Source organism: Lissotriton vulgaris, chromosome 1_1 (genome assembly GCF_964263255.1).
Source record: "Lissotriton vulgaris chromosome 1_1, aLisVul1.2, whole genome shotgun sequence".
NCBI lineage: Eukaryota > Metazoa > Chordata > Amphibia > Caudata > Salamandridae > Lissotriton > Lissotriton vulgaris.
Window position 1 is genome coordinate 1,582,919,554 of NC_141685.1, and position 72,089 is coordinate 1,582,991,642.

Here is a 72,089-nt window from a genome sequence, read left to right on the forward strand (position 1 = left end):
ATGCTAAAATGAGAAAACTTTGTGAGAGTTATAAAATTAAAGGCGCAGTGTGGAGCACCTATACCTGCTTCTTTATTTATATCTACTTTATTACAATTGTTGACCCCCAGAGGAGGTCTTGTGGACCGCCAGGGGTTCTCAGACCAAAGGTTAGGAACTACTGTGCTGGATAGTTGGGAGGTAGGTGGTGGTGGTGCACAAGTGTCTGAACCAGTGATTAATTTATACAGCTTTATTTTATGTATATTTTAGTTTTAATAAAAATTGACAAAGAATTCAGCAACACTTTTGTGTAATTTGTTCATTTTCTTTGAAATGTCAAAGAAAATGCTTCTTATTAGGCTGCCTGCGAGTCAACTCTGTATTGGAAAGCTCAAAGGACATGCTTTGACTGAGTTACATATTTGAGGGCAGCATGCCAGCATTTTAAATCATTGGTAAAGCGAATTACTATTGCACTATAGGAATGAATTCCCTGGGTAAAGTACTTTTCCAAAAGAAACAGAATTACACTTTATCTCAAGGTCATACAACAACTTAGATATCACTGCTGCGAACTGCAGACAGTGCCGAGTTGTGAGGCCGACAGTACCGAGTTGAGAGGAGGAAAAAGTGACAAGCATAAGTGGGCATGCAAAATAGGAAGCAATAACATAGATTAATATTAATATTAGTATTTATATTTATAGAACATGGCTATTTTACAGGCAGTTCTCACATTCTTCTAGAACAGCCATTTTATAGCGCTATAATACATGGGATTCTGTGATCCTGTATAAACTCCTATCTCTAAGGGCCATATGTATCATCATGCCAATTTGCGATTTCTAAATAGCAATTTTAAGGAATCGCTATTTAGAAATCGCAAAATGGTATGTATGTAGGAAATCGCTTTTTTTTTGCGATTCCTTAACATTCCTAAATTGCGATTAGCAAATTGCTAATCGCAATTTTCCCATTCATTTCCATGGGCCAGGAGGCCCATAGGAATTAAGGGGAAATTTGCGATTAGCAATTTGCTAATCGCAATTTAGGAATATTTTCAAGGGTGCAGGGGTATCACAAGAACACCCTGCTTCACCCCTGAAAATGACATGTGTGGGCATATGGCGCACATACATGCCCTAAGGGCATGTATGAGCGTCATATGCCACCTTTGGATTTTAAATAAATTGCTATTTCAAAAGAATTCGCAACTTACCACCAACTAGAAGTTGGTGGTAATTTGCGATTCCTTTTGGGCATTTTTGCATTAATTTTTATTTGATACATTGCATTTAAGGAATTGCTAAATTTGCGATTCCTTAAGTGCAATCGCAAAATAAGGAATGGCAAATTTTGCGATTCCTTATTTTGCTGCGAAAATGTTTCATACATTCCATTTAGCAAATTAGCATTCGCAAAGGCTGAAATTCGCAGAATTTCAGCCTTTGCGAATGCTAATTTGCTTGATACATATGGCCCTAAATTCTTTATAACTCGCAATTTGATTTGTGATGCACCCAATGGCCGATTATAAAGAAAAGAAGTCCGAACTCCACTATAATAGGTTATTGTAGTCGAGTTCTGACTTCACAATGCCTGTTTCCAGAATCAGCTGCTGAGGTGAAAGGCAGGTCAGGGAGCATCATAAACCAGAAGGTTGTTGGTTTTCTTTCTTCTCTTATATGTTTTTAGTTTATGATGACAAGCAGTGCGAACATGTTTGTTTTTTGCACGCCTTAGAAAAAAGATAGAATCGTTCTGCATGTTTCTACACATTCTGAGCTAGTGCCGTTTTTTTAAAAAAAAAAAGGAATTGTGTTAAACTGTTTATAATATTTGTTAGCAAAAATAACTAGCAGGTTTTTTCTGTGTTTCATTTTGCACTAGAGGTTTTATTTGCATTCTTGGTTTGCAAACATGCTCGTTCTTTTTCATATGAAATACATATGCACCAATGTTTTAAGTGGTTTGTGGGAAAGGTGATGGTGTGACCATTTATTATATGGGATAACATACCCCCTGGAGTATATGATAAAGCTATGCAAAGTCACCTAGGGGTTCCATATTCTTATAAAGAAACTCGGCTTTTGGCCTCGTTCCTCTATATGGTTATGGAACTCCTTGGAAACTTGGTACATCCTTAAAATGTACAGCAGGGGGTATTTTATCACTTCTATATTACAATTAGAATGGCATCGCCCTCTGTCACCAGATTAGAGACTGATTCATCAGAGACTAAATGCAGCAGGAAGGAAAAAACAAGAAAGCAAGTATTCGCAGCCAATTTCCCCAGGATCTGGAACAACATCTGCTGCAAAATCAGACCGGCACCTACAAATTCAAGTAGAAACTTAAAACTCGCCTCTTCAAGCAACACTACCACCAGTAGGCTGACCTCTTGGGTGGTATCTACTTCCTTCCACAGTGCTCGCGCTTTCGGAATAACTAAACATACATACATACATACATGAATTCCTGTACCTTGATGTCCGTGTCTGTCCATGGTTAAGATATCATCTGTGCAGATATTATATAATATTTGTTCCATAAAAAGGACTATCTTCTAAAAGAGTACAGTGGAGACATGAATAGGCACATAGGAGCAAATTCACTGCAGTGTGTTTTCGCTGTTAGGGAAGGGCTGCTATAGCTTCTTTTATAACCTCAATATGCATCAGCACCACTTGAGAGTTAGTGGCGTAGCTCATACAATCATTAATGGGACTGCAGATACCTTACATTGGGCCCCTGGTCTGCTGGTAAAGCAAAGCGGGCCACTGCTGGGTCCGCACTGGTGTACATCAGCATCAAATCCAGCCAGGAGATCACTAAGGTGCATATGCATCAAGATATTTTGGGGTAGCAAACACTGCGAATCGCTAAAAATCAGTGTTTGCGATCGCAAAATAGACTATGTACAACATAGGCTCACAGTGCAAAATAGGTATTCGCAACATTTGCGAATACCTATTTAGGGAAGCCCAAAATGTGTGAATTTTTTTTGCAAAATCGCAAGTACCGACACGTTGTTTGTGATATTCACAAATAGAATAATGCAAATTGCGAATTCACACTGAAATGTATGAAAAATTTGCAAATTACAAATTCACGAAATTCGCAGTTTTGCACATGCATTTTACCACCAACTCAAGGCAGGTGGTAACCAGGTGCAACCTAGTTCAACAAGTCCACAAGGCAATGGAAGCTGTTAGACCAGGCACCATTGGCGTGGGTCTCCCTTCCATTTTTTGCTGTTGTCTCATGTGTTTTTGCTGGTTATAGATGCTTTGGGCACTGTGCCACTGCTATTTAGTGCCACAGTGCAACTGCTCCCTATGGTAAATTGATGTATGGATTAGTGACTCCATGATTGGATGGTTTGGTTTACTTGTCAGATCCTAGAACAGTGCACTGCATGTGCCCAGGGCTTGTAAATCAAATGCTGAAGATGGGTGAAACCCTGAAACCGGTCCTAGGATGCTTGTTTCCCATCCTGGGTGGGCCTGGCTTGGCAGTTCGGGGTGGGCTGTTTCCATGAGGCACAGGGTAAATACTGATTTGCTTATGACCAGGTCTAAACTGGGGTGGCTTGGTGAGCAAAGGAATGATGGCTTTAACCCTGTTCTTTTGATTGGGAATGAATGTTTTGATTTGTTCTGCATTCTGTCCATCAACTGTGTGTCTTTTGCTTTCTCGCCCTAAGTCTCCGGGATAACAGACTTCACCAACCAGCTCCCCTGATTTCCCTTGCTGGGAATTTGACATGCCTACTGTTGTGTTGGGCCTTCTGGGAGACTGCCTGTTGCAGTGAGCTGGAGCGTGACTCACGGAGAAGAAGCGCAACGTCGCCACAGCCGCTGTCGTCCCATCACTGAAGAAGGGTGTCGCTGCTGCCGCTGTCGCATCGCCGAAGCGCCTTGCATCACTGGAGAAGAGTGTCGCCGTCGCAGCATACGCAGTCACATCACCGGAGAAGTGTGTTGCAGGGCCTGTCACGCTTAGAAGATTAGTTGAGTCGCCGCATTGCCGTCGGCTGTGCACGCATCGCCTCGTCATTGTCGCATCAAAAAGAAAATGCCATTTTGTTTCATTGCACCTGATCTTCATCGCATCACGGCGTTTCGGGTCGCACCGCCACGGAAGCGCAGTAAGAAACTGACGCATCACCTCCCTATGCAGAGAAAAACGAGTCATCACCGTCCCCTACGCAGCAGTAGGGATCCGGCGCATCACCGTTCCTGCGTGTAAGGTAAATGTAAATGTACATGTAGTATACTTGTAAAGCGCACAGCTGCCCCAGCAACGGGGCGTCCCGGCACTGTTTAACTCTGTGGAACCATTCCTGGCTCTCCCTGTGAGATGCCCCTCCTGGGCACCCCCAAGGTGAAGCCAGGCATCCCAGTGTTGTTGGGGCAGTTGTGGAGATTAAGCAAGCTATTGCCCAGAGTTGCAGCGTGGGACCCATGATTAGAGTAGGCGCTGAGGCGAGAATTATCGAGTCCGTGGACATTGAGCCCAAGACCCTGCCGTGTCGGGACTTGAACCCTGGTCCCGGGCCTGATCTCTGCTTCAGAGCCTGCCGCTCTAACCAGTGAGCCACACTTCAAGGAACCAACTCATCACCTTCCCTGCAACTCTTTCGCTGTATAGCGTTACGCATCCAAAGGTACATTGAACTTAAAGTGTTGCATTTAGCATCTAAAGAGAACTAAGCTATTTATACCATTTTTAATTTACAGTATTGTAGATTTTTGTTGTTTGTGATCTTGTATTAAGTTTATATAAAAATACTTATTTTTATACTACAACTTGTGTGGTGTCCATCTGTAGTGTTGTCACTGGGTAAATGTATGTGATCACAAAAGCTTTACACACTGCCTCTGAGATAAGTCTGCCTGCTCGTGCCAAGCTACCAAGGGGTGAGCACGGGTTATTTTATGAGTGTACCCTCTAACCCTGACTAGATGCAAGGGTCCTTATTTGGTCAAAGGTATCTACCTCTGCCAACTAGAGACCCCCAAATCTAAAATCAGTGCTGTATGTGATAGCCAGGAGATCCAAATACGAGCTGCAGCACAAAGAAGGAGGCGACAGGAATGGATTTTCTCTCTCTGTTCCAGCAGACTGATGAGGAGATTCATGAGAAGTACAGGCTGGACTCAGCTACCATTATGGATTTGATCAATAAGCTACAACCCTTGCTTGAACACCCAATATGCAGGACCCAAATCATTCCAACCCATGTGCAGGACTTGTGTTCACTGCTCTTACTGACATCAGGGAGTTTCCAGGGGGTGATAGCAGCAGCAGCAGAGGTCTCCCAGAGTTGCCTGTCATGCTTCTCCATGCATTCTTGGATGCAATGGTACAGAGGCTGCATCATCACATCCAATTCCCCAGCACACAATAGACATTACAGCAAACAAAACATGACTTCTACCAGATTGCCCAATTCCCCCATGTCATTGGCTGTATAGATGGAACCCATGTAGCCCTCTCACCCCATCCAACAATGAGTATGTATTCAGGAACTGCAAATCTTATCATTTACTCCACATACAGGTCATCTGCAATGCTAAATATAAGGCCACACAAGTCCATATGCAATGGGTTACTTCACCCATTGGCATTCTGCTATGGTGACAGTTAAATTTTGCGTGCACGTCCTGATGTCGCATGCTCAGGGTGCTGACTGCTCTCCCTTGAGGCATCCGTTGTTGTTCCCTGCCTTACACTGTGCCGTGTGTGTTCGGCAATTGGTGGGTTGATGCTGCTTCTGCTTGAGAGCTCCTCACTATCCCCTGAGACCAGGAGTCCTGTGCCACCTATGATAGCTGTCTGCAGCTGTTCTACCGCACTTGTCACCTGTACCAACATCCTGGCTGCAGTATGCCAGTTCAACCTGCATGCTTACTGAGCAGCATGACAGCAGGGAAGTGGCATTGCACAGGCGGTTGATAGCCTTGCTGAAAGTGTCCAGATGGCTGTGGAACGTTGTCTCCCCCTGCATTTGGCTGCCTGGTCTCTCTTCATGGTGGCACACAGTTCTTTAATTGTGCCCGTCATTTCTCTGATGCCCTCCTTCATGTCACTCAGGTTATGATAAACAGACACCAGCTGTCTGTGTATTGACCTCACTAATTTTGTTTACAGTTGCTGCACCTTTACCATGGTGCCTTCCAGTCAAGCAAACACCATCTGATCCTTAACAGCAGCTGTGCTGGTGGTTGTCCTTGGCCTGCGTCTCCTGCATGTTTCTTCCCTACGGTACAAAGGGGGCTGATTGTGGACCTGTTGTGCACCCTGTCCCTGGTCTGGCTGGGCCTCATCCCCTATTGACTCTGGTTTTCCCTCTAACAGTGGAAGTGGAGGAACAATATGACACTGTCTCCGTGGGACAGATGTTGGCAGTGTGCTTTGCTCTGTGTCCTCTAACCCTGCCTGGTCCTCTGTATGTGCCTCCTCCTCAGCTCCTGAACTGTTATCCTGTGTTTCAGGTTGAACTATAAATGAAAAGGCAAATTTTAATTGTGTCTTCTGCTTGACATTGTTCACTGAATAAAGTTTTCGGATTTTGGGTTAGCTAAGTATTGTCTACCATTATATGACTTAACTGATTTACTTCAAGTAGTTCTACATTGCTGTGTATCATTGCTCCACTGGATGATGCGTGTGACTACATCTCCCATGATGCATTGCTGGGTCTGCTGGAAAATGGTGGAATGGAGTTGCATTTTTAGTTTGTAGTTGGTGCATTCCTGAGTGTGTGATTGAGATGGTAATGTGTCAGGGATGATTTGGCATGCATCCTACCTTGTTTGGTGTCGATCACACCGATGGCCTTGACCTTTGCCTGGATGTCCATCCATATTTTTCTTTTTTGTGACTCTGGCACATGGAGTAATTTTTTGCCAAAAAGCAACTCATGGCTAAGGACCATTTCTTCGATGAGCACCTCCTGCTCCCTCTCACTGAACTTTTGCTTCCTTTTCGTCCCAGCCTCCTCCTTATCCTTCTCTTCCTCCAGGGGATCCTTTTGAATTTGGTGCAGTTGCAGTACAAAGTGGTTTGCTTCTCCCAGCTTCTCATACAGCCTCAGGCAATCAGGAACAGCATGGGCCGTCACAGTTCCTGGGTGCGATGTCATCAAGCTGCACCTGGATTGCAGATTCTCTAATTTTGCAAATCCTTATTTGTGAAGTTGCAATTAAGGAATCGCTAATACCGAGTTCGCAAACGGATTCTGCGAATGTTTGGTAATCGCAAAAATTTGGCGTTTTTTTATTTACATCACATTTTGCGATTCACAAAATGCAATTAGCAAAAAATCATTTTTTTAGAATCACAAATTCCGATTTTCACACATATGACCCTAAAAACCTACATGGTGGAACTGACCCTAAACTCTGTATTTCTGCCGCAATGGAAATAAATGACAATGCAGAATGCTTACCTTTGCCATAAACATATCGCTAAGGCTGTCATTAACAGTGGCCTAAGCAAAAATTGTGGTAATAATGTGCGTAGTATTATTGATTCTGTACGGTATTATTGTACCTTTTAAAGGTCATTGCAATTTGAGCATCTGGACTAGGAGAGTAATGTTGGGAATTCAGCGTTACCATGTCAAGTTCTCCACCTTAAGGCCCATTTATCTGAAAGAGTTTTGTCTTTTTCTTTACTGAAAAACATCAAAAGAGGCAGTCAATGAAACACTGTTCAAATTTCCATTGGTACGGAAACAGGCTGACATTGCAAAATACCTCAAAATAGAAAAAGAAAAGAACATGCTCCCTTCACCATGGGAGTTCTCCTGGTGATTATAGGCATTGGAAATTAACCTCTATGTCTGCCCATCTAAATTAGGTGGGTTGACAAAGAGGTCAACCACTGTAGTTACACCAAAGTTCTGCCCACTTCTAAATTAAGTGGACAGACCATTATATTGGGGGTAAGGATACTCTGTTGCCATTGTGACGGAGCATCCTTACTGCCAGCATATAAATTGGGTCCTACATTTTGACCAATGTAAAATGTGCACAATAGTATGCCTGAAGTATACTTTTGTATTTTGTGCTGCTAAAATGTATGTTTTATGTATTGCAGTAGTGTGTCAAGGATGCCATGGATCCTGGTGCAAAACAAGTCAAATGTTCCCTTTGCCTGCTGTGTTGGTAGCAAAACACTGCAATTATCACAGCTAAATAGACCCTGCGGCTCTGGGCTCCAGGCCACTGCACCTGATGCCTAATGGTAGCTATGCCTGTTCTGCATGAAGGTGATGTTGGTAAATTGCTGCAAACAGGTTGATTTAACCCTCATCTCTGACATTAGGTATCTACTTCTTTGTTAAGCTCAAACTCTCCGGTATAATGTGGAACTTCCATTCAGTTGCGATTGAAATGAATGCTGATTGCAATAGCTAAAAATATAGATCATTTTTACATAGAAAACTGCTGTACAGCTAAATTATAGAATACTGAGGGGTATATTTACAACAGAATGGTGGACCATGGTGTTACACCACGATTGGTAACACTGCGCTTCAACGTTCTGATGAAGCAGACTTTCAGAATAGTTTCTGAATTAAAGCATGCTGTAATGAAACTCCCATAATTTTAATTTACTAACGAGTGTTGCATGATTTGCATGTTTTTGTACTGACACAACCTAGAATAATGTGCACCTACACGAACACGCGGGTTTAATCATTTGTGCTCTTGTCATGTTTGTCATTCTGCTTTAAATAATACATTTACTTTGTCTTTCATTTTGTTGTACATTAACTGCGGCTGTTTCAAATAATGGCATGTGCATTCTTTAAAATGTGCCTTTGTTTATATCTTTTCATCTCATGTGTTTGTGTTATGTTTATCTTTTGTATGCAAAGCTAGGTAACATAGTCAAATGGGTTAATATTAGTAAAGGGGGTGGGTAACAGAATAATTATAATTTCTTGAATTAATTATTATCTTGTGTTTCCTTGCATACTAGACTCATGCTAAATGAGGCCTGTGGCCTATTTCTAAAATGGATGTCCGAAGTTCTGTCAAAAGTTGGGCCTTGCACAGCAACGTTTGAAAGTGGAAATATTTTCTACAATAATTCTTTGAAAGTGGCTCGTAAAACAAGGCTGTGTGGAAGGTATGAAAGGACATTTGGTTCAGCTTTCATGGTCAGGATGTGCAGCGGAGGAAAAGCTTGGACAGAGGAAGCAATAGTTGATTTTGCTTAATGTTACGATTCACGGAAAAGCCTGTGACCCTCATAGTTTATGAACAATGCCGCTCTTGAAGAAACGTGACTTTTGCTATGCGAAAGACAGATGACTTCATCGGATGATGTCCCTAGACCAATCGTGTTTTGTGTTGCTCGAATACTTGTATTCTTTTAGTTAGTTTTAGATAGGAAAAAGGTATAAAAATTGCCCCCTTCGTAGGAGCACTGCTGGCTCGTTCCTGTGCTCCAGAAATGCTGACGGACTTTCGTTTCACGTAAGATCCATTGAGACTTTACTTTTTCCCTTCCGGTTTTCCTTTAGCTAAGTTAGGGAAATAGGGCTTAGGGAATTTTCCTTAATGTTTGAGCACTTCTCATGCTGAGTTTGGTTTGAGCTGACAGTCAAATGTGCCTTTCTAATAAATAATTTTGCTTAAAAAAATTGCTAATAAAAGAATTGACGCTTTAAAATGCTTTCTGCTTATAATAAAGTTAATAAAGTTAATAAAATAGATTTTGAAATGACAAGCTGGTCTTGTTTGTTTCCTTGAGTTAACATTAGTTAATCCATTGCCTATGATACTGACTTAATTAAATATATTTAAAGTGTTTTGATTAATTAGGTCATATGATTCAGTTGGTCAATTCATGTCAAAGTCATTTATGGGCCTAGTGATAGATTTATAAATTATGGTGAGTATCATGGTGTAAAGTTGTACATATGAGACAGAATTTCTCTTGGCCCGCTGGATCAGTTCTGAAAACGCAGGGATGCGCCATATTAACAAAAATATGGTGCACCCATGGATTTTCCCTTGTGCTGGCGCTAAATTTAGCTGCCTAGCGCCAATGCAGGCACCTTTGCACCATAGTGCGAGGCTGCTTGTGGTACATGGAATGATTGTTTGCGTGCAGGAAGAGACGCCTTCCTGCACATGAACAATCACTAATGGTGATTTGCTCTTTCTATGTGTGCTGCAGAATTCAGCACACATAGAAACAGCAAAAAACTAGGAGAAATACAGGTATTTCTCCTCATTGAGTCTGTTTAATACCAGGTTTTCCATTGTCTTATTTTAGGCGCTGCCCCATATTTGCACCAGCCTTGTAAATAGGGGCACTGTAAAAAAGCAACTTGTTTTGCAGCGGAAGGCCCACTGCAACACCCATTGCCCGCCCTTTTTCACGCTAATTGCTGCGTGAAAGGGACATTATTTACAAGGTGACATTAAGTCACGTTAAGTGGCTTAACGCTGCCTTTTTGATAAGGGGATGGGGTAATCGCCACCAGAACGTCAAAAAAGTGATGTTCTAGTGGCGATCACCCCTTGTAAATATGCCCCTCAGTCTGCTAAGGCATGTCTCGTCCTTTTTAGGGACCAATATGGATACGCAGAATACTAGAAGAAGTGGTATAAGAAAACCTGGGCTGTTGCCCAACTCCAGGTGCCAGATCCAACAATGACAAATATGTAAGTTCTACAGTCCAGTACATATTAGCACTAGCATTGAAGGAAGGATGGTACCACATTCCGGTGTCATCATTGCCAGTCTATTAACTCAACTTTAGACTATAGAATGCCACACTAAGCAAAAATAAAAGCCCCTCGTGCACTAGGATTATGGTATCCAACACTTGAGGGACATTGTTTGATTTTTCCTTCTTGAGATCTCACTGTTGTGATTCCGGCCACAGGCACACACAGACAGGAAAACAGTCTCACATGGTGCTTGAAGGCCCACTCCAACAAGGACAGAGGGGCACAAACATCTGTCAACATTAATCAGTTTCCAAATGCCCTCCTAAGTCTGCCTTTTGGTAGTCAGTGGTCTCATCACAAATGTCACCGATTTTGAATTGATCTACATAATCTGCGTTTCCCTAAGAGTCAGGACTCTACCCTCTACCATCTTGGCTCAGTGTTTTTAAGAATATTGCCTTCAGCTGCGCTTATCGTTGTTCCTGAATCCCACATGACACTTTTTACTGGTATGTGTCTATCCATGAAACAAGATAGTCTCTGTTTAATTAGCTCATGTTGCATCAGTATTTAACACAAAGAGGCTCAGATCAAGCTACATCTAGATGTAGCTCTGAAAGTTGCATTTGCATGTTTCAGAAGTTGCCAAACTGTGATCATTAGGTGTTAAAACATTTTAAAAATAGTACTTGTTAAGTTGGGGTGAGTAGCAGATGACCTATGTAGCACACTTTACCCCATAGCATCTCTAGGCACCAGTCAAGTCTACATTGGAGAACTCATTGATAGAAGATCATGAAAACAGCATCATCTTCAAATAAACTTTACATCCCCATGAGAGAGGAGTCAAGCCGTAACACAGCAGGGGAAGAATTCCAAGCTTTTACCCTAAGGAAGAGTGATCGCCCCCTAACCACTGAGACAAGATGTAGAGTTCTAGACAAAGCAGTATTTTAGGCCATCAATCAACCAAGCAGAGGTTTGTCGGGCGCGGATACTCACCCGAGAGGGTATCAAGATGCTGAGGAGGGGGCAGGGAAGGGGGGGCTGCTAATTTGTCTGGGTGTGGAGGTTCCGTCAAAGAGCCAGGTCATAAGGTCCTTCTTGAACTGTGTCAATGACACGGATTGCCAAAGGTGGAGGGGCAGGGTGTGCCAGGTCTTAGTGGTGAGGTAGGAGAAGGATTTTCCTCCAGTTATGGTCATGGTCTTGTGGATCCATGGGACGGGGGCCAGGGTGACCGGAGTTGTCTGGTGGGTGTGTGAAAGGCAAGGTGGTGGTTCAGATATTCTTGTCCTGCATCATGGAGAAGTTTGTAGGTGATGGCAGCCTTCCACCTTAAGGTATTTCGGAATTTTTATTTATCGTAGTCCTGCTGACATATTGGAGGGTAATTTGAACCGAGCCTTATCTTCCATTAGGACACAAATAGAATTTTTGAAAACTTTGAGTTAAAACGTGATGGGCAGAATTACCCTAATCAAGATGGTAATGTTCCCTAGGCTCCTATATTATTTCTCCAACCTTTCTGTTTATGTCCCAACCAAAACCTTTCGTGAGCTGGAGCAACTGATTAGGGGCTTCATCTGGGGCTCCAGTCACCACCAGAAAATGCTCTAGAAACTATATGCGCCCCCCAGTAGGGGCAGTCTGGCTGTCCCCAACATGGAGCTCTATTATTTGGCGTCTCAGCTCCAGTGGGTGACGAAATGGCTTGCAGGACTCAATTTAGAAGACACAACATCGACATCCCCACCATGGTCTCACTCCCAGATTTACCAACTCTTTCATCCAATGGCCCAACAACCAACCCCATTACTGTCTTATTTAGCCTTGGCCCTTCGTTGTTATAAACACAGCTTATACCTTACCAAATACCAGATTCCATACACTCCAGTATTGCCCCTTTTAGGGACCCCAGATATAAAATGGGCAACTCCAACAGTATACTTTCACACTGGCATGCTGCCGGGATTCATACGCTTGGCAATCTTTAAATGGACGGCACTCTGACACCTTTTGACACTCTATCTCACGAATTCAGCCTTCCAGCTGATCAATTCTTTTTAAATAGTCTGATCATCCGATCCCTTTCGTTAGCATGGGGGAGACATAAATACCGAACCAGAAGTGCATTTGCTTATTCAGTATCTATATGTGATGGGCAATGGAAGTCACTTACTTCATTGGCTGACAGGAGCTCTTCTTACACACACCCTACAGCCTATGACGTCTCTCGGCAACCGGTGGGAGGGGGATAGGGGGTCTCCGTGGACTGACAGCGAATGGGAAAAAATCCTGGCTACTCCTACGCAAATACCACGGAACGCCAAATTACGATTTATTCAGACCTATATCATTCATGGAGCATACTTATCCCCTGACAAAATTAATAATTATTTTCAAATAACTAGCTCAGCTTGTCCATGATGTATGCAAATAGGAGCCACTTTGTTACACATGCTGTGGTGCTGCCCCACACTACCATTATATTTGGAAAATGTGACAGCAGCATTGGCTACATACATTGATAGGCCCCAAATACACACATGAGAAGAATGTATATTGGGTCTTTTTCCTTGATCCAAGAAACATAGAGTCAATTCCAGATTCAGCCTAATAGTAGCCAAAGGATTAATAACTAAACGCTGGAAGAACAAGCACCCACCCGGACCTCACCTGCTGGAAAAACTCACTAATGGTATGGGCACAGGCAGAGAGCACGGCATTACATAAAGAGGAGATTGAGGGCCCACGTAAATACCCTATCCATTGTGCTGGAACGAGATACTGTCAGAACTAAAATAAATGGACTAGGACTCGGACAGTAATAATTTATTAAATGGTGTCAGAGAAGGAGCCAACAAACCTCCATAAAATTACCTACGACTTAGGTATCATGCAGTTCAATGATGCACTGACACTCCAGGAGAGAATATATTGGATGCATCTGGGGACGGGAACGAACACGATTCAACTTTCCTTTTAATTTGATGTTCGGTGGGGTGGGGATAAGATTAGATTAGATTTCAGTTTATAAAGCGCTCGAATGCCGAGGCGACTTGGCGCTAAGAGTGAGAGAGGAAGATCAAGCGTGATTACAACTAATCAGTTAAGCCCTCGGAAACAGCCAAGTTTTAATTGCTTCCTAAAAACGAACACATTTGGTTGAAGTCTAAGTGTAATGGGCAATTGGTTCCACAACCTGGCAGCACAATGTGACAAGGTTCTCTCTCCCCATCTGACTCTGCGGACTTTAAATCCGAGATGGGGGGGTAAACATTCAAACTGCCACAATTATTTACAGCAATAAGTTATAAAACTGATGTGTTTGTTTTATTATGTTTATTTTCAAATTAAAATACATTGCATTATAATGTGTATTATACATTACACAGACCTCATTTAATTGCACCATATATATATATATTGGGACAAGACATTTGATGGAATAGGGTTTATGTATATTGACGGTAACTATTGCAAATGATTACTTAAGAATCTACTATATGCATGGCACACCCAATTTTATCCTTCCACCTGTAACTTGTTTATACTTCACTTTACGAATGTATCGAGCCAACATGTTTGATCCCATTGTATTTTTTTATACCATATACCATGTGAATATTATATATACACACTTTAATACCTGCAGATGACAAAAATGCAAATAAATAAATAATTTTTAAAACAATGGAGAGCTTTGTATGCATGTGTAAGGAGCTTGAAGGTGCTTCTCTTGTTGATTGGGAACTAGTGGAGTTGTCCGAGGTGTTGTGTCATGTGGTTGCGCAGGGGGATGGTGAGGACAAGTCTGGCTGCAGCGGATTGGACATTCTTTAGTTTCCTGAGCTGTTTCTGGTTGACGCCGACGTACAGTGCAGTGCTGTAGTCCAGTCCATGGATCTTCCGTTTTTATTTGGAGTCGATTAATGTTCCAACTACTTCACTTCTAAAAGAAAATAATACTCTTGCTAATTTTCAAGTTCATATTAAGATTATCAACCTGTCTTCAAGTGTTTACTTTTTCACTTCTGTAGAGTGTTGCAACATTTACTCTAGCAAAGGTGGTATAACAAAGGCAGGATAGAATAATAAATGCTCTGGGTTTCCTTAGCAATTTAGGGTTACCAAGTCCATCACTTTCAGGTTTGTTTTTAGGTATTTGACTATTGAACTGCAAAAGGATGCTGATCTCAAAGTGGTGTGCCTGAAGTTCCCTGAAGAGTGGAAGCTGGCTACTCAGCCACCCAGTCATAATTTTGAAATGAAATGACCACTGCTGCCAATGGCTGTACAAAGCAGACTAATGAACAGTCTCCCCGCGAGCAACCCTGATGGCTTTTTCATGTTTCACTGATTGTTAAAAAGAATTTCCTCTTTCTTGTTGATCAACGTAATGTTATCTCTCATTCTAGTTGCCATTATTTATTTAATTCTATAGTATGAAACAAACAAAATTGCGTCATGTATAATTCATTTATATATTATGTTCCTTGGATCATTAGTTGTACGACCCCAGTTGATGTCATGCACTGTTAGCTATCAGGGTGTGACATGCATCATATCTCAAATCATTATTGGGGTTTTCAATACATCAATAACTGTTTTACAGTTATTGATGTATTAAAATCAAAATAAAGCATCACTCCACAGTGAACATTTAGTAAATTTTGTTATACAAATGCAAAGCAAGTATATTACAAATGGTAAATATGCTGCTAGATGTATAGTTGCAATCCTTTCTTATCACTTGTACTGGAACTCTTAGACTGAGAGACAAAAGCTTTCAGTCTCCCATATATTTTAGACAGCAGCTTTATAATGATAGGGAATTATATCTTGGAAAGTAGAAACAAAGAGGAGCGCACAAGCATATAGCACAAAATAAGAGGCAGGTGAACCGTCGGGAGGCATTATTCAGCAGGGAGTGAATCCAAATACATACTAAGCTTTGACACATACTGAGCTTCTCAACACCCACCGGGAAGAACAATGGTCAGGAAGTGGGAAAAGTCCTGGCACGCCAAGATAGTCACCCATCTGGAAAACTAATTATCTCCACATACTATATTTGTCACCCATCTCAATAAATAACACCCACCTGGAAGATCAATGAGATGAAATAATGGTATAAAGAAGTGACTTTACCAGGTCATTAAGATTAGTCAATGGGGTGAAAGAGTGATTTGGCCAGGGGAGCCTCTAGGACGCAGTAGATACAGGTGGCTCCACAGCCATGGGTTATTTTGAATTGCATTAACACAGTGTCCTATGCTGCTTCAATGGGGCATTCCCGGATTCTATGAACCTCCTCCAGTGCAGCGCAGTACTCTGTGTGTCACTCCAGCAGTGTAGAGCCCAACACCACTGGGCGAAGCTGGGCATCCGTTGCGCCAGACAATGCCAGGTCAGTAGGCACTTTCCTAAAAGTATGGCTAGATTCAGAAAGCATACCTTCACCTTATGACTCTTTCTCCTGGAAAATATGCCCAATGTTTTAGCTTCCCAAGATGTGATTGTTGTGAGCTCTGTAACAATAGCCAGCACAGTGTGTATAGAATGCCAGCATCCAAATACTCTAGGGCAAGACCAAAGCATGTGCTGAATATCTGGGGTAAGAGAGGTTGGCTGTTGCGTATATGCGGTTCAACTATGATGAAGAAAGGTATAGCCTATGAAGTATCATATATTGTATATTTTTTAATCTTTCATTTCAGGAGATGACATGAGGAGATTAAAGTGCCTGCACCCGTTCCAAGTCATGCAAGGGCCGACTTAAATCTTCCTCCCATTCGCGCCAGAGAAAAGCCACTGCGACCCCGGTATGCTCCCTAACCGCTTTATAAAACCAAGTAATAAGGTGCCGTCCTTTTCCCATGGTGTGCATCATATGCAGTACTGCATGGGTACAGGCCGTGCCTTAGTCCCACCCCACAGTAATCTGAGGGTTTCCACCAACTGAATATGTAAAAAATAGTGAACCGGCTGAATATTATAATCCTGATATATTTGGTCCAACTGAAGTAAATTTGTGTCTTGTAACAAGTTCCCAACTGTCTCAGTAGACTGCTCATGCCAGCTAGCCAACTGGTCAGGGGTAAAGTGTCCCAAAGGGCCACGTTAACCCTGGAGAGGTGTAGCCAGTAAATAGGGAAGAATGTGTTTTTTGAGCTGCATCACCCTTATCATACATTTCTTAGCCAATCACACAAGGAGTGTCCACGAATGGTGTAGTTTCACTGTGGGGTGTAGAAATTGTTGTACTATATACAGACGGAGGGGTCCTTCCCCTGTGATAGTTTCATAAAGATTGTTCCCTAATAACCATGTGGCTACCCATTGGACTTGTGCATCAAGATAATATGCCTCAAAAGACGGCCCCCTTAAACCTCCATTTCTCACGGACAATTAGAACTTATTTAAGGCTACTCTACGTCTCCCGTTATCTCAAAGTTGAACCCAAGCACCCGATTCAGATTCACGAAGAACCAGCATTAAGGAAATATTGGAAGATTGACAAAGTACTATAACAGACGAGGGAGGATAATCATTTTAGAAAGAGTGACTCTTCCTCTAAAGCTAGCGGTAACCACGACCAAAACAGCATGTGTGATTTGAGGGCTGTACTGCCTGTTGAAGATTACCCTCAAATAGGTCCTGCCGAGAGTTATAAAGACAGACCCCAACATATCTAACCGCTGTGCTCGACCAAGTCTTAGCATCGCCACCCAGTGGGCTACCTGTAGAGAAGCTTCGTGACTGAACACGGAAATACAAGATTTCCCCCAATTCATCCGTAACTCCGCAACCTGCTCAAAATCTCAGAAAGCCACTGCAGTAGGGCCCACATCTCATGATGCATCACATAAACATAATAATACATCATCCGTGTAAGGGGACACTACATGTTTTAATGTTTATTTTTAATGTTTATCTCTAATTATTCAATTTTTCTTTTTATACAGAAGAAAAGGTATTCAGGTATTCGAGTAGTCTTGAAGTTCATATAACAATTTAAAAAAATTGTTTATTTATAAGGGTGTTTGACAACAGATAGTGTATTTAACTCTTATTTGTACAAAACTTCTTCACGTGATACACATTGTCATGTTTCTTTCGCAAATTGAATTTGATACTTTATTATACATCTATGCGCCATTGTCATCACGTTAAGAGAGCACTTTCACTTTAAGCAGTAGGTAACTTCTTGATTATGAGGCACGTCAGCATGTTCACTTGACGGTTCCTTTGAACAAGGGTTTCGAAGCCCCGGCGCATATTCACCATCGAACGCGAATCACTTTTCATCACTTCTGAAAATAACGGGGTAGCATCTAAAGATTTGAGGCCACTTCGAGAATTAGTCTTTGCACATTGTGGAGGGTGTGAGAGCAGAGATTTTTGTCATCCACGATTGCATTTTCACTTAAATTACGGAGCACATTTCCCTTCATGACCACGGCGCACAAACTTTTGAAAGCGACGGCATGATGGGTCCAGATTTTTAGGTCTCGACCTCTGACAATGCGCTTGCGCATTGCAGAAGTCGAGGCATATAGAGGTGGAAACAGCAAAGCTGAACCAGGCGGATTACGCCGAGTGCATGTGCCTGTGCACGCGCTTGCCGTTTGCTCCCCGAACCGCCTCCATTATCGCATCAGACCCGCCACAGCAATGCCGAGAGCTTCACACTTCAAAGGAATGCTCTCCCCCGCCCCCATGCCTCTTCTCTCACCCTTTCGCAATCTCCCCCGCCCTCCCACCTTCAGCCTCTTCCTCTGCAGTCTCCGCTGGACCTGCCCTACCTCGCCATTGGTATGCACAGCGCACTCTCTCCCCCTCCCTCCTCCTCACAGCGCTACACGAAGGTTGGCACCCCGGCTTGTCTTTATTTCTCTGCCCTCTCCTGCTTCACCCCATCATGCTCTCTCACAGATGTTCTTTCCTCCCTCTCCCTGCCCTGTAGCCCCGCAGCAACCCCCCCCCGAACACAGCATTTTTTTAGACATCCTCGCATTTCACTTTCCGACTTAGCTATTCTTCTTTTCCTTCCGTCCCCACTCTCTGCCTTGCACTCCTCTCCCTCCCTTGCAATCCGTTGGCACAAAGCCTTTCCCCTCGTGCTCCTCCTTCCTGTTTCTTCCTGCTGCTCTCCTCTGGCTCGAGCCCCTGCCTTATTTATCAGCATTCCACTTTTCCTCTGCCACACTTCCCTTTTCTTCCTGCTTCTAGGTCATCGTTTGTCCTGTTCGTGTCTCTTACTCCCTTCTCCTGTAGTTTCCCTGTTCTCTTTACTCAGTGTTGCTCTACCTCCAAATAATGCCTCTCAGTCGTCTCCTCTCTTGCTTCCCTCCCTCTTCCACCCTATCCCATTGCCAGGGCTCCCGCGCAGCTCCTGTCCCTAGTAGTATTTCTTGTCTCCTCTCTCTCGCTGTATGTCCCCTCTCCCACTTCTTGCCTTCTTGCCTTGCTGTGCCACTTCTTCCAATTACAGCGGCCCGCCCTTGGCTCTGCCATTACAGCCCCCATGCAGTGTGTGCACGTCGAAGCGAAGACGGCTCAGCCCGTGATTTTTTTTACTCTCTTTTCCCTCTTTTGCGTCATCTGTCACTCACTCTCTCATCAAGTCTCTCCCATTGTCTCCCTCTCTCTTCTCACTCCCTCTCATTATCCCTCTTTTTCTGTGGGGTTCTCAGCTCCCCCTTTAATCTCACCCTCAGAGCCCCCTCCCCCTTTCTTCCCCCGCAATCCTTAACTTCTCTCGCCCCCCCTTCCTGTTCTTCCCTCCCCACCCCCCCTCCTCCACCGTCAGTGGAGTGCGGGAGCCTGAGTCCACCTATGAGCTGTCCTGGGCAGAGGAGGAAAAAGACACACGCCTTTCTTTAATCAATAACGCGGCTAAAATGGACTTCGAGGCACATTACATCATTCTCCTGCTACAATTGCATCCACATGCTAAATTGCAAAATAAATTGGAGCTATTGGGCGGCTGCAGATTCTCTAGAAGCGCCCGCACCTTATTACTGAACCCACAGAAATGTTGTAAATAGAACACATACACACGAGCCTTCACAGGTATTGCCCCGAGCGCCCTGAAATCAGACGAACCCCTCAAGTGCTTCAATAAAAAAGAAGCTGAATGAATGCGATTGTCGTAAACATTTCTGCTCTTTACTTTACTTACTGGTGCTTTTTTTTACGGAAGCACAATCTTTTTGCCTGCTTTTTTAATATTATTATATTTACTTTAGCAATACACATAACCCCTACGCTCTAAAACTGTTATTACTCGTACCGCACTAAGCCCATACATCCCTTCACTTTAGCCCAGCCACCAATCAAATTTACATACAGCATAATGTCTGTCTATTTCAACACTGCACTATTTCTATGTAGCTACAACCCCATTCACTCCGCTTAATTATGGATAACACTTTTATCGTGCTGCAATTATATGCCCTTAATGTGCATTGTCACTGACAGCATTGCTATCTTAACACTGTCCATATTATGTTGCATTTGCAAACATTTTTACTTCTCTACAAGTCCCTTAACAAGTTTCCACAGCTATATACCTATAGTTTATTATGCCATGTTCCCCTTCAAATTACAACTCAGAGCCTCTATCGTCTGCCTCTGCTGTTCCCCATTAAATTACAAGTTATTCACAGGGTGCTCTACCCTCCCGTTTACTCTTCCGTTATAATAACATTTTTTATGTCCGTGTCTTCTAACCCTGTTAAGCTTCTTATTAAACTACAGTTCCGTACCTATGCTTTCTAAAATTACAACAATTCCTCTGCTGCCTTCTTCCATTGACTAGGTTATCTTGCAAGCACGCTCATAAACACGCGCTAGCATCCGCTGTTGTAAAACAGCATGTGTTCAACTTGCGACTGGCGCCATGCCACGTTAATTAGTTTCCTGCTTTGTTGTAAAACTCTCGCAAAGGAACTTCGGTTGCTTTCTCAGTGGCACCATCTCTGCTTCTTCTAGTCACAAAAATTACAAAATCTACAACTCCCCCCATACCAGTACCCTCAACAAACATCCCTATTATATTACGTGTTTTTGTGTTTTACTATATTGTTCACCAACAACAGCAGCTGTATGTTGCTTGGTGGCCTTTACCCCTTTCCGACTGTGCGGCATCATGCTTATTCTTAATTTACCATTTAGAAATGGGTGTTGGGCATCCTGCAATGGTAAAATAGCAATTAAGTATAACAGAAAAACCACAGATGGACACTGGTGCACTAGCAGCCATGCATGTATGAGAGCTGATGCACTGGTGACCATTTTAGATTTTTTATACTTCATTACTAATGTACTGGTTCAAGATGCCCATTTTCTAAGTTAATACTGAAGCATGTGAAAAGCCACTAGGTCTGCACTGTGGAATGGACGAAGGTAACGGGGACTATTGGCTTTGTGAATGCTTAGTCCGTTAGGTCTCCAGTACTATTACCCACATTCTTCTTACATCACTGCAATATTAGGTTTGTTAGAAACTTTAAAACTTCCATACACAACAGTAATCTACTTGAAGCTTCATTTCTTTCATTTCACTCAGAGTTTTTAAATGAAAGGTGCGATACGCTGCCAGATATTTGTAGCCTTTAAAGTCAAAGCGAAAAAAGCAGCCGATTTATGAGATTGCTTCTACCAACCAACTGAATTGAACATATATATTTTAATTTATATTCTCTACTATACACACCCTCACACCCACACACCCTCACTCACCATCACACCCTCACCCTCACACACCATCACTCACCATCACACCCTCACCCTCACACCCTCATCCTCACACACCCTCACTCACCCTCACACCCTCACACCCCTCACCCTCACAACCCTCACACTCTCACCCTCACTCACCCTCACACCCTCACCCTTACTCACCCTCACACACCATCACACCCCCTCACACCCCCTCACCCTCACACCCCCTCACCCTCACATACCCTCACCCTCAAGTCAAGTCAAGTCAAAGAATTTATATAGCGCGCTACATACCCAGAGGGTCTCTAGGCGCTTAGGGAGGGGAGGAGGATTATTTGTCAAATATCCACGTTTTAAGTTGCTTTCTGAATGCAAGGTGGTTCTGGGTAAGGCGAAGGTGAGTGGGGAGTGAGTTCCATGTTTTAGCAGCCAGGTATGAGAAGGATCTGCCTCCCATGGTTGTCTTGTGGATGCGAGGTATAATGGCGAGGGCTTGGCTGGAAGAGCGCAGTTGTCGGGAGGGGGTGTAGAAGGACAGTCGTGAGTTGAGGCATTCTGGTGCGATGTCGTAGAGTGATTTGTGTGCGTGGGTGAGCAGTCGGAAAGTGATCCTCTTGTTGACGGGTAGCCAGTGGAGGTCTCTCAGGTGACCAGAGATGTGTTCGTTACGCGGGATGTCTAATATGATCCTGGCTGAGGCGTTTTGGATTCGTTGGAGTTTCTTCTGGAGTTTAGCGGTAGTACCTGCGTAGAGGTTGTTTCCGTAGTCCAGTCGGCTTGTGACCAGAGCATGGGTGACTGTTTTTCTGGTCTCGGTGGGGATCCAACGAAATGTTTTTTTGAGCATGCGAAGAATGTTGAAGCAGGATGAGGATACGGCGCTGACTTGTCTATTCATTGAAAGTGAAGAATCCAGGATAACGCCTAGGTTCCGTGCGTGGTCTGTCGGGATGGGTGCTTTTCCAAGGGCTTCCGGCCACCAAGAGTCGTCCCATGCAGAGGGGGATGTACCTAAGATGAGGACTTCAGTTTTGTCTGAATTCAGTTTCAGACGGCTGTGTTTCATCCATTCGGCAACTTCTTTCATTCCTTCGTGTAGGTTAGTTTTGGCGGTGTTGGGGTCATTGGTGAGAGAAAGGATCAGTTGAGTGTCATCCGCGTAAGAGATGATGTTGAGGTTGTGTTGGCGTGCGATGGCCGCGAGGGGGCTCATGTATACGTTGAAGAGGGTGGGGCTGAGTGAGGATCCTTGTGGTACTCCACAGATGACTTCAGAGGCCTCGGACTTGAATGGTGGAAGGCGGACTTTCTGGGTTCTTCCGGTGAGGAACGAGGTGATCCATTCAAGTGCTTTTCCTTGTATTCCGATGTTTCTGAGGCGTTGTAAAAGGGTCCTATGGCAAACTGTGTCGAAGGCTGCGGAGAGGTCGAGGAGGATGAGGGCGACTGTGTCTCCATTGTCCAGTAGAGTTCGAATGTCGTCTGTTGCTGCGATGAGGGCGGTCTCAGTGCTGTGTTTTGCTCGGAAGCCAGATTGTGAGGAGTCGAGGGATTTGTTGGCTTCGAGGAAGGCGGCGAGTTGGTTGTTGACGGCTTTCTCGATGACTTTGGCCGGGAAAGGAAGGAGTGATATGGGGCGGTAATTCACCACCTCACCCTCGCAACCCTCACACCCTCATCCTCACTCACCCTCATACATCATCACACACCCATTCTCACGCTCACACCCTACCTGGTCACCCTCACACACCATCACTCACCATCACACCCTCACCCTCACATCCCCTCACCCTCACACCCTCACATCCCCTCACCCTTACACACCCTCACACCCTCACTCACCCTCACACCCTCACCCTCACACACCCTCACTCACCCTCACACCCTCACCCTCACCCCCTCACCCTCACACCTCCTCACCATCACACACCCTCACATCCTCTCACCCTCACACACCCTCACTCACCTTCACCCACTCTCACACCCTCACCCACTCTCACACCCCCTCACCCTCACACCCTCATCCTCACACACCCTCACTAATGCTCACACCCTCACCCCCTCACCCTCACACCCTCACTCACCCTCACACCCTCACTCACCCTCACACCCTCACCCTCACTCACCCTCACACACCATCACTCACCCTTGCACCCCATCACCCTCACACCCTCACCCACCCTCCCTTAGCCTCACCCTCAAACACCCTTACACCCTCTCACCCTCACACACCCTTACTCACCCTCACACCCTCACCCACCCTCATTCACCCTCACCCCCCTCACCCTCACTCACCCTCACCCTCACACACCCTCACACCCTCTCACCCTCACACACCCTTACTCACCCTCACACCCTCACCCACCCTCGCTCACCCTCACCCCCACCCTCACAACTCCTCACCATCACACACCCTCACATCCTCACACCCTCACTCACACCCTCACCCACCCTCACACCCTCACCCGGCCTCACACACCCTCACACTCCTTCACACCCTCACGCCCCCTCACCCCCTCATCCTCACACACTCTCACTCACCCTCACACCATCACACCTCACCCTCACAACCCTCACACCCTCACCCTCACTCACCCTCACACCCTCACCCTCACTCACCCTCACACACCATCACAAATCCTCACACTACCTCACACACCCTCACTCACCCTCACATCCTCACACACCCTCACACCCTTACCCTCTCTCATACCCTCACACACCCACACACCCTCACTTACCCTCACACCCTCACCCCCTCACCCTCACACACTATCACTCACCACCACACCCCAATCCTCACCCTCACACCCTCATCCTCACACACCCTCACTTGCCCTCACACCCCTCACCCTCACAACCCTCACACCCTCACTCACATCCTCACCCTCACTCACCCTCACACACCATCACACACCCTCACACACCCTCACCCTCACACACCCTCACCCTCACACCCCCTCGCCTTTACACCCTCACTCACCCTCACATCCTCACCTCCCTCACCCCACCCTCCAACTCCACCCTCCAACCCAAACTCCACCCTCCAACTCCACCCTCCAACTCCAACTCCACCCTCTAACTCCACCCTCCAACTCCACCCTCCAACTCCAACTCCACCCTACAAATCCACCCTCCAACTCCAACTCCACCCTCCACCTCCAACTCCACCCTCCAACTCCACCCTCCGACTCCACCTTCCAACTCCACCCTCCAACTCCACCCTCCAACTCCACCCTCCAACTCCAACTCCACCCTCCAACTCCACCCTCCAACTCACCCTCACAACCCTCACACCCTCACCCTCACTCACTTTCACACCCTCACCCTTACTCACCCTCACACATCACCACACACCCTCACACCCCCTCACACACCCTCTCACCCTCACACACCCTCACACACCCTCACACAACCTCACTCAACCTCACACCCTCACACACCCTCACTCACCCTCACACCCTCACACACCCACACACCCTCACACCCTCACCTCATGTTATGTTATGTTATGTTATGTTATTTTTACTTATACCGCACACAGCTGCCCCAGCGAAGGGGCGTCCTGGCGCTTTGACAAGGTAAGCACAACACAACACCTATAGAAAATCGGAAAGGCCACAGAGCACAGTAAGAAAGCTAAACAAATAAAATGGTCTTGATGGCACGTCTAAACTGAAGAAGGTCATCAAGAGCCCGGATATGAGAAGTAAGAGAATTCCACCAATTCGCCGCTAGCTCTCGAAAAGAGCGGCCACCAGCTCTACTCAGCCTGAAGCACGGAACCACTGCCAGATTCTGACCCAAAGATCTGAGGGTTTGCGGGGGTACATACGGTATCATCACCCTCACACACCATCACTCACCACCACACCCTCACCCTCACCCTCACACCCTCATCCTCACACACCCTCACTCATCCTCACACCCTCACACCCCTTGCCCTCACAACCCTCAAACCCTCACTCACACCCTCACCCTCACTCACCCTCACACACCATCACACACCCTCACACCCCCTCACCCTCACACCCCCTCACCCTCACACCCTCACTCACCCTTACAGCCTCACCCCCTCACCCTACCCTCCAACTCCACACTCCAACTCCACCCTCCAAATCCACCCTCCAACTCCACCCTCCAACTCCACCCTCCAAATCCAACTCCACCCTTCAACTCCACCCTCCATCTCCACCCTCCAATTCCACCCTCCAACTCCACCCTCCAACTCCACCCTCCAACTCCACCCTCCAACTCCAACCTCCAACTCCATCCTCCAACTCCACCCTCCAACTCCACCATCAAACTCCACCCTCCAACTCCACCTCCAACCTCCAACTCCACCTCCACCCTTCAACTCCAACTCCACCCTCCAACTCCAACTCCAACTCCACCCTCCAACTCCACCCTCCAACTCCACACTCCAACTCCACACTCAAACTCCACACTCCAACTCCAACTCCACACTCCAACTCCACACTCCAACTCCAACTTCCAACTCCAACTCCACCCTCCAACTACAACTCCACCAACTCCAACTCCACCCTCCAACTCCACCTCCACCTCCACCCTCCAACTCCACCTCCACCCTCCACCCTTCAACTCCAACTCCAACTCCACCCTCCAACTCCAACCTCCAAATCCATCCCCCAACTCCATACTCCAACTCCAACTTCCAACTCCCGCTTCACCCCCCCAACTCCAACTCCACCCTCTAACTGCAACTCCAGCCTCCAACTTCACCCTCCTCCCTCCACCTCCACCCTCCAACTCCACCCTCCAACTCCACCTCCACCCTCCAACTCCACCTCCACCTCCAACTCCACCCTCCAACTCCACCGTCCAACTCCACCCTCCACCCTCCAACTCCACCCTCCAACTCCAACTCCACCCTCCAACTCCACCCTTCAACTCCACCTCCACCCTCCAACTCCACCCTCTAACTCCACCCTCCAACTCCAACTCCACCCTCCAACTCCAACTCCACCCTCCAACTCCACCCTCCAACTCCATCCTCCAACTCCACCCTCCAACTCCACCCTCCATCACTCAGGGAAACCACCACATCACTCAGGGACACCATCATATCACTCGGGAACACCACCACATCACTCTGGAACACCACCACATCACTCGGGGACACCACCACATCACTCGGGGACACCACCACATCACTCTGGGACACCACCACATCACTCTGGGACACCACCACATCACTCTAATACACCACCACATCACTCAACCCAACCACATCATCACTCAGCACCACAACAGCACTCTCCTTGCTTGCTACCACTAGCATTACCATAGCCAATAGGACTCGCATTAGGAAAGTGTAAGCTATTGGCTTTGTGAATAACAATGCTAATAATTTATATATTTTCAAAGCCAACACATATTAAAAAAAATTGTCATTTACAATACCAATAGCTCACACTTTCCTAATGTGAGACCTATTGCATTGCAAATGCTTGTTTTCTGCATGTTGGTATTCACAGCTTTCCTTGGTTGGCGTAACATTGTACATACACGCTCCACATGTGACGGCATGTTTTAGTTTTACTTGAGTTGTTTTAAGCATGCTTAAATTCACAGTAATATCACACGATTATCACTTTTCATTTGTATGGTTAGGGGTGTTGAGGTCAGCAAGTTCCTCTGAGAGAAATGTATTCTTTGAATAACAGAGGTGTATGATGTGGATTAGGACATTTAAATTCACCGTCAGGCCTGAACTCGATCTTGAGTTATTTTGTTCCTAGAGACCCCTGATGAAGGGTCATCCTCAACCCAAAATGCATTAGGTTTGACGAGTGATTGGATTGAATAACTCAATTTAATGGAGAATGTAATGTTAAGAAAAGCATTACATTCATTATTTAATCAGATGAAATCGGATCAAAGTGTTTTCTGTGAGATCAGAGTGAGATCAGAAGGACACATATAATTTTGTAAGAGAAACTAGCTAGTGTCAACGTTAAAGTGCACCCATTAGCCATGGATTGGTCTTCCAAACCTGATATTTTTGACACTACATGTCCTCCACAGAACATAAAGGTGGCAAAAATAAGGATATTGGTCCGAGTAAGGTTCCCCGGATGCCAAAATTGTTATAGGTCGTAAACACGCAGGACCTTCCAATGGGGTTCAACACACTGCTTATCACCCTGAGATCCCTACGTATGATTTCAATAACTTAGCTACTAATAACAATAAGTCAAATCTGGGTGCCCAGTCTAGCCTTACAGGGTCCCATCCACAGCCCGAACAGCTAGCAATTTCTGGCTGTAGAGCGCAGAATATTCAGTCTAAAAGTGACCAGGGTAGCAAATGTAGGCTCCACTTACCCCCGGAGGCTACAACCCTGTCAGCTGAGTTATTAGGGGTCCCTTTTCTGAAAGACAATATAAACGAGGCCCCAGAAGAACTGATTCACAAAGTTAAATTCTGGTGCTCAAGGTTGTTGGATGGCGGAGTTAAAGCAGCATTACGCATTATTATGGCTCGGCGAGTGGGGTGGGTCGGACAGGGTGTGAAGACGACTGATGGAGATTGTGTTGTTGTCAACTTTAATAAGGCTATTGTAGCTTGTTTATTGTTTAAAGAGCTTGGAAATCTTGGTTTGGGAGAGATTAGAGTGCTTCCCCTGTTTTTTTTACCGTCCACCAGTGAGAAACCTAACTGAGAATTCTATATCTCAGTGTGGTTATCCCACAGAAACTACACACATAGAGCTGGCCACCACGTGCTTGTTAAGACAAAATACTTGCCCAATCAGAACCCAAACCCACAATCTACCAGTTGGTTAACATTTGGGACCGTCCCAGGTCTTAGATCATTGAGAAACACATTAGAATTGGCTAACAGATTTTCCCCTTTGAGCCAGTTGGATGCCAATGATTGACTATCAAGTTACACCCCTACACTGGCTCAGACCCACCCGGGTAAGACCATTCGTAGCCTGAGCAGCCCTATAAAGGTTGTAGAAAGAGGGCCAGACATTTTGAAAATTTGGGGCCTCCTTTATGAGAAATGACGCATTGCTGCGTGAAAGCAGCAATGCGTCACTTCTCAGTGCGCACTCCTTGCGACATACCTGATGCGTCATATTTAATGTATGACGCATCATGTTGCAAGGAGTTACAGATACGTCAGTATTTCTGACCTATCTGTAAGCGCAAAAGTGACACATTGCTGGAGTATGTCACAAAAGTGACGCAACTCCAGCAATGCGTCCTTTCACATGGGGCAAGCCCCATGTGAAAGGGCCTGCATCAGTCTTACGCCTGCTGTGAGCCTGCTGTGAGATTTCACTGCGTCACTTCTGCGAGGCTTTTTGCAGGGAAACCCCCCCTGCATACATTATACCTGACGCAGGTATAATGTAGCGCATGTTTTACGCTGCTGAAAGTGACCCATCGGAAGCGCAAAACTGACGCAAGGCCTCATAAATGAGGCCCATGGAATTTAGCCGGCCTCAAGAACAAGTGTGGTGACCCCGTGTGGCTTGGGCTGGTGAGGGAACATGGTATATTGGGATTTCAAGAAACTTGGGAGCCTGAAAATGTATTTTGGTTGGACGGGTACACCACTCATTTTGAGGCCGCGCGACCATTGGTTGCTGGCCACTCGAGGGGCGGCCTATTAACATTGATTTCTTTAAAAGTGAGGGGTAGTCACTGTAAACTGCAAATTGTTTAGCGTTCTAGTTTAACCCTCCACGTGATCAGAAAATTCTTGTTCTTTATTTCTATAATTCGTTTGAAAAGGCATCCATAAATGAACACTTATGCAGCCTAAATCACTTTTTAGATTTCTATAGGGAGTAGCAATTTACCCAGTTTTCGATAATTTTACTTGGTGATTTTATTATTCATTTATGTAATAAAAAGTGCAGAGTCTCTGATGAATTTGGACCAGGAGATAACTTAGTGCTCACTTTGAACATTATTCTCAAGGGGGATATTTAGAGGATATTCTAGCTGACTTTGGGTTGGCTCTCCCAAATACGGCAGAAGTTGGCATGGGCACCCCTTCCTTTAACCCCTTCGATGCTGATGACGAGCTCAGCTCATCATCAGCCACGGGTGACGTGTGCGGATGACGAGCTGAGCTCGTCATGTAATGCGGTTATTCGAAAACAGCCGCACAGCGCAAAAATAAGCGCAGCAGCGATGCGGTTAACGGCAGGGGCATGTTTTCCACTATTGACTATATATTTATTAACACAACTCTAATTCCCCTTGTGCTGGATTCATATCAGTTTAAGAGGGTGTTTGAAGACCACAGATGTGGTGGAGATTAGGGCCTCAGCCCCCATAATAAAAACTAGGTATCAAGGTCAGTGATTGAAATGGTTTAAGGTGATACCAGACCTTTTTTTAAATGATTTGTTAAACACCTTAGGGAACAATATCGCCATCTATCAAGACAGTACAGAGGGGGGAGTGAAGATTGCTGCAGCTTTTGACAGGATTTGTAAGCAGGTAGCCAGTACTCTCTCCCTGCCTGACAAAGAGGGCATTCACAAGGAAGAGAGGTGGTTTGATCACAACTGCACAGTTGCCCACCAGAAATGATTATGTGCCCTGAAACAAAAACCCCAGGACAGAAATGTAACAGCTACGGCTAGGCTAGAGTATAAGCGGGTACGGCATATAAGCAAATTGGAAATCAAACAAGAACCCTGGAACAAACTGTTATCTGTTGACGTGGTTAAAAATATCGAACATTTTCGGGACATCATCAACAGACCTCTCATCTCTGGTCTTGACGGTAATATTGTTGAGTGCAATATCCCAGAAGAGCTCTGGTTTAATCATTTTAAACATATCTATGGTGACCATCCTGCTGTATGTAGCTTGAACTTTTCAGAACAAGAAGTGACTGCAATCATAGCCCAAATGACTAGTAATAAAGCTCTGGGCCCAGATGGGGTCCGAGTCAACCTGTTTAAGGCATATATTTCTCTATGGGCAAAGCTACTGTATGCCAACAGGGAATGCCTAAGTCCTGGTCTACATCAATTATTGTCCTGGTTTTTAAAAAGGAGAGAGAGAGGGGATCAAAGGTGTTACAGGCCAATATCATTGATTGATTCCACGGTTAAGGTGTTGGGGAGAGTGGTTATCAGCAAATTAAATGGATGGATTAATGAATGTGGTGTCCTGCAAAACCTTCAATATGGCTTTAGGAAAGGCAGAGGCACCTTGGATCAGTGCCTTAACTTCTATATTTTAATAGGAAAATATACAGTAGCCAAGAAAGGGAAACTTCATCTCTTATTGATCTATCTTCTGCGTTTGACCAAGTAAATAGATCCAAGCTCTGGGATCTGATGTTAGCAATGGGCATGGATAAAAATATTGTGTATTTCTTGTCTGATCTGCACAGGAATCTCTCGGCAGAAGTAAGGTTCCACCAAAAGGGTAACCTAACACATAATATAGATATCCTTAGAGGAGTCAGACAGGGCTGTATCCTGGTTCCCTTGTTATTTACCCTTTACATTAATAATCTAGACTCAGCCTTGTGTGGAGCCACCAAGAATATCCCTCGTGTGGGGAATTGTTTGATCCCTGCATTGCTTTGCACAGACGATGCCACATTACTAGCGCCCGCAGCGGTGGGGCTCCACCTCTTGTTGTCCTCCTTTCCGATTTTATGGGCTCTCTAGATCTAAATGTACATTTTTCCAAATCACACACCATGAGTATGGGAGCAAAGCCAAGTAAATTCAAAATGTTTGTTTGTGACTGTAACAAAATAACCAGGGTTACCTCATTCCCGTATGTAGGTGTCTTATTTGATGATAGAAGCTCATGGGCCCCGCAAAGAAGGGCGAAGAGTAACTCTATAGCAAGATCTACAGGTGTGGTAGTCGATTTTGCCCAGAGGCTGGGTGCCAAACACGTGCAGGCAATGCTAAATATATATACATCTAAGAGTATTCCCATTGCAAACTATGGTTCCGAAACGTGGGGTCATACAAACTGTACAGAGCTCCAAATTGTGGAAAACAAATGTTTAAGAAGTTTGCTCTCAGCCCCCCAATCCATACCTTTGTATATAATCCATGAAGAAGATGGTATCAGCTATGTGGCTGACTTAATTAAAATGTCCCCTTTTCTAAAATGGATTTCAATCTGGTGTAACCCAGAATTAGTACTAAATCAAGAGATCATTTGAGACTGCATTGCGCTGGATAGGGCTAGTGGTATCCCATGGCTGAGACATGTGGAAAGTACAGCTAGGGTGCTAGGCCGCCCAGATGTTTTTGATAATCCACAAATATTATGCAAAAAAGACCTGGTGTGAGCTAAGACCTCATTTTTACGCTTAGCGTCTGCAGAAAGAGAGGCCACAGAACTATTGAAACCCACTGTCTGCGCTCACCAGATAAAAACCTCTTATTTAATGGAGCCCTATTTGGATATAGTCACTAAGCCTCAACACCTTTTCCTCTTGACGAGACTGAGGTTTAACTCGTTACATTCTTTATTGGCTTAACCTTTGGGCTGGAGTAAGATAGAGGATTTGGGACCTTTCTCTTGTGACAGTTTTTCAAGGCAAGATACTTTGCACTTTGACATGTTTTACATCTACTATTTGCAGATTTGCTGGCGTTTTATTTTTCCAATTTTAAAGGACAAAGACTTCCTGCAGGCCAGGCCGGCCCTAACATATCTGCAGATGTTGAATAGCCCTTGGAAAATGTTTAATATCGCTTTCTTTTTAGTAGCAGCAGTCAGAGCAAGGAGAAAAGGAAATAATAAGAGTGTGGGCTCCTAGGATTCGATCTTTTAAATGTATATCTATCCATTAATTGTGAAATGTGTTTTCTTTATCCCATATGTATTTTACAATGTAAGAATGCTTTTACTCATTAGGTGTTGGCCTCTTCTTTTTTAATGTCTAACAGAATCTCCCCCTATAACATGTATTTTATATCTCATTGTTGAATTTTTAGAGACGTATTTTACCTATGATGGATTCTCTGTAATATTTGTTTGTTATGAGATGGGTATTTTAACATGCTTTTATGGTTTTGAATAACTGAATAAAGTGATTATGACTGACTGACACTACAGGTACCACAGCTTCCAGTGAGATGTCACAACATCGTCCCCCTAATCATAGTCTCAAGAGTAAAAAGGATAGGAGAAAGAGGACACCCCAGCCGTGTTCCACGGTGTACTGAAAATGAGTTTGGAATTAACTTCCCTACACACTCGTGAAGTAGGGTTTGTATATAATATTGTGTGTAGGGTAAAAGACGCCATCCCAAACCCATGGCCCTTAGAACAGAAAATAGGCACTTCCATGACAGGTAATTAAAGGCCTTTTCAAGATCTAATATGAGACATGCCACTTGGTGGTAACGAAGAGTGGCCTGGTTCATAACATGAAAAAGTCATCTGATATTATTTGATGTATAACACCCCGGTACAAATCCATTTGGGTCTGAATGGATAAATGTAGGCAGAAATTGCACATAACGCTCCGCTAGTACTGTCCGGCAGATTTTATAGTCTGCACCTAATATACCTACTGGCCTGCATGGAGAGAGCTGAGTGGGATCTTTATCCAGTTTGGGCAGGGACACCAAAAGGGACTCTTGTAAAGAATTAGGAAGCGAGCCTGTGATAAGCGCCTCTATGTAAATTTCAACTAATTTTGGGGCTAGGAAGGTGTCAAATCAATCACAGTATTCTAACGGTAATCTGTCCAAGCAAGGGGTCCTATTTCTGGCCAGATTATGGATTGCACTCTTCACTTCCTTCATAGTGATCAATTCATGAATCTCCTAACATACAATAGGAATGATGGATGGTAGAGATAAGCCGACTAAGATTGTTGGGTAGCCTCCACAGGAAGCGCAGGTAAAATTCAATAAAGCACATTATAATAGCTGCTTAATGCTAACAATGTGCCTGAGCATGCATGCAGAGCTGGGTCTCCATCCTGTTCAATTTCTGTGATTGGTGGACTTAATACGTCTTGGCGACCCAAGCAAGCAAGGATGCGCCAGATTTATCTCCTGTTGCATGGATTAAAGTGGTGAATTCTGTATAATCATAGCAGCGGACCTGTTCTGTCAGTGCTGCATAACGTGCTTTATTGTCAGACAAAGCATTATTGATTGCCTCATCTGGGGGATGGCAATTGTCTATGCTCACCACGTTCTCCTCTGAGGCTTTCAAATCAACTCCCTGCAAACCGAGCTATATTCTGCATAAAGAAACCCCTGGTTACCACCTTAAAGGAGTCCCATTCTTACAGCCCGGGTAGTTGCAGTAGCGTGATTATCTGTGAAGTAGTTGATAATATATGTGCGCTGAGCCTCATGGAAGGCCGCATCATCTAATGTACATTTTGAGAGTCACTATGTAGGAACCGGGGGATGTGGCGCAACCCCATCTGATGTTTGTAAAATGGACCACATGGTCAGAGATCACTCACCCTATATCATCGGAAATTGCCATCCTCTGGATAATCTTTGGGGAGCAGAGAAACACAGTCTAGTCAGAAGTAGAGGTTATGTGCAGCCGAGTAATGATAATGAAAACGACTTTTATACGTTCTCTATGCATCTAAGTGGGGTCACTGCTGTGAATACTGATGGGCTGGGGCACCGAGAAGCGGAGGATGTGCGCGATCAAGGGAGAGATCTACAACACTATCTTAGTTCCCCCCCAATATCCACAGGATACCCACTCATTGTACTAGGACCCAGGACAATGTAGTACAAAAGCACCCTTATTCAGAGTTTAGGGTATGTATACATCCTAGAACAATGTATATGGAATGACAATGCTATGCCGAGTGCAGTCCCTGTACATTAAGGGTCAGGAATCTAGTGCTACAGTGATGATCCAAGTTGCCTTTGCTAGACAGGTAAACATCCCCCTGCCCCACCATCCATCCCATCAGCTCCCCCTGCATTTGTTCATGTGTGTTATTCTGTATTGCTTGTGCGTATAGGGAATAAAAATGGGGTATAACCAATAACAATCCAACAAAAACCAGAGCCCGCAGACAAAAACCTGTGCACCCAAACATGTGTACTAAAAGCTTACACTCAAAATGGACAATTCACTGTGTAGTGAGGAAACTCGAAGAGGGGGTGGTAACCAGCAGATCTGCAAACTATATTATGCTACATGTGCATAAGTTAATATGGTACATTATACTCAACAGGGTAAATTCTGTATGCCCATGAATATTGGGAATTAGAGTATAATAGCAAGTCCTCCTCTGTTTGTGGTGTGACAATAGAGGCAATGAAAAGCACCCCATGACTCGAACCCTCAGAGGTTAGGTTGCCATCCCTTGAGACTTAACTTGTGTCTGTTCGGTGTAAGGGTGAGGGATGACTCAAAGTATAAGCGACCTCTATTGTAAGTCTGGGCGGTGAACTCCGCTTGCAGAGTTTGCAGGGATGTCCGCACTCGGCGTTACGTGGAGCTCGCAGAGTTTTTTCCCTCGCTCACATTAGTCAACGTCAAGTTGGCGAGCACAAGCAAGGAAAATCCACCTCCCAGCGAGATTTTTCCTCGTTCGCGATTATCAACATCAAATTGGCGAATGCGAGCATGAAAAATCAACCTCCTGGCGAGAGTTCTCAACACAGACAGTCAGATTTCTAATTTTCAGTGGTCGTGTACACTCGCGACAATTCGCATTGAGAAACTGTCCGCTCGCGTTGAGAAAGCTGCCTCTTGAGTAAAAATCTACTCGAGTGGCAGGAAGGAAGCAGTGCCTGCTTGGGCTGTGCATGGTGCATGGTGCCGTTCAGCATTTATTCAACACACTCTGCCGCTTTCTGAGCTCCGGGTAGCATAGCTAAGATTTTTTGCACTTCGCAGAGTTCCACGTAGCAGAACTCCACGAACTCCACCCAGGCTTAGACTTTTAGCAGACTTTTGGCTCACTCATTTGGGAATGGTAATCTGGTAGTATCCCTAGCTTTCTTGCAAGTGCTATTACCTTGGCCTCTTCACTGACCATGCTGTGATGCTTGACTACTTATCTTCTGGAGACAGCAGGCCCCCTCATAGTGGGTTTCCACCCATTCCCAGGCTGATTTTGGTTCTAAAAAGAAGTGAGTATGTTGTTCATGTACAATTTGTAGCTTCGCAGGGAACATTAAAGATATTGAACATTCAGTTCTTGAAGATATCATTTCACTGAAACATGACTGTTCTCGTATTTCAGGAAAGCAGCATGTCTGGCCGCTTGTGTGAAATTGCATCCCTGTCCTTATAATGAAGCAGTTTTGTGCCTATTTGATGCAGAGGTGCACTTGATCGGGGCCTACATTCTGGTACTCTGTGCGCCATTTCCATTGAAAAATGAGGGAAAGAGTCTTTGCTGGTGTAAAGGTTTTCACCTATTCTATCAAAAAGTCAATCATGCTAATGGATCCCTCCAAAGCCTCCTGCATGTCCACTTTTACAAAGTGGAGTCATTCAAAAGATAGGTAATTAAGTAGTTTATTCCATATTAAAACCCCCGAGATACAGCATCATACAACTGTTCTCTCCAACCACTCCTACTCATCTAACATTCTACTTAAGATAGAAACATAAACATTCCAAAGAAGTTTAAAGGAACATTGCAGAAAAAGTCATAAGGATGTAACACATCTCCTTATCTAAAAAAAACAACCCCACCCCCAAAAAAATAAAGTGATGAATGTTGATGAGATAAAATGATAACCAAATACATGCTATATACATTCAAGAATATAAAATATAGTCATTAAGCTTAATAGGTTTCTCCACAATCCGCCCTGATAATCTTCTTGTAATTGGAACAATTTTCTCAACAGATACAAGAGACTTGGTATGGTTGATGACAGATTTGGCTTGACCCTCACTATATTGAGCTTTTCCAGAAACTGCTGATGATTTAGGAGGAACAAAACCAGAACTTGATTGTACAGGTACATCACTATTCTTATTCAGCCAGATGTTACGTTCCAAATTATTGCAGAAAGTAATATTGTTAAAGTTCCACTTACGTCCATCATCTAACAACACACAATTCCCTCTTACTTCCAAATTTTTTTTGGGTGGTATGCATTCGATAGATCAATAGATGAACAATACTTAGCGTCCTTCACAGATGCTACCATTTCATTGATCTTGGGTAAAGGGTAACGATCCACCCAAGTATTTTTGTTTAAGTCCCTTAAATCAATGCACATGCGTAATTTTCCATTGGGTTTCCGCGCTAAGACCACCGGACTAAGCCAATCTGACGCCTCTATAGGCTCAATGATGTCTTGTTGACATAACCTATTCAATTCAATCTTTAATTGTGATCTTAACACCAAAGGAACATTGCGCACTTTGTGAACTACAGGTATACAATCAGGTTTGAGGATTATACGATGTTCAAATTTTTTAAGACATCCCAATTTTGAACTAAATAACTCTTTTTATGCCACTTGAACCCTGCATCACTTTGAGTTAATAAAACTTGGTCAGAGATTTTCTTGTGCCAATTGAATTTCGTATCACTCTGAGTTAAAAGAACTTGTTCAGGATGATTTGGATTTAGAATTATTCCCAAATTCTTCTGTTCCTTCCATCCTAATAAAGCTCTTCCCTTTTCTACAACATAAACTGTTCCTTGTGTACTCCTACCTTTAAATACAATATCACTAACAATACATCCCATTACTGGTAATCTGATGCCCAAATAACCCACAGGAGTTTTTTCAGTACATACAAGATCACATTTGCCACACAACTCCCACATGTTCTTGTCAATTATGGAATACGGTGAACAGGAGTCTGCCCACAAGAACAAGTTGCAATTGTTGATAAAAATCTCACATTTGGGTGGTTGAGTTTCTTCAGATATTTCATTCACCTCATTATTCCAGATTGCCATAACTTCAACTTCACTATCACTACTTAAATAAGTAGACTGATCAACCAAGTTAACAGAATTTTTCCATGCACCCGGATTGTCGGATCTGCACATTTTGGCAAAATGCTCAGTTTTATTATCCAATCCAATTATCCAATCCATCATCCTTGCTCGGCTGGACTATGCCAATGTTCTATTCTTAGGGGCAAACAAAACAGAATTATCACGGCTGCAACGGGTTCAGAACTCGGCCGCGGGTTCAGAACTCGGCCGCCAGGGCTGTGGTGGGCCTTCCGCGCAGGTGCTCTGCTAGAGCCACCATCCGGAAACTACATTGGTTGCCAATTGAGTCTCGAATTCAATTCAAAACTCTCACCACTGCATTCAAAATTCTTAAATCAGACGGTCCTGAACTCCTACGTCCGCTTCTAGCACCCTACACTCCCCAGCGCACCCTGCGCTCGCTAGGACAGCACCTGGTGACGGTTCCTCGAACCAAGCTCTGCAGAATGGGCGGCCGTTCTTTCAAAGTTTTAGGGGCAAGACTTTGGAACTCCTTGCCTCTGCATATCCGTACCCTGACCAACCTGACTACCTTTCGAATAGAACTTAAAACTCATCTGTTCTCCGTAATCTAACTCTCCTGCGGTCTTCCCCCTCCCCTCAGGTACTGTCTAGGTTCAGCGCCGGGACGCTCCGTTGCTGGGGCAGCTGTTTTGCGCTTTAACAAATTTTTGACATTAACATTAACATTTTGTTACACTTGAAACACGTGGCATTTGACGCAGGACATCAAGAATTTTCAGCGACATGTCTACTATTCCCACACCTAAAACAGAAACGTTTGTTAAAACTTTGTGTTTTGTTGTGAAATGATTTGTTTTGTGGCATTTCATTCTTGTTGTTACTAGAAAAGGTTCGAGGTTTAACTTTGACCCTATCACGTTTAGTACTATATTTGTTATCAAAATGTTTTGGTTTGTTATTAACAACAGCACATACATCACTTAGATCTTTCCCATCAGTAAGTTTGCGATCCTTGCTATGTTCACCACTTAATTCCTTGACATAGCGAGAAATATTTTCAACCCTTCTAGCTATACTAATAGTCTTTTGAAGAGACGGATCCTTTAAATTTAATAACTTTTCTGGAATCTTAGCATTATTAGTTCTGTTGATAAATTGATCCCTTATAATTTCTTCATGCAATTCCCTAAATTTACATGTGGCAGCTAATCTTCTTAACACAGCAACATACTGTTCTACTGTTTCGCCCACTAATTGTGCTCTTGAAAAGAACTTGTGCCTCTCCACCACTATGCTTGTTTTCCTTCCAAAATTTTCCTCTAATGCTTTTAATGCATCAAGATACTCATCAGTCAAAAACTGCTCAATTTTTGAACTATCAAACACAACTTCCTCATCACTAGCATCCTCATCCCCACCCTCAGTGACTTTTAAGGTGGTACCACTTGTACTGGAAACACGTATAGGCAAAGTTTTTAAGACTTTCCTTCCTTCAACACCAAGACTGTGTTTTAGTAAAGCCAATTTGCGTGAAGGCAGAAAAACCTCCCTACCTACGGCTTCCAAATAAGTCTCAAAGGATTCTTGCCAATCCTCCCATACCATAGGAGGAACACCAGGATCCTGTAAAAATTTTGGAGGAGCTAAAATGGTATTTGTCTCCATAATACTCACACACAAAATTATTGGTAATAAAGTAAATATATATAGTTTGTTTGTGACACTTACTAATATATAAATATACATATAGAATCAAATAAAATAATAAATTAACATAAGAAAAATAGCCACCGTTGACCTGTATCAGTTGTCCAAATTTCCTTGAAAAAAAAATTAACTAATATAAACAAACGTAGTCTCCGTTGTCAAATAGTTAAAAACGATTTTGCCAAGTTAAATAAATAAATACTAAAGCAAAACAATGTTTTAATTGCCAAACGCGATGTTTCAGATGACAAGAAGAAATTCAGCATCGAGTGTGAAGTTATCATGTCATTACTTGGTTGCTATGGAAACGCGCCCCAGAATGCACTGCGTTTCCAACGATGCCTTGCCGGATATGATGTGTCCCAGAATGCACTGCACAACCTTCCTTCCAAGCCCGATGACGCAGCCTTCCTTCCAACAAGATGACAAAGAGTCTTTTGCATGCAAATGGCTCCATGTAGAAGATTCTGTTGCTCGTGGAACGAAAAAGTTAACGTTTGAAAAAAATGCAGGTTGGTCTTCCTTCACATTGAATGTAGTAACCGTTAATAAGTTCCCCAAAAAAATTGACTCGAAAATTGCCCGTGTCAAAACACAATTAAAAATACAAGTCCCCAAGGTGTTTGACACAAAAAAAAATACGATCAAAACAGGAGCACAATAATGATAAAAGAAGTGTTACTTCGAAAGGCCTTACAACTTGCAGGTCAAATACTCTTCACTTGCACAAATTATAGCATAAGTACACCATCTAGTGGCAAAGCAAAATGATGCTTAATAATTAAACAATGACTCACGATTAGCCACTCCAGATCGACAAAGCAAAATATTCCGTTCTTGTTGAGAAAGTTCTTTTCCTTCAATAAAGTCCAAAATCTTATTGACAATCTGTGATTTTCAAACATGCACCTTTAATTGTAGGTTGCGCTTATTTTACTCGACCTAAGTGCAGCCTTTGACACTGTGTCGCATAAAAGGCTACTCGCCACACTTGAAAAAAATGGAATCGGTGGAATTGCCCTGCAATGGATTAGATCCTTCCTGAGCCAACGTACATACCAAATAGCATCTGCCGCTGCAAGCTCTGGATATTTTAACTCCCCTCACGGGGTTCCACAGGGCTCCATTCTTAGCCCGCTCTTTTTCAATTTATATCTGAGACCCCTAGCAGATTTAGTGGAAAAAGCTGGACTCAATTTCATGACGTACGCAGACGACTCACAAATTGTCTTTTCACTGTCTGAACCCCAATCTTCATCTTCGTCTTCTCTCAAAAGTGGTCTCCTGAACATCTTCAACTGGATGTCAACTAACTATAAGACGGAGATCCTTCTTCTGGGTAAACATCCAGAGCTCTGGAATATATTACACTGGCCTATACAGATAGGTGATCTTCCAACACCAGTGCCTCATGCAAGAAATTTGGGAGTAATTCTGGACAATACTTTGTCCATGAAGCAACAGGCAAGCAAAGTAGTGGGTCTCTGCTTCACCATTATCAAATGGCTCAAGAAGATTCTGTGGATGCTGCCGGTCCCCATGCAAAAAACAGTAGTCAATGCCTTAATTACATCCCGGCTTGACTACGGGAACATCTTGTATTTGGGGGCAAATAAAGCAGTTATGAAAAGATTACAGCTAGTACAAAATACGGCTGCCCGACTTCTTTGCCAAATCCCAAAAAATACCAGCGTGTCCCCCTACTTACGTGAACTGCATTGGTTGTAGGTGGAAAATTGCATTAGATTTAAGGCCTTAAACTACATGTTTAAAATTAAATCAGGTACCGCTCCGAAATATCTTCAGACACTAGCACATCCCTATATCCCTACAAGAAACTTACGGTCCCAATCAGCTGAAAAGTTCTGCGTACCGAGATTCAAGCTCTCCAGGATGGGAGGAAGATCCTTTTCCCACCTGGGTCCCACTATATGGAACTTATTACCACTTCACATACGAAAGGAGGGAAGTCTCCCCAGGTTCCGTAAAGAGATAAAGACCTGGTTGTTCGATCAGTAACCTGAACGACCCCCGCTATATTCTTCCATCTATGATGCTGTGTTTCTTAGGCGCCGGGAAACCCTTTTTGGGTAGCTGTTTGCGCCATACAAGCTTAATAAATAAATAAATAAATAAATAGGTTCACATGTACAAATCAAAACAACGTTTCTCTCAGTTATTTTTAAAATGTGGCCAAAATCGTTGCATGTCACTGTCTTCAAACCTCGGGGTTACATCAGGTGGGTTCTCCCTCGTCGCCACTTTTACAAAGTGGAGTCATTCAAAAGATAGGTATTTAAGTAGTTTATTCCATATTAAAACCCCTAAGATACAGCATCATACAACTGTTCTCTCCAAACACTCCTACTCATCTAACATTCTACTTAAGATAGAAACATAAACATTCCAAAGAAGTTTAAAGGAACATTGCAGAAAAAGTCATAAGGATGTAACACCCACCACCTGAATTATATTTCTACGGGCTCTACCTTCAGCATCCTCTGCCCGGAACTCCAGTTGTTGCAATCTGTCCTGCAGGTCGTAAGTGATTTTGACTTGGTCTTCTAGCTGCGGTGCTATGTCTGAGATGTTACATTCAGTTTCTGTGACCCTGCAGGCTAGTTTCCTTTGGCCTTCACGAAGGCGGCAAAAGTCTGCATGGATCTCTCCAATACGCAACTCAGCCGAGGCATTCAAAGTCTCTATAGCTTGTAGTATGACATCAAACTTATCAGTAGAATCTTGAGTTAGCTGGCCTTGCACAGACCCTTGAATACAAGGGTCTGGTGAGTGCAGCATTGGCGACGGCGGACGGGATTGGCCTCTATGTGCTTTGATTCTAGCCATGGTGTTTGGATTTAGCTGTTGTACCCTTCGTAATCTACTCTTCGTAATTATGACAGTGATATCAGCTTTAAATATTAGTTATGCAGTGGATGACGTGTTTCCAACAGCTGACTTACAATTAAATATTTAAATGGAACAAGACTTTGTGGATTCCTATTGCTTATACTTTTTGGATCCAATTGTAGGCCTACAGCGAGCCTGGTCATATAGCAATATAGCGGCAATACACTTTATTAAACAATAGAATTTTTCTTATGTGTACTCCTCTTTTATGCCTTTTGTGGCATACTTTGCTGGATCTGTGCTGGAGGTTAAAGCCACCATTTACATTTGGTCCCCTAAGCATATGCAGCACTTGGATTCCCTATTTGTAATCACTGCCTGCTTGTTTCTCCTGAATTCTTCCTTATGCGCATTGCTAAAGATGCATTGTATGAGGCGCTTGTGTTTTTTTAACGGTGGGGTGATTGCTAAACCCTTTTTAAAACTAAGCATTGTTTTATATCACCCTAATTTACACTTTCTTACCGGCTCTCTTCCTCTGACGCCCTTTTTTCGCCTCGCGCTCCCTGGTCCATCGCGGGGTTTCCCCCGATTGATGTGGAGGGAGCGCTCGGCAGGCAGGACTTCCGGGCTAAAGGTGGGGAAGGTACACTATAAACACAGACCGGCAGCTAGCAGAGCGGACGCATGCCGGTGGAGGGAGCGCTCGGCAGGCAGCACTTCTGGGCTAGAGGTGGGGAAGGTACACTATAAAACACGGGCTGGCAGCTACGCGCAACAGACGCACTCAGCGGGCGCGCCAGCGGCACGGCAAGGCCGTCTGCGCCCGTCCGTGCCAGTCCGCCGCCAGGAGTCAGGAACTCTGCCAAATCTATAACAAATGGGCTTAATGAACCCAAGGTAAACTATAAATATACCAGACAGGAGCTAACTGTGCTCAGGAACTTCACTCCCCCACCCACCGCACATACAGGAACTCTTCAATGCACGCACAAATTCCCCTCTTTTCTGGAAGGCCCCCTAGCATGCACTCATTGCAAAAGTCAGACCATTTCCCCCCTGTCTCCGAGCAGCCCCACCACCTTAACTCTGCCTGTTACCTCGGACGCTACCAGAGCTAGCTGGAAATGCTTTCTGGCCAACGTGCTCTCCCTCCCCAAGCATGCTATTAATGTCTGGGATCTTATCTCATCTTCCTGCCCAGACATCGGCTTTTTAACTGAGACATGGATCAAACCGGCCTCTACTCCAGCTATCGCACTTTCAGATAGCTACCGCATTCTAAGAGCAGGTAGACCACGCAAAAAAGGCGGAGGCATTGCTATCATATAGGATCCTATGAAGGCCACCATGTTAGATCAATTCTGCAGCGACACTATCGAAATCCTCATATTTAGAATAGAATTCCACTCACAGTTGAGTTGGACAGGAGCCTTGGTCTATCCCCCTCCTTGACCACTTATTACCTCCTTGGCTCATCTACTAAATATGATCGCCCTCTATGTGATATCCTCCAACAAATTCCTTCTCTTGGGGGACTTCAATGTCCATAGTGAGAAACCAAAAGACCCAGAAGCAGCTACCCTCCTGTCACAGATGACAGCTTTAGGTTTGACCAATATTAACGAGGCACCCACACACACTGCAGGTCACACGCTAGATCTGATCTTCTCCAACTCCCCTGAGAAAACTTATAACTCCACCAGACCTCTTCAATGGTCAGACCACTCAATAATCAATTTTAACCTAAGAGGTCCCTATGAACGCGCAGTTAAGAAAACCCCTGTCAGACAGACCCACAGAGAGTGGCACAAACTATCATCTGCCCTTTTTCATGAACAACTCACTCCCTCTAATGAGCCAACCCTAGACACCGTGGACAAACGTCTAATTGCCCTTCAGGATGCAATCAAATCAACCATTGACACTCTCATTCCCCTTAAACAATCCTCTCACGCACCCAAGCGCACCCAGACTCCCTAGTATTCGTCGGTGCTCAGAGAAGAAAAAAGCATATGTAAAAAACTCGAGCGCCTTTGTCGCCACACTAAGGACGCATCTGACAAAGACCAATATAAGACAGCCCTTTGTGCCTACCATAAGAACCTGAAAACGGCCCGAAAAAAACACATAGCCACCCAACTGGAGCAAGCGGATAATGGTTCCAAAACCCTGTTCCAGGTTCTTAATAGCCTCATTAACCCCATTGCCTGCAGTCCTGCAGAAGAACCAATTCAATCCCTATGAGATGAAATAGCCAATCATTTTTCCCAAAAAATTCATGACATCTACAATAAAATCTCTGTCTCATATGCTAATCTCAGCCACAACCCGGTCACTGATCCTGCCCGTAGATCGCCCAGTCTCAACACTCTGGATAAATTCCCCCTCCACACCATCTCCGAAACCGAATCCCTTCTTATTTCAGCCAAATCAGGTTCTCCCAAAGACTTTCTCCCAGCCAAAATGGCCAAAGAACTCGCAGTCGAACTGGCCGCACCTCTGTGTGCAGTTTTGAATAGTTCAATCAACGAAGGTAAGCTTCCAGAAGAATGGAAAGCGGCCCAGATAATGCCTATTAGGAAAAACAACAAACTGTCTTCCGATATCATTACTAACTATCGGCCAATTTCACTTCTCCCCCTTTATTGTAATTTATTGGAAAAACACATCAACGCTCACCTTTCCGCTTTTATTGAATCCTCCAACTGTCTCGACCCCTCACAGTCGAGATTTCGTCCCAATTACAGTACCGAATCCGCTATGGTCAACGTGATTGACGACATCCGTATGCAGGCGGACACCGGTCGAGCAGTAATTCTCATACTGCTCGACCTCTCCGCCGCAATTGACACCATCTCACAACAGATCCTGCTAGAAAGATTAGAATCCATTGGAATCCAGGACAATGCATTAGACCGGATAAGGGACTTCCTCAAACGAAGAACACAAACAGTTCAACTTGGACCCTTCAGTTCAGAAACCACCCCGGTGACCAAAGGAGTACCGCAGGGCTCTTGCCTTAGCCCTTCGCTATTCAATATATATTTAACCCCTCTTACCACACTCCACAGGAAGAGCGGGTTCATCCCAATCTCCTACGCGGATGACACTCAGCTCCTCCTCACCTTCGATAAAGATACCCCGATCAAGAACATTTTCCTAGAAGGCATGAGGACAATAACATCATGGATTAGTAGAAACTTCCTGCAGTTAAATGCAGGTAAAACTGAAATAATGCTCTTCAGAGAAGCAGTGTCCACCTGGTCCCCCAGTTGGGTGCCGGAAGAAATGGGCCAGGCACCATCCCCTAAGCCAGTAGTCAAAAACCTAGGAGTCCTAATCGATAGCAAACTCAACCTCGACGAACATATAGCCACCACAAAACAAGCCTGCTTTCACACACTTAGTCTTCTTCGCAAAGTCTTTCACTTCCTTCCCATGTCCACCCGTAAAACTCTGGTTCATGCCTTAATTCTCAGCCGTCTAGACTTCAGCAATGCCCTGCTGATCGCTGGTAAAGAATCTGCCCTGAACAGCCTTCAGGTGGTGCAGAACACAGCCGCCCGCCTGGTAACCAGCTCACCATATCGCACTCCATCACTGCCCTTGCTTCGCAAACTCCACTGGTTACCCATTTGAAAAAGAATAACATTTAAAATCTGCTGCCTGGGGTTTAAGGGCCTCAACCAGTTGGGTACCTTACATCTGACCAACAAGCTGACTAAGCACTCACCCTCGCGTACCCTTCGCTCCAAGGGGAAAGGTCTTCTCATCATCCCGCGCATCAAGCAAACCAGACTAGGAGGTAAATCATTCTCCCATCTAGCACCCCAATACTGGAATCAGCTTCCATTGGACATTCGCCTTTGCACCAACTGTCTTAGCTTCCGAAAAAAAATTAAAACCTCACTCTTCTAAAAAACTACTGCTACACCTGCTTGCGTCTTCAGCGCGGAGATACCCCATGTAGGGTGATTCAGGCACTTTACAAATGACATAAATAAATAAATAAAATAACTAAATGTGGCATGTTACTTAGGCGGTGCTATTGATGTGCAGAATCAGGCATGCAAATTGAACGCTAAATGTTAAAGGTGGTATGCAGCAATGACAATACTATAGTTGCACAGTTGAAGCATGGGCCAGGGAAGGCGAAGCCGGACCCTATGGAGGCCCGGGACAAACTCCTACCGGGGGCGGGAAGACCAGGGCGAGAGTCCACGAAAGGGCGCGACCAGGATTGGTCGCCCCAGGGCGGTAGACGGCCCCCCAAATCAGGGGGCACATTAGGAAGCTGCGAGGGGATTAAGAAGGGGGCAAAAGGCCACCCTAAGCACATACTCCCCCCTCGCCGATCATAAGAAAAAGTGAATCCCACCCACCCACTTCAGATGAAAGGCAGAAAAAACCTAAGAATGATAGAAAAAGGAGCTAAATTGCTAGATGTAGATGGAAGGCTCACACAGTGTCCTTGGGATGCCTCACAGCAGGGGCACTCAGAGAGCCAGTGGTGGCAATCAGCCACAGACACAGTAGAGGTGATGCTCCTGCTGGGCCCTTGGGAGTTCTCATGGCAGGGGTACCAGAAGGAGCAAGATGTCAGAAATCAGCACCAGGATGAATAGATAAAGTGCTCACACAGAGTCCTTGGGATGCCTCATGGCAGGGGCACTGATGAAGCCAGGTGTGGCAATCAGCCACAGAAAGAGTAGATGTGATGCTCCCGCTGGTCCCTTGGGATACCTAATGGCAGGGGTACCAAAAGGAGCGAGATGCCATAAATCAACACCAGGCTGCATAGATGAAGTGCTCATACAGGGTCCTTGTGATACCACACTGCAGGGTCCCGGATGAGCAGGGAGGGGCCAAGAAGGGGGTCAAAGGCGAGTGGGACGGCACTTGCAGCCCGGGCTGGTCCGGACGGACACTCACCAAATCGGTGGCTAGTTGAAGCCTAACACTGTGGAAACAATGGCCCGGGTGGTTGGGCCCCTCCCAAGAGAATGGCCTGCCTGAGGGCAGACAATAAACAAGAATGGACTAAAAGGAGTATAAATGCAAAGACAAATAAGGTAAACAGAATGTTATGCATGAGCATGAAATTGACAATATGTATGAATGTTATTTTATAATAAACTGCAAAATTTTAAGGCACCAAGCACGTGGTCACTGGTGTATGTCAGAGGTGAAGAGGGACGCAGGTGGAAAGCTGGGGGAGGTGACTCGCTGCATGGGAGGAGTTTCAGCATGGATGCCTTCTACCTATTTCCTCATGCAATTGTCACCTAGATACACAGTTACAGCTCTATGATGCTCTCCACCTTACCCTACACTTTCCTTGACTTTTAGACACACAAATTCTGCCTTATGCTGCTCTCCCCACATTCTGCACTCGCCTAAAAAAGATCTTAGACCTTCAAATGAAATTGTCATTTATTAACATGGGTCTTGCCGCTGGTTATTTTTGCGTCAGCATCCAGCTCATTTAGGACAGAGGATCTCACCTTATTAGCCGGTAAGGTGACACTTTAACAATCAGCCGAAATCACCTGACCTCAATGTGTGCAGCTCTTCCAGAGTCACAAAGGGGCCCATCAGGGTCATTTGGCTCAGAATATGTGGCTTGCGGAGAGTACTTGACAGAGCCATTAAGTGTGTGCACAGTTCAAAATTGTTTTAAATAGGTCTGCTTATCAAAGAGAGTCCACCACTTTAAGTAGGAGTGGCAAACTTTCAGGATGATGGAAAACAGTAGCAGGTAGGCAAAGTGGCAGTTGGGCCCTCCCTCCGCCCCTCTCACAAAATGGCTGCAGAAACAGTCTTTTTCAGCCACGGATATACTCCAGGCCTCTCCAGTTGCAATCTCCTCCAGGCGTGGATCAACTCTGGGCCTCTCTGGAGTCCTCGGGGCTGCAGGCTGCACACGCAAAAGGGTTCCGCTTAAACGGCCGCTTCCCAACAGATATGACGTTGGTTTGAATTGTTCAATACGGAGAATTTCCCGGCCTGAGTCTAGCTGTAGAGTGGCCTGATTAGCCAGCCACACTCATCTACCGCTGTCATTACCTCACGGGATGTTACTATAACCCCTGACCGAATACTCAGCATTCACTAGCCAGACTTTGAGAGGATCAGTGAATGTTGATAGATTTGCCGGTTAGAGCTGATCTAGCCAGTGGCCGCCTTGAATGGTGGCTTAACCTTGCTCCGTGACACATGAATCATGTAGTCCTATTAATATTCACATGTCAATAGAACTAAGAAAAACATTCTTCAGTGTTCAATGTTGAACATGTGAACGCACGCTTAATCAGTTTTGTTATTAGAGAATCTAAATGAATGACTTGTGTCTGGAGGTTCTGATATTTCCTTGTGTCAATCATGATGTTATGAATCTTTTCCTTCTTCATCTTAACTTGAGGCCACCATGGTTTCTCACTATTTACCACCATTACTTGGAGACTCATAGAAATCACTTTCTGTGTAGCATCTGTCCAATGTTTCTCCTATGTCTCAAGCATGTCTCAAGCAACGACTAGAAGGAGTCAGTAAAGGATTCATCACTTTGTTTTCTGAAGCCTTAAGTGTGATTTGCATGCCCAGAAGTGGGCCCTGTGCTCGCTAGGCCACTTGAACCAAGTTATGCCTGGCTGCAGAGCCCCAATAGTGCAAAACCAGTACTGGATTCCTTGTGTTTCTTTTTAGGAAGTACCTAGCCGTTCAGTTCGGCCTGGACTGCTCCTTATGGCTGATTTGTATTTGGTTGGCATGGTGGGTTAAAAATGATGGATTGGGATGGAGCCAAAGCGATTGCCAGAGGCTGAGATTAATTCAAGCATTCCATCCATCAGTTTGTTTTTTGATGCCACTCACATAACAGCAGCGAAATTAACCCAATATGCTGATGATACACAGTTCTACTTGAAAGACTCTTCTGCTTCAGACAGTCAACATCTCAATCACTGCTTCTGCATCATCCAGACCTGAATATCCAGCACCTTCTTGAATCTCAACTCAACAAGAACATAATTCCTGTTATTTGCCAAGAAAAACAACCAAGATACAGAACAAACCTGGCCCAATTAATGAACCTTGACGGCTTCAAACCCCAACTTTCACTGATTGCTAGGTTACTGGGATACACTGTGGACGCCAACCTCACACTCAAAGAATACAAAAAAACTGTTATGTATCTTAGGGGCATACACTAAGTCTAACGGTTTAGATCCCCTAACCCTGTAATACAAGGACCTAGTTCAATTTGCTATGAATTGGAAAGGCAAGTCTGGTTTACTGCAGACCTGCACTCTGCTCTATTCCACATAGGAGAAGTGCTTTCTAAACAAGCCTCTTTCTCAGGGACGCAGTGGCATTTGGGAAGCACTCTTTTTGTGCTTAGATAGTCACACTCAAACATCTATACTAATAACGACACAATGTATGTTGGAAAATATTTATTGCTGTAACCTTCTACTTAGTATGCGCATTGTGACCACAAGACTTATACATCAAATAACCTTCATAATTCGGATGTTATTATTTTGCAGTTTTGGTGCATTCATATTTTAGCATCCTATGTCAACTTTTTATAAAGTTAAAAAGTTGCCTATAGTTTTTTTTGTAAGTCATCACATTTTTTAAATCCAAATAATTGTTATCGAACGTACTCCAGTGCAAAGTACTTCAAACTTAAATGCAAGTAATTGTTACCCAAAGTACTCCAGCGCAAACTACTCCAACCTACACCTAGGGCTAGATGTAGGTAATTCCGATTTACCTACTCTTAAATACCGAATTTTACCGATTTGGCCAGATGTAGGTGGCCAAATACCGGTCGGTAACGGCCGATTTCGGCCGTTACCGACCGGTATTTGGAGTTTCAGATGTAGGGGGCCTTAAAAATTACCGATTCGGTAAATTTACAGAATCGGTAAATATACCGATTCTGTAAATTACCGAATCGGTAAATTTACCGAATCGGTAATTTGAGATGTAGGTGGCACTGAAAACAGTGCCACAGGGCCTTACGGATTCGTTATTTACCACCAACTATTAGTTGGTGGTAAATAACGAATACCTGTGTATATGCAAATCTGTGCATGTACACCTGTGCCATGTGGCACACATACATGCCCAAAGGGCATGTATGTGTGTCACATGGCACACAAGCCTCAATCAGGGGTGCAACAGGGTGTCAAAGTGACACCCTGCCACCCTTGACTATTCGGTTATTTTACCGAATCGGTATTTACCGATTCGGTAATTGCCATTGATTCCTATGGGCCTATGGGTAATTACTGAATCTTAACGATTCGGTAATTGTTACCGAATATTTACCTACATGGCATTTACCGATTTGTAGATACCGAATCGGTAAAATTCGGTATTTACGAATCGGTAAATGCCATTTACCTACATCTGGCCCCAAGTAAATAGGAAGGAGGCAGATGTAGGTAATTTTAATTTTACAAATACCGAATCTGTAAGATTCCATATTTACCGATTCGGTAAATTTACCGAATCAGTAAAATATAGGCCCCCTACATTAGAAAACCCTAATACCGGTCGGTAATGGCCGAATTCGGCCGTAACCGACCGGTATTAGGGCTCCTACATCTGGCCCCAGGTGTTTAAAACATTACTAAAGTTATCAAGGAGTCCTTAAAAAATGAATTATTATTGAAAAGGGTATGAAGGTTATTTAGGCTTTAAAGTAACTTCCTCGTGTGTACGCATTGTCTTGGAAGAAACATAACATGCCCAGTCGAATCAATTTCCCTCCTTGTATTCAACTTTGTGTGATATATTGCAGATGTATTTTGGGCATGGATATTTTATTGGGACTTTAACAAATGGCTATTTTGATGATGTGTTCATCCCAAGGTTCAAACAAAATTAAAAACTTAGAGGATTAAAGGAGTATAAATGCAAAGACAATATAAGGTAAACAGAATGTTATGCATGAGCATGAAATTGACAATATGTATGAATGTTATTTTATAATAAACTGCAAAATTTTAGGGCACCAAGCACATGGTCACTGGTGTATGTCAGAGGTGAAGAGGGACGCAGGTGGAAAGCTGGGGGAGGTGACTCGCTGCATGGGAGGAGTTTCAGCATGGATGCCTTCTACTTATTTCCTCATGCAATTGTCACCTAGATACACAGTTACAGCTCTATGATGCTCTCCACCTTACGCTACACTTTCCTTGACTTTTAGACACACAAATTCTGCCTTATGCTGCTCTCCACCACATTCTGCACTCGCCTAAAAAAGATCTTAGACCTTCAAATGAAATTGTCATTTATTAACATGGGTCTTGCCGCTGGTCATTTTTGCGTCAGCATCCAGCTCATTTAGGACAGAGGATCTCACCTTATTAGCCGGTAAGGTGACAATTTAACAATCAGCCGAAATCACCTGACCTCAATGTGTGCAGCTCTTCCAGAGTCACAAAGGGGCCCATCAGGGTCATTTGGCTCAGAATATGTGGCTTGCGGAGAGTACTTGACAGAGCCATTAAGTGTGTGCACAGTTCAAAATTGTTTTAAATAGGTCTGCTTATCAAAGAGAGTCCACCACTTTAAGTAGGAGTGGCAAACTTTCAGGATGATGGAAAACAGTAGCAGGTAGGCAAATTGGCAGTTGGGCCCTCCCTCCGCCCCTCTCACAAAATGGCTGCAGAAACAGTCTTTTTCAGCCACGGATATACTCCAGGCCTCTCCAGTTGCAATCTCCTCCAGGCGTGGATCAACTCTGGGCCTCTCTGGAGTCCTCGGGGCTGCAGGCTGCACACGCAAAAGGGTTCGGCTTAAACGGCCGCTTCCCAACAGATATGACGTTGGTTTGAATTGTTCAATACGGAGAATTTCCCGGCCTGAGTCTAGCTGTAGAGTGGCCTGATTAGCCAGCCACACTCATCTACGGCTGTTATTACCTCACGGGATGTTACTATAACCCCTGACCGAATACTCAGCATTCACTAGCCAGACTTTGAGAGGATCAGTGAATGTTGATAGATTTGCCGGTTAGAGCTGATCTAGCCAGTGGCCGCCATGAATGGTGGCTTAACCTTGCTCCATGACACATGAATCATGTAGTCCTATTAATATTCACATGTCAATAGAACTAAGAAAAACATTCTTCAGTGTTCAATGTTGAACATGTGAACGCACGCTTAATCAGTTTTGTTATTAGAGAATCTAAATGAATGACTTGTGTCTGGAGGTTCTGATATTTCCTTGTGTCAATCATGATGTTATGAATCTTTTCCTTCTTCATCTTAACTTGAGGCCACCATGGTTTCTCACTATTTACCACCATTACTTGGAGACTCATAGAAATCACTTTCTGTGTAGCATCTGTCCAATGTTTCTCCTATGTCTCAAGCATGTCTCAAGCAACGACTAGAAGGAGTCAGTAAAGGATTCATCACTTTGTTTTCTGAAGCCTTAAGTGTGATTTGCATGCCCAGAAGTGGGCCCTGTGCTCGCTAGGCCACTTGAACCAAGTTATGCCTGGCTGCAGAGCCCCAATAGTGCAAAACCAGTACTGGATTCCTTGTGTTTCTTTTTAGGAAGTACCTAGCCGTTCAGTTCGGCCTGGACTGCTCCTTATGGCTGATTTGTATTTGGTTGGCATGGTGGGTTAAAAATGATGGATTGAGATGGAGCCAAAGCGATTGCCAGAGGCTGAGATTAATTCAAGCATTCCATCCATCAGTTTGTTTTTTGATGCCACTCTCATAACAGCAGCGAAATTAACCCAATATGCTGATGATACACAGTTCTACTTGAAAGACTCTTCTGCTTCAGACAGTCAACATCTCAATCACTGCTTCTGCATCATCCAGACCTGAATATCCAGCACCTTCTTGAATCTCAACTCAACAAGAACATAATTCCTGTTATTTGCCAAGAAAAACAACCAAGATACAGAACAAACCTGGCCCAATTAATGAACCTTGACGGCTTCAAACCCCAACTTTCACTGATTGCTAGGTTACTGGGATACACTGTGGACGCCAACCTCACACTCAAAGAATACAAAAAAACTGTTATGTATCTTAGGGGCATACACTAAGTCTAACGGTTTAGATCCCCTAACCCTGTAATACAAGGACCTAGTTCAATTTGCTATGAATTGGAAAGGCAAGTCTGGTTTACTGCAGACCTGCACTCTGCTCTATTCCACATAGGAGAAGTGCTTTCTAAACAAGCCTCTTTCTCAGGGACGCAGTGGCATTTGGGAAGCACTCTTTTTGTGCTTAGATAGTCACACTCAAACATCTATACTAATAACGACACAATGTATGTTGGAAAATATTTATTGCTGTAACCTTCTACTTAGTATGCGCATTGTGACCACAAGACTTATACATCAAATAACCTTCATAATTCGGATGTTATTATTTTGCAGTTTTGGTGCATTCATATTTTAGCATCCTATGTCAACTTTTTATAAAGTTAAAAAGTTGCCTATAGTTTTTTTTGTAAGTCATCACATTTTTTAAATCCAAATAATTGTTATCAAAAGTACTCCAGTGCAAAGTACTTCAACCTTAAATGCAAGTAATTGTTACCCAAAGTACTCCAGCGCAAACTACTCCAACCTACACCTAGGGCTAGATGTAGGTAATTCCAATTTACCTACTCTTAAATACCGAATTTTACCGATTTGGCCAGATGTAGGTGGCCAAATACCGGTCGGTAACGGCCGATTTCGGCCGTTACCGACCGGTATTTGGAGTTTCAGATGTAGGGGGCCTTAAAAATTACCGATTCGGTAAATTTACAGAATCGGTAAATATACCGATTCTGTAAATTACCGAATCGGTAAATTTACCGAATCGGTAATTTGAGATGTAGGTGGCACTGAAAACAGTGCCACAGGGCCTTACGGATTCGTTATTTACCACCAACTATTAGTTGGTGGTAAATAACGAATACCTGTGTATATGCAAATCTGTGCATGTACACCTGTGCCATGTGGCACACATACATGCCCAAAGGGCATGTATGTGTGTCACATGGCACACAAGCCTCAATCAGGGGTGCAACAGGGTGTCAAAGTGACACCCTGCCACCCTTGACTATTCGGTTATTTTACTGAATCGGTATTTACCGATTCGGTAATTGCCATTGATTCCTATGGGCCTATGGGTAATTACTGAATCTTAACGATTCGGTAATTGTTACCGAATATTTACCTACATGGTATTTACCGATTTGTAGATACCGAATCGGTAAAATTCGGTATTTACGAATCGGTAAATGCCATTTACCTACATCTGGCCCCAAGTAAATAGGAAGGAGGCAGATGTAGGTAATTTTAATTTTACAAATACCGAATCTGTAAGATTCCGTATTTACCGATTCGGTAAATTTACCGAATCAGTAAAATATAGGCCCCCTACATTAGAAAACCCTAATACCGGTCGGTAATGGCCGAATTTGGCCGTAACCGACCGGTATTAGGGCTCCTACATCTGGCCCCAGGTGTTTAAAACATTACTAAAGTTATCAAGGAGTCCTTAAAAAATGAATTATTATTGAAAAGGGTATGAAGGTTATTTAGGCTTTAAAGTAACTTCCTCATGTGTACGCATTGTCTTGGAAGAAACATAACATGCCCAGTCGAACCAATTTCCCTCCTTGTATTCAACTTTGTGTGATATATTGCAGATGTATTTTGGGCATGGATATTTTATTGGGACTTTAACAAATGGCTATTTTGATGATGTGTTCATCCCAAGGTTCAAACAAAATTACAAACTTAGAGGATTAAAGTGTGTAACACATGAAAGATCCACTGTAAGACTATCTGTGTAATGCAGCTGCACAGCAGAAGTACAATTTGCTTGTAGCTGGACTCTGTCTTAATCTTGCTTTAGCCAGAGTAGTTATTCAGATAAGAATCCTGAATGTTATGCTTTTGGTGTTTACATTAGGGTCTGTTTGTGTGGATGCGGTCTGTGCTTTCATTAGTGAACATGTTAAGGCCAACCTGAGCCGTGGAGGTTGTGTGATGCCATCATGGGATATTGAGACAAGAGCTCTTTGAAATCCATGTGTGAGTAGACCTGAATACTCTAAGGAACTGTGCAGAGTGTATAGTTTCAATATTAATAGCCCACCCAGTACCTCTCACATGTTGGATCACGTGGTCGTAAGTTACCGAATTTTGACCTGAATTAGAGTTAGCCAGGTTCTTGCAGTAATGTGGTGCTGTGAGGTGAGCGATGGAGGCCGCTACGGGAGAGAAACGGGTGATCTAGCAGCCTCCTGAGTTCAGTTAAGATCGATTAACAATTTACCCGCAAGCAATGACGGTAGTGATAAGGGGTAAGGACTCAATGTATTGTATAGGGCTGTTAGGAGACATGTACACCCTTTGAATGGAACTTATGCTTAGTGCAGTAGTGAACGAGTTTAGCTACCAAACAGTTGATATCTCAGTAATCGAACCCTAATGCAAAGGTAAAAGGGAATGAAACAAGCATTTTCAATGCAATCGGTCTCGCCTTTGGGACATTATGTGTATTTAGGTATGCAGCACATTAGCCTGGGTGCTGAAACATCTACTGTTCTTTAACATGGAGGGAAAGTAAGCACCAAACTGCATGACATTCCAGGTATGGGAAGACATGGAGAGCAACATTACCTTTCAGCTGGAAATGGTATTGATCCAAAGCTCTCTTTTTAATGTAAAAGCAGGGCCTTCGGTGGTCATAGCGCTGAAACTTCAAGATTTGAAAAAAATTATATTGTGTCCTCGTGCTCGTGGACGACAATTTCTGAGGACTGGAATCTAGAGAATGCTAAAGTGATTCTGGTATTTTACTGACCTCCGCTGGTCGTTTCCTATCAAGAAAGTTAAATAGAGGCAGTTGGTAGGAAAATTAAAAAAACAAAGTCTCTCAGCAGAAAGCAATTCTGGTATTTTACTGACCTCTACTGGTCACTTTCTATCAAGACAGTTAAATTGAGCCAGTTGAAGTGAAAAACTAGTCCCTAAGCGGAAGCAGACAAGTCCTAGGGCTAATTTCCAGAGCCCAACAGTACATACACATATAAGTATATACTAAAGTATATACTAAAGTATATACAAGAGATCTCGAATGCTCAACCTAAAAAGGCAGGAGTATGCAATATCCATTTTGATCTTAAGGCATGATTATTCCCAGTATATTCTAGTAGGTTTGGTGATATTTGTGAAATGGCTTATCACCAAGTAAAAGAAAGAAACAAATAAATCAGGAGCCGTATTATACAAAGGGCCCCAGGGTCACAACAAGCATTAGTTCCCGCTTCACGCATCCCCAGGGCACTTTGGTATCACAGAAGGGGCTGCAGACCCTTGTGCGGACCCTTCTGTATTACAGAATACAGATGAAAGCCAGAGCTATCATCATAGGGCGTTCTCTAATTTGCATGGATGCGTGGCCCCATGCAAATGAGGGAAACTCTCCGCCTATGTGCCCATGCCGTATTACCGACGTGGGTGCAAAGGTAAATAAGCTATCAGGGGGTGTGCTGACAGTGCACCACCTAAAAGGTGGTGTACCATCAGTGTGCCCCTGATGGCAGCCCACTGGAGGGGGTGAAGGGGATCCTATGGACCCACTACACATCTCCTTGCAGACAAGTGCAGTCACTCACTTCACCCGCCTACAAGGGAATCTTTCATCCCGCCTGCACAGAGAAACACAGAAGGCTGCTTCAAAGCCACTCTGTATTTTACTTGAATGCGCTTCCCCTAGGCCAGCAAGGGTTTGCAGCTGCCCTGGAGGCAGCACATTCAATCTAGCCCACTCTGCCACCCCAGTTCAGTCATGGCTATTTGCAAATCAGTCTGATCCTGTGCCTCATGGGAACAGTCCAGCCCGAACTGCCAAGCCATGTCTTCCCTGGACCGGAAACAAGCTTCCAAGAACCGGTTTCTCACATTCCAGCCGTCTTCAGCCCGGCTTGCTTGAATCCAGTGGCAAAGTGAGCAAGGGACTCACATCTGAGCATACCCTGCCACACTTATGGCGGCCAAAAGCGGTACAAAAGGGGGTGGTGATGGACGGAGCATCTGAACCAATCAAACACTCACACCCAGTCAAAAGATCTGGGTTGAATCCATCACCTTTCTTTAGCCCACTCGGCCACCCCAGTTCAGACATGGCTATATGCAAATCAGTCTGACCCTGTGCCTCATGGGAACAGTCCAGCTCGAACTGCGAAGCCATGTCTTCCCTGGACCGGAAACAAGCTTCCAAAGATCTTTTGACTGGGTGTGAATGTTTGATTGATTCAGATGCTCCGTCCATCACCACCCCCTTTTGTACCGTGTTTCTCTGTATTAGACAAGAATGCAGCATGCCCAGGTTAGGATGACAAGTTTTCAACCTGATAGAAGTGCATAGGTTGTGACTAATTTAGCATGAAGGAAGGTGTCTCGTGAGATGTAAAAGCTAGTGCATAAGTCCACATAGGACCAGAAATCATGAAATATGCTTTATCTCATATCTTATTTTAGAGACAGCATGCAAAAAAGTATGAGTTCATCTTAAAAAATAAATATTGTTGAGAAGACCTTTTGTTTTCTGAAAACCTATGTTTCAACAACTGCAGTCAAGGGTAATAAAGGCAATATACTAGTCAACAATATCTACAGGTTGGCTTTCATTTTCCCAACGGCCCAGGATGTGCTTTTTCACTTGTGAGGTTCAGTTAAGGTAAAAGGACTCATTATCAAATCACTCTGCAATTATTCATGTATAAGATAGCCAACAAGAGGATTCTACTGGTTAGAGTTATTCGATATAATTTATATGTCTCATTGACTACATACACATAGATCAGTTAGGGAAAGACAGGAGAATGTCCTTCTTTCTGTCAGTGAATTATTATAAACATGCCATAGGAACATTGAGGTATCTGTCTGTCACTGCAGGCTGCCATCACTGACAGAGTGGAGGCACTGGAAGCTTAGTGAGATGATTTCTTAGAAATAATCTACAACTTGAAATTAGAGGTGTACGAAATTCATGTAATTTGCTTTCACAGAATTAAATGGCATCAAGGAAAATTACATGAAATCGCACCATATTTTACTGTGAAATGCGTGTTGTGTCAATTATTGACAGTAGGACTCATTTTATGCAACAACAAAAATAGTGCAAAAAATGCCTAACAATTGTCACAAATCAAAGCTGCCCATGCTCTTGTTCATGTTGTTCCTTTACTATAGTTTTCCTGTGAATGGGGCTGTAATTAGGTACTGTGGCGTAACAGCAATGTTTCAGGAATTTTGCATAACAACCGCAATGCGAAATTCCCAAAATTATTTGAACCAGGCTAGAGAAATTTAAATTTCGCCCAGGCCTACTTGATATGTGCTGCAAAAAATAGAACAAGGAAGGACTGACTCTGGGGGCTGCATATAGTCTGGAAGTTTAAAGCACTGGTGCTGCCTTCATATCATAATACTGCAACCTGCACTGTGAATTATTACAAGCAGCAAGAGTACCGTAAGCATATTCTGCCTCCTTGGACCAAGGCAACTTTTAGAACTGGGGGTCTATAGTTGGCAATGGTATACACCTTTGATCAAATAGGGACCCTTGCTTCTAAGTCAGGGAAAGGGGATTACACTACTGGATAACTCCTGCTCACCCCCTTGGTAGCTTGGCACGAGCAGACAGGCTTATCTCAGATGCAGTGTGTTAAGCATTTGTGAATACACACAGTAATATAGTGAAAACACTACAGATGGACACAGCACAGGTTTTTATAAAAATAAGTATTCTTTATATAGACTTAACACAAGACCACAAACAACAAAAATCCACAATACTGTACTTTAAATAGACTTAAAGATGGCAGAAGTTACTTAGTTCAAGTTAATGATAGATGTGAAAAAGTTCTTCCAAAATTGCCTGGATGTGTAACGTAAAACAAACAAAAGGTTCGCAGGAAGGAAGATGCAACGGTTCCTTGCTTCGGGGAGATGATGTGTCGCGCCTCAATGCTTGTGCAGAGAAGGGGATGCGTCTTGATCCTTACCGGAGAGGAGGTGATGTGTAGATTCTCGTGATGCATTCCGGTTGCAATGCGACAAGATGGCGCCTCGATGCGACGAACCGGTGTGATAAGATGTGGCTCTTGATGCGACAACGTGACGATGATGCGTGCATGCCCGGCGGCCGTACGGTGAACTCTGTAGCTTTGGAGCAGCGACAGGCCCACGTTTCTTCTCTATGCGTCGCACTTCCAGCTCCCAGCAACACGCACGCTTCTGCAGACAGAATTCCCAGCAAGGAAATCAGAGGGGAGCTGGTGGTGAAGTCTTTTGTCCCTGAGACTTCAGCAGGAGGCAAGCCCAAGTTCATGCCCTTGGAGAAATATTCTGTAAGATGATGAAAGCTCTTTGAAAGTTCCTTCTCTTTTCATTGGCAATAAATAAACCACTGCAGGCCAACCCAGCAAACAGCACACTGGCAGAGGGGCAGTCCAAAATCCTGCAGCTTCCTTGGTTCTTCTCCTTGGCAAAAGGTTTGTCTTGTTCCCAGAAGTGCTCTAAAGTCTTGGGGTCTGGGTCCCCATATTTATACTGCAAACTGCTTTGTCCTCAGAAGGCAGAGAGCCCTTTGCCTAGTCCAAAAAAGTTGTGGTCAGTCCTTGAGCACTTTGTTGACAAGACTCCTTCTTTCCTTTCCCAGTGTAGACCAGGGACATCAGACACACCACAGGAGGTGGAGCCAACATTGTGGAGGGAAGGCACAGCCCCATTCAGGTCCCAGGTGCAACTCCTCTAACCCATATACATGCAGATCTCTCTATTCAGCCCTGTGCTGACTTACCCTGACTCCTGGAGTCCCCCAGCCCCTGTCACTCAAACTCCAGACATGGAATACACAACCCAGCAGAGGCAGGCTTGGATAGTTAGGCAAGAAAGTACCTACTTTTTAAAAGTGGTATTTTCAAACGCAGAATGTTAAAACCAACTTCACTAAAAGATTTATTTTATCATTCTGAGTTTAGGCATACTGAACTCAAATGAATACCTAGTTCCCTGGGTCACTTAGGATTAGAAGATGTAATAATCAACTGCCCATTCTGGCCTATGGGGAACAGTTAGCCTTGCAATAGTGAAAAACGAAAATGGCTGTAATTCACTATTAGGACATGCCAAACACCAGGGCATTTCCTACCCTATCCTTCCAATGCACCCTGCCCTTGGGCCTACCATAGGGGTGTTTGGTATGAAGAAAAAGGAAGGTTTAGGGTCTGGCATGTGGGTGCACTTGCCAAGTCAACATGGCAGTCACTAATAAATACATCACTTTAACATAGGGAACACTTGCACTGTGGCACTGAATAGCAGTGGCACAGTGACCAAAGCATCTAACCAGCAAAACAGATCGAAAACAGAGGAGGCAATCAGTAACAAATGTAAGGGAGACTCACACCAATTATACCAGGTCCATCAGCAACAATTCATGAATATCTTTATAAAATCTTGCAGTAGTTTGACAAAACTAGCATAAACCAGAATTCACTGCCTGCCAAACTGGCTTTTCATTTTGTTTGATTACATTTTCTTTTGATGATAGTCAGGATAGTGATAGGTGTGGTTTTCTTTGTTGCCTCAGTGACCAATTGGGGATTATTTGTTGTAGAGATCCGTGGTATGATGGGAGTAAAGTAGTCTATCATACTGATGAACATACCTCAGCCTGACAAATTCTAAATCATGCCCTTAGTGGTCATCACTGTAAATCAGGCTGATTTAGTGGAGAGCAAGCTCCGTCACTGTTGCAACAGAGTACCATCTCCACCAAATTCTACATCAGCCCCATAGCTACAGGATATATCTTAGCACCCAATCTGTAAAGTATGAATCATACTACTGAATTATTTCCTTACCGAGCAGCCAGTCTATTTCAGTGATCGAAGTTTTCCAATGGGTCATGAAAGTGGTCTGTTATCACTGGTTCATGGCAGGGTGGTCGGATTAGGTGACGCAGGTGATCTATTTTGGTTCTCATTCCTGGACCCATTATATCTGGGGTCTCAAGAAGGTTGTGTTTCTCAGTTCTCCAGGCATCTTGCAATGTAGTTAAGTACTTTGCCTTATTGTTGATGACGACTTTCTACTTTGCAGGGAACATTGTCATCTACTTAAGTCCTAGTTCTCTCAACTGCTTCCTTACAGTGTTCACTGTTGGTGCACTAAGTTACAGAAATCAGGAAAGATGAGTACTGTGGTGCACTTATAGGGTGTAGGTACACTTTTTCATGCCCATTGAAGTATTGTGTCCCTGTACTTACAGTTCAAGAACATAGCTATCATAGACCGCGGTGGAACCTCCATGGGAGGTTGGTGGCTGAAGATCCGGTGTTCTCTTTCCACTATGAAGAATGATTGCAAGTCCTTAGCCTTTAGGCCTGTCAGGATCCATTTTTTGATAAACAGTTCTGCATTTGTTCCTTCTGCCCTTTCACTTATTCGATGAAATGGACATTTTTCGGTTATGATCTACAATCATTGTCTTCTGCCTGTTAACATTCACATGAGCTATAACTTTTTTCAGACCTGTCTCAAATCAGAATTCGAATGGACATTTTTCGGTTGTGATCTACAATTATTGTCTTCTGCCTGTTAACATTCACATGAGCTACAACTTTTTTCAGACCTGTCTCAAATCAGAATTCGAAATCAGAATGACATCTGTGCAATGAAGACTGAGGTCATTGTTCATCACATCCATCTTGTGTTCAAGTGCAGTTCTGGAATTCTGTACCGCTGGTAGGACTCCTTTAACCCCTTAAGTGCTGCTGACGGCCAACGGTCGGTCGTCAGCAGCGCTACCTCCCCAGTGCTGCGCACGACCATTGGACGTCCATTCAGCACTGGTTCCAATGGACAGCGCAGCACTGGGGAGAGATGTTTACACGCAGCTAAGGTGTTAAGGGTGAGATCTGGATCTTTGTCCATTCAAGATGGTATGTCTGTTGATCATGTAGATGCAGTATTCTCTTACTTATTCAAGGATTTTGTGTAGCTATACCTTTCTGTGAGTGTGGCCTGTCTTGAGCCCTACTTCTCCACATTGTTCCAGGTGAGGATAGTCCTGGAGGGTCCAGTAAGCTGTTCTGTTGCTTCCTATATTGTTGTACATAACGTTTCAATTTTGTCAGGTCTATTGTGACCTGCTAAGGTCCATGGGGCAAATGGAAATCTGCCTTTGTCCATGCAGACTCTCCCTGACCACTAACTACCTTCATGGTTTTGGTAGGTTTGATGTCTTCATTCCGTGACAGTGAGGTGCTCTAATATTAACGTTTTTGTTTTGATCTCTTGTTTTGTCCTGTTTCCCTTCCAACTTTTTACCTATGGGGGTCTGTGTAGTTAGGCCCAGACAGAACTATCCTAGCTATCTGGGATAGAGCCTCAACCCTTGTTTTTGAGCACAAGCTTATCATAATTCTGCCATCCTGCCACTAGATGTCACTCACAAGGGCCCTTTACGAATCTGCCTTTATATCAGTATAAATCAATAAACACATCAGCACTTACCATGATTACATTCACTTCACCTTTTAGTCCAGGTTTCATCTCCATGTCCCTGATGCTTTATGGTCCTTGTATTTCCCTCTGTCTTCGGAACCTTCCTGTTCACTAGATTGGTTCTTGGATACTACTCTTATTCTGACCCCTTTATATTTGCATTCTGGACCATTCTTTGTTTACTCTGATCTTGACTCCGTTCCAGGCTCGTGTTTTCCCTGTTGTTAGAAATGGGGGTCTGTAGTTGGCAGAGGTAGTTACCTTTGACCAAATAGGGACCCTTGCTTCTTGTCAGGGTAAGGGGGATACACTCCTAAAATAACCCCTGCACACCCCCTTGGTAGCTTGGCACGAGCAGGCAGGCTTATCTCAGAGACAGTGTGTGAAGCAATTGTGAGCACAGTGAAACACTACAAATGGACACAACACCAGGATAGAAAAATAAGTAATCTTATATAAACCAAAACAAGATCAAACAACACAAATCCACAGTACAGTATTAAAAATAAGGTTCTCAAAATGGTAGAAATAGTTCTATTCCATACAAATTGTAAATGCAACACTTTTCTCAGAAGTACCTTAGGTGCGTCACGCAAAGCAAACAAAATGGCTGAAGGGAGGGTGATGCATCTGTTCTTTACAGGCAGAGGAGTTCATACGTCTGTTCCTTACTGCAACGCAGGAGAGGTGATGTGTTGATTCCTTACTGCATGGGGAGTTGATGCATCTGTTTCTTACTGCGGCCCCCAAAGCTGCAACAGTCTTGGCGCCTGGATGCGATGCATCGATCCGGTACGATGCATGGTTTTGTGCAGCCGCACAGCAGGCTTACATCAGAATCGGTGCAGTGATCTCAGACTTCGGAGATCATTACACCCAATGCATCGTGCTGCTATTTCTTGAGCCGCGGCAGGCGCTGCGATGGTTTCTTCAGCAATGCATCAGAAACAAGTGTGAATGCGACACACTTCTTCAATGTTGGTTTGATTTTCCAAGTCCCAGTGACAAACAGTCTCTAGAGGTCCTAAACAGCAGCAGACACCTGTTTACAGATTGGAATTCCCAGCAAGGAAATTCAGGGTAGCTGGAGGTGAAGTCTTTCTGGCCCTGAGAATTCAGAACAAGGTGCAATCTCAGTTTCAAGCTCTTGGAGATCTTTTCTTCAATGTAAATGTAAATGTACAGGAATTTATATAGCGCAAATCACCAACCGGTCTCTAAGCGCTTGCTTAGGGAACCCGTCCTGGTATTCCCCTGTGAGATAACCCCGGCAGGGTATCCGCAAGGTGAAGGCCAGGCATCCCGCCGCGAGGGGCCGTTGTGGAGATTAAGCAAGCTACTGCCCAGAGTCGCAGAGTGTGAACCCGTGAATCGAGTAGGCACCGGAGCGAGAATTGTCGAGTCCATGGACATTTTAGGACTCAAGACTCTGCCGAGCTGGGAATTGAACCCTGGTCCCGGGCTGACCTCTGCTTCCAGGTCTGCCTCCTCTGACCAGTGAGCCACACTTCTCCACGTGACTAGTCTAGACTAGACTACTCTTCAATCAGGTTACAAAGCAAACAGCAAAGTCCTTTTTCTCCTTTCCTTGACAGCAAGCAGCCACTGCAGGCCAACCCCAGCCGCAACCAGCACAGGGGCAGCATTCCTCCTCAGCTTATCCACCTCTTCTCCTTAGAAAAGGTTCCTCTTGATTTCCCAGCATTGATCTACGTGTCTGGGGTCTGGGCCTCACTTTTAATACCCCAAAATCCTTTGTTCTCTGAAGGCAGAGAGTGTCTGTGCCCAGCCAAAACCAGTTCTGTGGGGCACTTTGCAAGTGCACAACAACCTCCTTTGTCAGTGTGAGCCCTGGCTACAGACACACCACAGGGGGTGGAGCTGTCAATGGTGAAGGCAGGCACAGCCCTATTCAGGTGAAGGTGCTACTACTCCCGCCACTCCAAATGCAGACCAGGCCTATTCAGCCCAGCCCTGACTCATCAGACTTCTGGAGCCCCTGACCTTCTCCAGCCCCTGTCATCCAAAATCCAGACATGCAATACACAAACCAAGCAGAGGCACACTGGATGGTTAAGCAAGAAAATACCTACTTTCTAAAAGTGATATTTTCAAACACAGAATGTAAAAATCACTCTCACTAAAAGATGCATTTTAACATTCTGAGTTCAGGGGGGGCGGAGCTAGCCATGCCTGAAGATGGCTGCTTTTTAGGCGAGCTCCTTTGGTTGCTCAAAATATCCTGCATTTATCCTGCACCAAGATCCTGCTACAGTGGTAAATTTGCAAAAATAAAGAATTGGAACGCTTAGTCATCCTGATAAGCCTACTCATGCATCCTGAAGTGGCACACAAGAAAAGGTCTTCAGAAAACTTCAGCCGAGGAGCGGCCTGAGCAGCATATACCCGTGTGACCCGGCCTGCGATACGATGAGTCACGCTGAGCGTAAGAGACCAAGAGCACACCTGGTGAAGAGACTGGGTTTGCAGCTGATAAATCACACGCAGTAAACGGAGAACGGAGATCAATCCTGGAAGGGGTAAAGATTGCAGACAGCCACGCTCTCCTTGATAGTCTTGAAATTTGGAGGTGAGAGCAGCTCAAATCGCAAAGTGCGATCCTAAGCCAGCGGCTGGAGGCAACGGCTGCGCAACGCCTGTGGTGCCTGCACTTCTGAAACAAGATATCCCGATCGTCAATATATACGAAGGGCGCCTTCTCTCACCCTCTGCATGCTTTAATGATCCTGCGCTCTTTAAGCGCACAAAATAATGTACTACCAGACCGCACGACATAACGAGAGGCGCAGGCACCTGCTGCTGTACTGGTTGAGGCTGAGTTACTCAGAACCACGCTGCGTATTGGCTCACCACAATGCACAGCAGGCCAGCCCTGAGACTATAATAAACGGAACTGCTCAAGGGGGAGATGCAACGCTTACCTATCTGCTCCCCTAGGTATAAATCACATAGACCCTAAATGTAGTTTAGCTCATAGCACGCAAGCCACCATAGACCCCGGTGACGCAGGAGTGATGGAGCATACCCGACTAATCCAATATAGAGTGCTTGTTTTGCCCGAACCTGAGGACGCACCATCGCAGTGAATGGTGGATGGTCTCGACCCCACTTGCATATTGCCCACGGGAGACTCTTACCTATCCCGAGGGTATCAAAATGTTCATTCCGATGTGCCCACGATGATAAGGGCGCATTACCCACTCACCAATGGAGAGTCGTTTCTAACCATGCAACGCTAGCCTGCTTGCACGACACAGCGCTGGGCTGCGGTGGTCGGGCCCTTACACGGTCATGTGAGGGTGATCTTGTTAATGGAATAACTGCCTCACAACACTTTAAGCAACTCAACCCTCTCAATAACTAACTGCTCTACTAGGACATTTGTGTAAATTTGCGCCATCTACCCCACAGCGGCTGGGCTGCTCTATCACATTGCAACATGGGTAAACCATTTAGAAATCAACCCAAACTAACCTTTGACCAGCAAAAGAAAAGACTAAAAGTGACCCAGAGGGACATAACGATGTACAGCAGGCCACGACCACTGCAGGTGGGGTAGCTACTGCAGATGTTCAAGCCATGTTCTCCTCTATAAAAACCACACTTTCCAACATGGATGGCAAAATAGACAGTCTAACTTACCGTGTGGATCGAATGTCTGAATGGCTGAACAGACACACTGAAAGAATTGACATGGCGGAGCTTCGTATATCAGATGCAGAAGATGCCCAATGACAAATGAAAGCCAAACAAGGCAAAATAGACAAAAACATGGAAGCGCTGATGGCGAAGGCCGAAGATCTTGAGGCATGCTCTCTCCAAAGTAATCTTCGTATTATGGGCATAGCGGAAACAGCCAACACAGGACCCATGGAGCGATATGTTGAACAATTACTTATAACTCTCTTGGGCAAGGACACCTTCTCTGAAGTTTTCATTATTGAAAGAGCTCATAGATCGCTGGCTCCGGCATCACCACTTGGGGCTAGGCCACGCCAGATCATTGCAAAAATACTGAATTACAGAGACCGAGATCCAGCACTCCGCAAAGCACGGGAACAGGGTAGCTTAAACCACCAAAGTATGGACATATCCAATCACCCTGATTTCACTCCGCAGGTCCAGGAAGCAAGGAACAAGTTTGTAGTAGTCAAAAAGAAACTTAGAGAACAAAACATCCCATATGCAATGATCTACCAGGCTAGACCAAAAATATCTGAGGGCGGGAAAGCACTGAAGCAGTAATTTATAATGAGCTAAAAGACGTACTCAAATATCTGCAGCAAAAAAGAACTGAAACTGTACGCTGGAAATCGCCCAGAGGTGGGCCAGAAGAACAAACTGGAACTGTCCCGAGCAGTCATTCAGGCAGAAATGGATACAACAAACTATATGACTATAGCTGCATAATGTTACAGGTTGTTGCCTACTTGCAACTATTCTCTGACCCTCGAAGCAGGGCCAGAGAATAGTTACAAGTATAGCACAATGCTCCAGGCTGTCACAAAAATTAAACCACAACAGGAAGCACTTACAGATAAGGAAGCAGGTGCCGGACTTGAAGCTCAAATTCAGTAACACATTAACCAGCCCCCGGTTGAGGCTGGGCAGGTGTGCTTTCTCCCCATAATCTACAGTGGTGAACCAGAGGGTGCTGTGATGAACCAGAAGGTGCAGTTGTGAACCAGAGGGTGCTGTGAAGAACCAGAGGGTGGCAGTGGTGAACCAGAGGGTACTGTGATGAACCAGAGGGTGACAGTGATGATCCAGAGGATGGCAGTGGTGAAACAGAGGGTGGCAGTGATGAACCAGAGGGAGCTGTGATGAACCAGACATAACCTACCTTGTGGCCATTCAAAAAGGGTGCACCTAGGAAGTGAAAATAAAAAACCACCTGGAACCCTAGCTGTGTAACCCAATCTAAATCGCAACCACAGGGTTGTCAGGCAGGCAGGCGTACTATTCCATCTCTTCCCGCCTGTCCCTTGGTTTCATACCCTTATGGACTGGTTGTATTTTTGTTTGTAGGAACTTTTTCACTGTATATAAACACAATCTATGTTTGGTTATTTGATTAATGTTATTGTTTCTCTTGGTGTGTCTTTCACAATTGTGCTCATTTGAATTGTGTGCTTTTCAATCTGTAAATAATGTAAACAATGTATAGTGGTAGTTGTGTATAAATGTAAATATTGTATTCATGCACTCACTGTCGTGACAGTCTTTTGGTTCGCCCATATGTTTTGATGAATTTAAAAAACCAAAAATAAATAAATTTGCTTTTGGTACAAAAGGCCTTGGTTACGTAGTACATTTTGACTACGTCACTGTCATTAATGAAAATAACTTTGCCTATCCAGCCATCCTTGTTCTGTTGATTATATGAACCAGAGGGTGGCAGTGATGAACCAGAGGGTGCTGCGATGAACCAGAGGGTGCTGCGATGAACCAGAGGGTGGTAGTGATGAACCAGAGGGTGGCAGTGGTGAACCAGAGGGTGGCAGTGGTGAACCAGAGGGTGGCAGTGATGAACCAGAGGGTGACAGTGGTGAACCAGAGGGTGGCTGTGATGAACCAGAGGGGGGCAGTGGTGAACCAGAGGGTGCTGTGATAAACCAGAGGGCAGCAGTGATGAACCAGAGGATGGCAGTGGTGAACCAGAGGAAGCTGTAATGAACCAGAGGGTAGTAGTGATGAACCAGAGGGTAGCAGTGGTGAACCAGAGGGTGCTGTGATGAACCAGAGGATGGCAGTGATGAACCAGAGGGTGGCAGTGGTGAGCCAGAGGATGGCAATGATGAACCAGAGGGTGGCAGTGGTGAACATGAGGGTGCTGAGATGAACCAGAGGGTGGCAGTGATGAACCAGAGGGTGGCAGTGATGAACCAGAGTGTGGCAGTGATGAACCAGAGGGGGTGGCAGTGATGAACCAGAGGGTGCTGTGATGAACCAGAGGGTGGCAGTGATGAACCAGAGGGTGACAGTGATGAACCAGAGGGTGACAGTGGTGAACCAGAGGGTGGCAGTTGTGTACCAGAGGGTTGCAGTGATGAACCAGAGGGTGGCAGTGATGAACCAGAGGGTGGCGCTGCTAAACTGCCTGGAGCCCTGTGGGTTTGAGCCCCTGCGCTGCTGAGCTGCCCAGGGGTTGTGAGCCCACGCGCTACTGAACTGCCCCGGGGCCCAGTGGGTGTGAGCCCCCGTGCTGCTGAACTGCCCCGGAGCCCTCTCAGTGTGAAAATCATTTGTGCTCTATTGCCTGGGAGCCCTCTGGGTGTGAGCACACATTGTGCTAAGTGCCCCCTGCCCCCAGTACATATATACCCGTACCGCACAGCACCATTATGCTCTTGCACCATGAAGTCTGGTGCCTGGATGCCCCTGATCTGTGTAGGTGGTACCACCGCCTGGTGCAGTCAAAATGTAAAGTCATAACTTGCTACACAGCACCAATAAACATGTGTCCCCCTGGCACCGGTATGCGCATGTACCAGGCGTGGAGCACCCCCATGCCACTGCACCCTACTGCCCAGCGCAAGCATATGCCTGTACGGGGCAGTTTAGTATGAGATGGGACATTGTCCAGCAGCAGCAGCTGCATGCGGCTGAACCCACTGAGCAGGATCAGAATGGCTTTGTACCAACACGCTCAGGAGAGCTATCTTGGACATCTGAAGGATTCTGGGGTCCTGTGCCAAACGTATTTTTGCATCCATGAGTTTCCCGAGCGCCATTCCCGTGTAGCTCCTGTGACCAGGAGGCTGGTTTCTCCTCATCTGCTGCTCTGCTCGGTTTCTGACCCTTTATAAACAAGATGCATGTGAACTTGCATATAAGCCCCGCCCGTTTGGCCCTGTCCACCACACACTAGCGGTATAAAACGTCTTCCCGCCTGTCCCCACTATAATAACCAGCTCACTCAAGGGACCTCGGCGCCTTTTGGCGTGCTGGCAAAGTTATAGGCACTCATGGTGACATATTTGTGCAAATGGCACAAAAATCCGCGAGTTCGCGGGAAAATTCGCGAACTCGTGTTTTTTTTTTGCTATTCCGCACGAATTCGCCGACCGCAAATTCGCAAATTTCACCCATACTTAGTGATTAGGGCATCATAATCGCAAATGTGCACTATAACAATCGGTATGACCTAATGCAATGCATATTTATCCCTTTTAGATATGTTTGTGTTGCCAAACCTGTTCTGATAACAAGTTAAACACCTGATAGCTGGCGGCTTCTGGTGTATGGAATGTCGCTATATGACAGTGAAGTAACCCCCTAGGTGACATTCGTCATGAGGGTATCCAGCTGACAGCTTTCGCCCCTCTGTGTATACCACAACAAAGTTATCTTTTTTTCCTCTTATTTCAATGGGACGGGTGGGAGGGAGAGGGGTATGTTTCCTATTCGGGATTGTCTTCCTCATAATTGGGATGGCGAAGTGGGAGGGTTAGGATGGGGGAATGGGAGAGGGGATTTTAAATATTTTACAGTTACCTCATCAAGTCACTAGTCAGATCTTGAAGTCCATTACCATATCACAAGCACACCCTATATATTTATTCAGAATTAAGATAGCACTTGCTGGAAGCAATACAAGTGCAGCATATGTCTACATCCTGCATCATACCCAGAGACATATTGATGTACCCCAGTACTACTCCTGCACCTTTAAAACTAGTCACCTGGAATGTAGGAGGTCTTAATAACCCTAGAAAAATTAGACAGGTTTTCACTTACTTAGACAGGTATGGATTAGACATAGCCACTTGGGAAATGATGAGCAGTACTAGTGGTCTCATCCTCCCATTCTACAATGTGTACGAGGTGTAATAATCCTCATACGAAAAGTACACAATTTGTACTAGAACAAACGCTAACTGACTCGCAAGTACGATACGTGATAATCACTGGTATACTATGGGGCACAGGAAAGGACCTCATTAACACATACGGTCCAAGCGTGGATGACCGTGGAGTTCATAAGGGGTGGAGACATGAATGTAGCACTGGACAGTACATGTGATAGATCACAAGCCACGACCGAGCATCACCAATGTGCTTCTGCAACTATTATACATGGTATGAGAGAATTTCGACTGCAAGACATATGGCGCACACGTAACCCACATGCACATGAAAGTACCCACTCCTCAACGGTACATAATAGTTGGTCCAGGATTGACTATTGGCTTATTACAGAGCAAGCATGCACATGGGCCCAGGATAAAGTTCATAGGTCGCACGCTACTCCACCATTCCAGCGTGTGTACCCCAGGAGCATCACGGTAGATGTAGTTTTCTCAAAGCGGGTGCGCTTATCAAAAGTTCCGAAGTGTGATGCACAGTTGCAGGCCAACTCTGGACACCGGTGTTTCTGGATTATTGTCCGTCATCAGCAGAGTGTAGGATGAGTTTCAGGGGTTGCTGTGCAGGCTGCCAAAGTGTTATCAGGTATGGTACCTCTCCGGGCGCGTAGGGCGTTACCTGAGCTCGTCAGCTCGAAGGCTCAAGGGAGCCGTAATTAAGTACAAAGTTCATAGGTCGCACGCTACTCCACCATTCCAGCGTGTGTACCCCAGGAGCATCACGGTAGATGTAGTTTTCTCAAAGCGGGTGCGCTTATCAAAAGTTCCGAAGTGTGATGCACAGTTGCAGGCCAACTCTGGACACCGGTGTTTCTGGATTATTGTCCGTCATCAGCAGAGTGTAGGATGAGTTTCAGGGGTTGCTGTGCAGGCTGCCAAAGTGTTATCAGGTATGGTACCTCTCCGGGCGCGTAGGGCGTTACCTGAGCTCGTCAGCTCGAAGGCTCAAGGGAGCCGTAATTAAGTACAAAGTTCATAGGTCGCACGCTACTCCACCATTCCAGCGTGTGTACCCCAGGAGCATCACGGTAGATGTAGTTTTCTCAAAGCGGGTGCGCTTATCAAAAGTTCCGAAGTGTGATGCACAGTTGCAGGCCAACTCTGGACACCGGTGTTTCTGGATTATTGTCCGTCATCAGCAGAGTGTAGGATGAGTTTCAGGGGTTGCTGTGCAGGCTGCCAAAGTGTTATCAGGTATGGTACCTCTCCGGGCGCGTAGGGCGTTACCTGAGCTCGTCAGCTCGAAGGCTCAAGGGAGCCGTAATTAAGTACAAAGTTCATAGGTCGCACGCTACTCCACCATTCCAGCGTGTGTACCCCAGGAGCATCACGGTAGATGTAGTTTTCTCAAAGCGGGTGCGCTTATCAAAAGTTCCGAAGTGTGATGCACAGTTGCAGGCCAACTCTGGACACCGGTGTTTCTGGATTATTGTCCGTCATCAGCAGAGTGTAGGATGAGTTTCAGGGGTTGCTGTGCAGGCTGCCAAAGTGTTATCAGGTATGGTACCTCTCCGGGCGCGTAGGGCGTTACCTGAGCTCGTCAGCTCGAAGGCTCAAGGGAGCCGTAATTAAGTACAAAGTTCATAGGTCGCACGCTACTCCACCATTCCAGCGTGTGTACCCCAGGAGCATCACGGTAGATGTAGTTTTCTCAAAGCGGGTGCGCTTATCAAAAGTTCCGAAGTGTGATGCACAGTTGCTAACCAACTCTGGACACCGGTGTTTCTGGATTATTGTCCGTCATCAGCA